Here is a 72,089-nt window from a genome sequence, read left to right as displayed (position 1 = left end):
GACGACCGACAGAGAGCAGTGGAAGAGAATGACATACTACGCCGACCCCAAATCTAAATATATATAACTCAAAGGTGACTGACATAGTAATCTATCAACGCACAGACCAAACTACTGGACGGATCGGGCTGAAATTTGGCATGCAGGTAGATGTTATGACGTAGACATCCGCTACGAAAGGATTTTGATTAATTCTACCCCCAAGGGGATAAAATAGGGGATGAAAGTTTGTATGAAACTTTGTCAATTTTAAACCGATCGGGCTGAGACTTTACACGCATAAATCTACTATGACGTAGGCATCCCCTAAGAAAGTATTTTGATAAATTCCACCCGTAAGGGGATAAATTAACGCGAGCGAAGCCGCGGGCAAAAGCTAGTAATGGGATAAAGGCAAGGCAATGAATGATAAATATATATCGTGCTATTTGGCAGAAATTCCTAAGAGTTATTTTCTGACTCTGTGTATTCTATTTTATGATTTACTCTGATAGTCTACTAGACATAGATGTTTCTCAAGATATGATTACAGATGTTTTATTATGTAATTAGAATTGCAAACAAGACCTGATGGTAGGGGGTAAGCGTTGTCTATATAAATGAACAGCATTACACACGTCATATACTCATGTGACGCTCGGAACAACTATTCACAAAGTTATGTTTTAGAAAAAAATATGAAAAAAAATACCTATATTGAATCGATAACACAGTACAACAATAAACAAAATGGAACACATTGAACACTAATATTATTATATTAATATCTATACCTACATATAAATAAAATTGAACTGTCTGTTTGTAATATTGAAATAACCGTTTTTTACTACATGCAGATGAATATAAATACGTCTTTTTTGTTTGTCTGTCTGATTGTTCCGGCCAATCTCTGATATGGCTGTACGATTTTGACGGGACTTTTTTTGGCAGGTAGCTGATGTAATAAGGAGTAACTTAGGCTACTTTTATTTTAGAAAAATAAAGTTAAATTCCACGCGGACGAAGTCGCGGGAACAGCTAGTTTTAAATAAAATAACTACTTAGTTGGTCACAATTTATCTTTCAACTGGTTGTCAATGTGGTTCTTAATTTAACAATATTTTCATGTATATGTTATTCGTTCTCATACCAAACCCAACGGATTCCAACGAATGTTTGTTTATTTTATTTAATATCATTAAGCAAGTTGAAGACCAATATGAACCACGCTTTTATTTTAAATAAATTCTTTATTTTAGAAAAATAAAGGTTTTTTTCCCGCGGACGAAGTCGCTGGTGCAGCGAGTTATAAATATAACTAGTATGGTTTTAATGGTATTAATTTTCTACTTCTATCGCCCTCTTAGCTGGTGGTCGTTACAATACAATAGATAAGTTCTCAAATTACCTGAATTATTAAAATCTTTGGCTTTGAAATGGCTGTTGTTTCCAAATATTTAATAAGCCTATTTTCATTGTAGCTTCTATCTGACGCTTCGAGACAGCCATCTACGTCTCCATGGGTAAGTACAGCCACAACTATACAGCCATACTTATCAGCATGATCCTCTTTAGTAACTGCAATTAGATTTTTTGACATAGAGATAAGTACATTTTTATTTTTTTTTTAACTTATTTACACACAAATTTTTACAAAATAAAATATAAACATCAAGCCGCAATACTGCCTAGCAGTTTATCTGCAACAAAAACGTTTAACTTAATACTTATTTATAATGTACATACACCCACATATATTCACATAAACACATTATTGTAGAACCAGGTATCAATGCCACACAATATACCCTAATATTTGTTTACAAAAAAGTTTAATTATTTATTTTTGAATAATTTTTTGGATACATTATCTAATAATTTTATATGTTTTGGTAACATACACTCGTACATATTATAATATTTTAGAACTAAATATTTTCTAGTTCTCGATCCGTAATACACCTTATAGGTACAATATATTTTTACTTTCAACTTTACATATAGTAATTTTATGATAACATGATTTTTAAGTTTATTCTTTTAAAATGTTCCTTTAATATTAATAATTTAAATTTATCTTTTACATCCAATAATCTGTATATTCTAAATAGGTCCATGTACCTATTTTGCTTACATAATTATGCCTCCTTTATGAACTAGTAACCTCATAAACCTTAATATGATTAAGATATGTGCCATAACTACCCAAATCATAAGATAATACGGAATCTATTAGCGCATGATATATTCTATATATATACCGTTTTTCTGTTAACTGCAAAACTTAGTTGATGGAATTTCGCTAATATTGATCTTAATTTAGTACAAACATTATTTACATGTAATCGCCCTGACATATTGTGGTCTATTATATATTGGTCCATTGACTAATCCAGTAGGGACACCATACAATATATCAGACTCATCACTTGTGATACCACATATGTGCAGTTTTAGTTTTCTTTGGTTCAGACAACATTTTAGCCACTGATTTATGGGACCTCTTATTCCTCATTCTGCCATAGCCTGTACCAACTGTTCATGATAATGTCTCAAAGGCTTTTTTTTAATTAATAAAAACGGCTCTACACTTTGTGTTTGATCAAGACAATTGGTTACATTGGTCCGTGAATTCATTAAAGGCTCGCAGTGTTGTGTCCTCGCCTGAAACCAAGTTGTGCATCTGATAATACAGTATGGCTCTCTAAAAAATTTGCATCACAATTACTTTTTCTTTTATTTTATTAATTATAGAAAGGATATCAATTGGCCTATAGTTTGTGTACTCGTAGTGACTACCATGTTTATACAGGGGCCTTATTACTGATGTCTTTAATCTATCGGGATAAAGACCTTACACCACAATTTGTTTTTAAATATATTTTATATCTTTTACTCTAATTTTATCTACACCCGAGGCTTTGTTAGGGCTTATTTTATGTATTATTTTTTCTATATCGTATGCAGTTACTTTCATATACCTCATAGACATATTACACTCCTCTATATATATATATTTATATCTATAAATTTATCATTACAGTTATGGTTTATATCATTAGTACGTTACGTTTACGTTTTGGGAATAATTAACTTGTTTTGAATTATTTCTTTCTTACCTAAATATTTCTTAATAATATTGTCTATATTTCTTTTTTTTCTACTCATTTGCCCAAACCTTTCTTCTTCTTTTCTTACATTTTAAATTTTTTTAATTCATTCTGTCTGTACATATTAAAACATTTATTTATACATTTGTTTACTTTATTTCTATATTTTGTATATTCTATTAATATTTTTCGGATAATTCTTTGACTTTCTAAATAATTGATATCTCCTATCTATCATATTTAATATTTTACTTTTTATCCATGGTTGCCTGTATCTAGATTTCTGAGTATATATGATAATGTACTTAATGTATGATACAAGGTTTTAATAGTCTTTTTTTTATCCACCACTCATTCCGAACACGAATCATTATTCGTGTTCGGAATGAGTGGTTACCATGAGTGGTTACCATTGTAAAGAAATTTGCGTGTCGCTCTTTCAAATAAATGTTGTTCAGCATTACATTATTAAGATTTAACTTGAATACAAGCTGCCAAAAAGCAAAATAGACAAAATAAGCGCACTTGTGTAACAAAGTAATTCAGTTATTTCATGTTTACGGCTAGAAGGGTCAGCAAAAGTAAATTTGAGTAATTAATATACAAAAGGCAAAGTCTTATCACATAAACAAACATGAAGACAGAAGATAATTTATTATATATTATAAATTAAACATTGTTATTACAGTAACATAATTTCATATACTTATAATATACTCTTTTGAATATAACGATTTCCAAATATAATATATATGAACTGTTTAAGATAAATAATCTTACCAAATATGTACTTAGTACAACTCCAGCGGTTTATGCAGCGAACACTAGTGTATGATGTTCTCAGATTGAAGGCTTTCACGACTCACTTAACTCTTTTATATTTATCCCGATATCACAATGTCCTTTTAAATTATACCCTATGTGTTTTACTGATGTATAAACTATACTGCTATAAACTTTCATGAAATGCGTTCAGTCGTTTTTGCTTGGAAGAAAAACAAACATCCAAACTTTCAAGTTTAATATATTAGGCCAAACTAATTATAAAAATTAAACATAAAATTATAGATATAATATGTGAATACTTACAGCGACTCATTATGTCCTCTATTTCTTCTACTGTTTTATCATCATGTTTTTGGACACTGAAACCAAATTTCTTAAATGTATTGGACAAAGCTTCAACGTCTTTTTCCGTGCCTACTCTTTTTTCACTTTTACGAAAGTTTATATGGTTGAAAATAATAAGTATTTTGTATTCGTAGTGCTCCAATTCATATGTTCTTGCACTTTTAGATAGTAATCTAATTTCTTTTTTCTTCTCCTTAGTCTCCTTTTTAATAGATGGCATATAGTCTAGATGAATCCCTTTTTCATGTACTATTAATTGCTTTCCAACATCGTCTATCATTATTTTACGGTAAACAAAATCTAAATCAACGTCATCATCCTCCCCAATTATTTTCTTCGCCTCTTCAGCATCAATTTGTGATCCTTCCAAGATTTCATACTTTGACATCACCAAAGTTTTACACGTCTAACTCCAATGGACGATCAAATAAACTACTGACATTTTTATATAATATATTGATAAGAGCAACAAATGTAGGTACGATAATAAGTTATTATAGGAATCGTAATATAAGTGTAACAGAGAATTCATTCAAGAAGTTATCGGCTTGATTAATCATAATGTGTGTGTATTTTAGTTAATCGAGCCGATAACTTAACTTTCGTTTATTTAAAAAGTCACACTACTTAAAAAAACACAAGGTACAGTGATATAAAGTAAAAGATATAAAGGAAATACACACTGTAATAGTTGATTATGGGATATAACATAGTGATTTCAAAATTTATATTTATTTCTTTACATAGAATAAAATTGTTTCTTTTTAAGTTTTCACATAAAAGCAGCTGATGGAATTAGGATAGAATATTACAGAATATATTGTTAGAAAAATCAGATTTTTGTAATTTGGGCTGTCATCATCGTGTTTTTACCAGTCAGAAATAAATTTTCAACCGAATTTAAACTGAGTTGATTATCACTAAGCTAATAAATGCGTCGTGCTTTTAATTGCTTTATCTACTTTCTATGCAATTGATAAAGCTGAATTCGGAATACTGATAAGAGATAAAGTACAAATGGTTCACTCCAATGATATGAAAATATCAGATAATGTTCGATATTTACCGAAACTAGACGTATTTTGGACGAATCTAAAAAAAGTTTTTGACAACATGGAAAACAGCACAAATGATAGTGTAATATATCGTGATGCTTTAGTGTATCAGGGTCCTAATTACGAAACAGAAGAAGAAGAACAGGGGCAAGTTAGTGCAGGAAATGAAGGCGATACCACTATAAACAATAAACAAAATATAAATGCATTATCAAAATATGCTGCAACGTACGAATTGGAGAAGTTCAAATGGAAAGCGATGCTTATATTCCATCATAGTAACTTCAATATAACAAGTCAATCAAGGGTTACTTCGCTTGGAGACGTAAAACTGATGTCGAAAACATTTAAAAAACTTGGGTTCACAGTGGAGGTACATCCGGATAAATCTCTGGACGAAATAAAGAAAATAATGGAAAAATGTTAGTATGATTATTTTTTACCGCGAAAGACGTACAAATACGAAGTAGCCTGTGTTGGTACTGCAATCAGCTCGCAAGCAAGCCGTCAAGCAGCTCGATTTTTAAGACGTGTTTTGGTTGAAGGGTGAGTGTGATAAGGCAGCAAATTACAGGATATTACATTTGACGTCCTCAATGTTTTAGCGGATTACTTCCGATGGTCGCAGGTTCGATTCCTTGCATTCATTCATGAGCATGATTGTTTGTTGATCATTGGGCTAGGTGTTTCTTAGGTATATTATGTATATATATACAAATTCACTAATTATAAATGTAACACAAGCTCTACTTAGCTTGGAACTAAATGGCGATGTGAATTTTCCTGGGTTTTCTATATACCAATACGTGAAGCAAAAACTTTGGATCCCAAAGAACAAAACTGTAATAATTATAAATAGTGGTAGTAATTTAACATTCCGTAAGAGTGTAAACAAATAATATTAAATACACAATATTAATCTATTCGCAATGAGATGACAGACTTTAAGAATAAACAAAAGAGTACTTTTATATATATTCTTTTATTTATTTCGTGTGCGTGTGTGCAAAATACATACTATTGTGTGCAATCTTATTGATTTATTAAAATTGAATTTATTGCTTTAAGCTATTCTTATTCATCTAAATATATATAACTCAAAGGTGACTGACTGACATAGTGATCTATCAACGCACAGCCCAAACCACTGGACGGATCGGGCTGAAATGTGGCATGCAGGTAGATGTTACGCCGTAGGCATCCGCTAAGATTTTGATTAATTCTACCCCCAAGGGGATAAAATAGGGGTTGAAAGTTTGTATGAAACTTTGTGAATTTTAAAACGATCGGGCTGAGACTTTACACGCGCAAAGCTACTATACGTAGGCATCCCCTAAGAAAGGATTTTGATAAATTCTACTCCTAACAAAAAAATTATTAACGCGAACGAAGCCGTGGGCAAAATTACTAGTTATTTATAAAATATTGGCACTTTTAACTGTTAGACCTACAATGAGAGTCACTGGCAGTTTTTATATTCTTTTATCCATATTCAAAATATGATGTTCTTTATATAATATTTATTTTATTATACTTCTGTCACTGCGCTCTGCAATAAAAGACGTCTGTTAAAACATCTATTTTCATTAATTTTTACTTTAACGACTAAGGCTTCTAAGGATATATAAATCTGTATAAATATTTTATATTTTATCTTTAGTTTGAAGTGAAACTACGCTCGCTAATAGTAAAAGACATATATTTCAAATTGACAATAAGAATGCAACAATAGAAAAATGGATTTTAAATATATATTTTAAAAATACAATAAAAGTCTAAGAACGTGCATGACGCACCTTCTTAGACTTTTATTGTATTTTTTACACACATTTTGAACTCCTTTTCTACATAAACTATAAGTAATACGAATGTTTACTCCTACATCCGCGCAATTTTCTTAAAAAATGGTATAAAGTTTTTGCTTCAGGAATTAATATATAGATAAATTGCATCTTAATAGAGATAAGTTTATGGTAAATTAAAGTATTTACCTCTCGCAACGTTTCGACTAGATTGTACTAGTCGTGGTTACGAGCTGACTGCAGTACAGCAATATCGATGACGGTACGTGCCAACTGTTTTGTCAACTACCGTTAATGTATTATCCAACAAAAAATCGCCACATGTATTAACGGTATCCCTCCACTTGTTGACTGATGCTACAGAACTTTTTTAAAACAATTTATCACGGGATTCTGCGTTGATGATAATTTGTTTAAATCAGGGAAGATTTAAGCAAATTATCTGCGCAGAATCCAGTGATAAACAGTTAAACAGTTGGCATTCATATTTTTTAATTACCCTAAAATTGTTTACGTGTTAAAACCCAATTCATTATATGTATTGAACACCAAAGTTTCAAATAACTATTTATCCTTACTAATATTATAATTGTGTAAGTAACTCTGTGTGTCTGTCCGTCTGTCTTCGCGCTTTTACGTTAAAACTACTAAACCTATTTAAATGAGATTTGGTATACAGGTGGTATAGACTCTGACAGGGTACTTTTTAGCATAAAACAAGTTTTATAAAGGGTTGTAATGAAATATTGTATGGAAGTATCGTCATTTTTAACGCTAGCAACTTGAAACTTATTTTTTAGGCTGTTGATTAAATATCTATGACATTAAAACAAATAGGGGGTGAAAGTTTGTATGGAAATTTGTTATTTTTGGAGCCCAAACGTTGAAACTTCTTTCCTCGTGATTTTTTGATAAGATTATTAAATATTTATTTATTCTTTATTTGGTCAAGGTCACCATTCCTCACAGACGAAATTACGGCCATAGCTAGTTATTTTTATTTCTGACTAACTAAAAATGTTCGAACACAGTTACAGATCAAAACTTTACAGACTGCGGTTGCATAGTTGTGGCCATACTGACCCTTGATAAAGAAGGTATGATCATGGCCAAAGATTGCTTGTACAGCGAGCCTATTATTGTTGAATATTTAAAAGTAAAAAATTTTACCCTAGTCACGAAGCCAAGAGTTGTGATCATTCAGGTAATTTTTATTTAATATTATAATATTATGTTGTGAACGTATGCTCCTGATAGGGTTTCCGGATCAGGGTCCAGATGTTTTCACTTGCTTTCACATACTTTTGCACTCAATTTGTTATTAATTCTCATTATAATTAGGAAAAGTCCGCGCGCGAGAGCCGCGGCCTGTACTGTCATAGGTAAGAAGCGAAAGTCGGGGTACAGAAACTATCGGGCTCTAAAAAAAACTGCGGGAAGCCACAATGTACATTTTACGCGGAGCAATGAAGGCGTGGAAAAAAAATACTACTATTATAATATTAATTCATATATGTATTAGTCTATAAGGTATTTATAAGAAGAAGAAATCAGAGTATATAAAATAGAAGAGGCAAATACAGTATATAAAAAAAACTTGAACTTCACAGTAATGCAAAAAGATAACTCAATATATTGTTTGTTCAGTGAAACAAACCACTGGTTTTCAGTTATTTGATCTACTTGCAAAGGCGGGAAATGAATAAAATATAAAGCTACATATTAAATAAAGGTTTGAATAATATATTTAAGAATACAACTGTTTGCACCGTGGGAGGTATCGAACCCGCGACCATCATAAGTAAAGCCGTGAAAATATTTAGACGTCATATATCAAATTTTGTATTAAAATTTTAAATTTAAATGAACGAATTAAAATACGAAATTTTAACTACTAAAATGTGGCCAGCTGTGACAAGAGTGGGTGGACGTAATATCTGAACGGCCATTTATTACATTTTAGGCTTGCCGACCTACACCAATCAGCAGGGATGCAACTCAAGATTTAGAGTCTCCTGTCGATGAAGGTGATATGAAAACACATGTTTCCTACAGTTTACCCACCGAGTCCGATATTTTGGTTCTACATAGCCGTTATGTTGGAATTACCAGGTAACAAGCCAATCAATCTATATAAACAAAAAAATTGTAGCATTTTCAATTATTAGTTGTAATTGTATTTATTTTTAAAAGTTACTCCAGAATATTTTTAACGTGAACTGATTTTACTTCTAAATCTGGTCAGATTGTTTATCTTTCCAGTTACTTTAAAAAAATATTGTTACTTTTAGTCAAATCATGCATATTTCCTGGTTTATAAAAATTCTCTGCGAAGCCATAGACAAACTCGGACCAACCAAGGATCTGGAATCAATTATAACAGTCCTCAATGGATTGGTACTCGAAAACAATAGTCAAGCCAATAATGGTAAGCCTGATATGAAGCTATTGACCACCAAAGGCATTATGCCAGTTTCCTACTCTACTTTGACAAGGTAAGAACATTCTTATATCTTATATAATAAAGCCTTTATTCAGATAAATATTTGTCATTTACATTTACATTTAAAAAAAACGAAGAATTCAGTCTTGTTATTGTTTCTTGCAGTATCATAACTATTTAACCATTCTGTCACGCAATGTAATTAAATTCGCTACATTTACATGTACGTGTTCATGCATGGGATTTTATTTATAAACTCTTTTATGGCCAAAACATCATACTCAAGAATTATACTAACAAGATATATTGATGTACAAAAGGCGGTCTTATTTTATCGCCTTTTGCAAGCTATCTCTTTGAGTAAAGAGAAAACGTTAAAAAAATGGTATGGCGCGTGAATAGCATAGTAGGAATATTCATTGAATGTTAGACATATATGTTAATAAATTGATATTGATAAAAAAGAAATTCAGTTGAGTTCCTTGCCAGTTCTTCTCAATTGCACATGTGGACTGAACTGAACCAAAAAAACGTTCACAAGAACTAAAAGATCCTACATGACTAGAGGTCAGGTCAGCCATCGTGACAGTTTCACTAGAAATTTATCATCATGCTTTCCAGGGAAAACCGCGTATTCTTATAGGTTATCAGATAATAACCTGATAACCCCCATTGCTAGCAATGAAGTGATCTAATGTGAACTGAATTACATCACTTCCCTGACAATCCCATTCCACTCGGTGACAACCAATTGTAAATTACTTTTTTTAATTAGTTTTTATTCAATTTTAACTCTCCTTTAACTTATTTAAAAAAAAATTGCTATTAGGTAACAATTAAACATTTTTAATCTTGTATTTATTAATATTATTATTATATTCCTTCTAAAGTCATTGGATTTTGTCTTACTTAATTATGATCACAATGTCACGATATTTATTTTTTTAGGAAATTATTCTTGAAAGCTTATGAAGCTAACTCATATGGCAGGGGAGATGACAGTTATGCCACTTTAAAACGTACAAATAATGAGTAGAACTTCCTACCAATAAAGATCACTACTCTCTCCTATCTGGTTCTATTGGACCCAATGAAACTCGGTAAGAATTTATATTTTTATGTGACTGGAATGGCAAACTTATCTGGTGGCCCTTCTAATTGTAAGTGGTAACTGATGAATGGCATATGAATATAATATCTTTGTATGTAAATTTGTCTCTGACTAACTCTCCAGAAAAACTAATCAATCCGAAATACGCCGATAAGCACATTCACTGCTGCGTTGTATTATAATGTTTTGAACAATTGATCTCGTAAAAAACATTAAACTATTATACTTATCTATATACACTACTAAACTATATAATGACAAATACTAATGGCAAGTAGTTCGCTTCGCAAGTGTACGCGGGAGGAGGCTCCTCTGAAACCGCACTATCCCAGACCACTTTAGTTCCAGCATGTGAGGAATTAAATAAATAGTCGTTTTAAAGTAAAGTTTGAGAGAATACATGAGTGAAAATTGCACCCAAGTCAGTTGAGACGTTTTTTAGATTTGTGCATAAAAATTGTCAGACAAAGATAATTCTATAAATCATGGTTTTGGGTTGTTTTACATTGATAAAGTTTTTATTTATTTTTTATTTTTTATTTAAACTCTTTATTGCACCAGACAAAGAAAACACACAAAATAATATAATACATAAACTGATACAAAAGGCGGTCTTATCGCTAAGCAATCTCTTCCAGACTACCAGTAGAGAAAGTAACATTAAGATAAGAAAATAGTAGGTGGTGCACGTAATGAACATAAATATACATTTGTACATAAATATATCTATTAATATATATAATAAAATATAAACATACATATACTTAATTAGTTTAATAGTTTTTCTCATATATTTTTCATGTACAGACAGCGATCAGATTTTTGTTATATGTGTACAAATATAGATTAACTCTAAGTAACTCCAAATTTCCATTACAGAAGACTGTCCCGAACATCTGGTCGTCGCAAGAGATGCAATAATGATACCCAGCCTCTTCATGAAGCAAAATATAGCATAAATGAGAATTTGAACCAAGCTAGAATCCGAATTAAAATATTATTAATTACTAAAGTACAAATATATGTTACAGAAAATCATTTAAAACATAATTATAGTGATATGGAGATAAGAGTCCTGAAAAACTAATTAGAAACTTGTTAGTAATAACACCTACAATTTTATCATATACAGATTTTATTGTAATATTTTGTTTTGTTAACCTTGTATAATCATTTTATCTAATTAAATTACTATTTAGGCTATCTAAAAACCTGTTCTTTGTTTGATAAACTCTTTTCTAATATTTCCCACTGCTTAAAATACAAATAAATAGAAATAGAAATAATCTTTATTCAAATAAACTTAATACTAGTATAAGCACTTTTGAATAGTCAAGTTTTTTTATTCAACCGCTCATTCGGAATGCAGATTCATCACAAGAAGAATAAGCAAGAAACTTGTGTATTGCTCTTTTAAAGAAATATTGATTTAATTATATTTAGATTAATAATAATAATAATAATAATAAAACTCTTTATTGTGTACACATAAAATAATGAGAAAATACAGTAAATAGTAAAATAATAACAAAAGGCGGTCTTATCGCTAAATGCAATCTCTTACTGACAACCTAGAAGAGAGGACTTATTTACATAGAATAGGGTAGGTGGCACACATAAGACACTATTTATTATACTACTAGATATACATACTTACATTAGGGATAAATATATAAACCTAAAAACTACATATATACATACATATATACTACATATTGGAAGAAATGAGAATAAAAAAAAAAATAAGTAAATAAAAAAAAAGATTAACAGGGGTTAGGCATGTGACAATCAACATAGAAACCGCTACGCTCTTAATTTCTGTTCAATCAGATAACATTGTCAGCGCTATGAATTTTAAGTAAATAATTTGTATAAAAACATTATTATCAGTTATAAATTATTCAATTTTATAATAAGCTTTTTTACAAAGAAAATCTTTTATAACACATTTGATTTTTTTCTGGCAAATTGAGTACAGACTTTGGTAGTTTGTTGTAAAACCTTACGCAATTTCCATAAAACGAATTACAAACTTTCGTCAAACGGGACTTAGGTCAAACTAGTTTGTTGACATTACGTAAGCTTTTATTAGTGAAAAAGCATCAAAAATGACGAATTTTCATACAACTTTCGTCCCATATTTTATATATGGGTATTATTTATGAGTATAATGTTTACAAACATTGAATGTTAAGTTTATATATATTTAATCATCAGCCTAAAAAGTAAGTTTCAAGCTTTTACCTTTAAAAATGATGATACTTCGAATAAATTTTTCACATTAGAAAGTAGCCTATGTCCTTTCTCAGGGTCGAGACTATCTGTGTACCAAATCTTATTTCAAACTGAATTTAATGCTGTACTGCAGTAGTTTATGCGTGAGAGTGAGACAGACAGAGTTACTTTCACTTTTATAATATTAGTAAGGAAGTAAGGCTGTACTGTATTTATATGTCTGACACAACACTGGGCTGAGTATATATATGTTAAGCCAGAGTTCTCGATAAGTTCACAAACTATACGCTGCATAACCATACCTACTGGTTGTCTATCACGAACCGTGCAATCATACCTCTTCTCTTTAACTATTGCCATTAAAACAGATAGACACATAGATAAGACATTTATTTCTTATAAATCACAATTACAGTTATAAATATGTGGATAACACGTATCAACATAGCATATAAAATAAAAAAAGGTCGTAAGTACAGTGTGAAAAATTTTCCGAGAATATAACCCTGATTTTAAGAGCAATAGAAATTACTTATACGGTCTGTTACGTGAGTGTTTAATATAATAATATGATAGAAACTTTGAATTCAAGTAAAAATAATAGTAAAGCAATTTAAACATATGTAGATAAAATAGTTATATCATTTCATAATCATTTCGTCAGATAGCGAACAAATAACTCTATCAATCGAGTGAACGAAGTGAACGAATCTACCAAACATGTGGGAATTCCCGAAATACAAAAGTATTTATTCGGCGTAACTTTATCAAAATCGTTTCTGTACAAATGCTATCTATAAAATATATCTAAGTAGAGGGAGTGGCTTTTAGTAACAGAGTTGATATCTCTCTTATTAAAAAGTTTTTGTTGATTTACTGGACACAAAATATTCTACCATAAGTGGTTATATCTGTTTAAATTACAGTCAAAGTGTTATTCTGAGGTATGTAAACTATATTACTGCCAAGTTCAAAATCTGTACAATAATATTTTACTGACCATTTAACAGTTGCAATTATCAAAAGATAGAAATAATGAAAAATCCCAATCAATTTTATTAAGTAACAACGAACAATAATAATCTAGACAAGCGGGAGCGTGTCAAAGCGGAATCAGGACAACGAGTAATAATCTCAGGACAATTCGCGCCATTTAGTCTCAAGTTAAGCTAGCTAAATATTGTTTTGCTACAAACACTAATAGATATGCTTTATTTTCGTAAATACATACATACTATACATAGAAAACACCCAGACCGATACAAACAATCATACTCATGAGTACAATTATTTGTACCGTGCGAGGAATTCAACCCGCGACCATCGGAAGAGAGCCGGTGAGCTAAACCGCTAGACCATCGAGGCCGTCAATAAGTAAACATACATTCATATATATTTACTTCATTGATAAAGTTTTTATTCATTGAATATATTGAATTTTAACATAAACATTTTCTTATAGCATACTTAAATTATTATTATATACAATATATATATTATTAACCACATTTTAGTAAATTCTATTTATATTTTTACAAATCTTATGAACTAGCATTGCCCGCAAATTACCGCCATTTTTACAAAGTTAGATGGGCTTAAAAAGAAACAGAGGAAAATACTATCTTATTTTATGGTATAAGTGCAATATAGACTATATAACAGCGTTATAAAATTAACCATTAGAGTCTAAGACATGCCTAATTCAATATCCATTTTACACAGTCACAAATCTATACATAGGTATATCTCCATAATGATAAATACTGTAATTATGTATTATTGTTAAGAATACAAATATAATGTCAATTTTGAACAGTCAATCTCTCAAACTTCATTTCGTATAGCCACAGCAAGCCCTGTAAAACAAAAAAGTGTCTGTTAGTCCATTCTTAAGCTACATCACATTTTCAGAGTGTGGAATATTTAAAAAGGTGACGCTCAGAGATCAGCTCTGATCACTACAACTAAATGATACGGGTTCAGCAATCTAATAAGTTAGCACGCCGGCCCCGGCGCCGCGCCGCCTTATTACCATGGTCACCAACCATTCGATCCTTCGCACGATGCAAACGTTTAGAAATAGAAAAAATCTTTATAGACAAAAAGTTAATACTATAAGCACTTTTGAATAGTCATAATATTTTTTTTAATATTTGGACAATACAACATTATATTGTTAGTTGCACTAGTGTTAGCCACTCACTAATGCTTCACAATGCTTCACTGTTGGATTGACTGGTAAAGATCTCTTAGAGATAAGTCTGTAGGCTACCAACCTCCTTGCATTAACTAGCCATATAACACAAACACATTTAATAAAAAGTATATTGTCAAAATGTCAAAATTCATTCGTTTGCAAATTACTGATATATTTAAATCAGTTGTTAAATTAATTATTATTTCTTATTTTTAAATCTGATATTATATACACCGTCATATATTCAATCTTTTATTACTATTCACTCCGTCTGTATATCAACACGCCAACCTAACCACAAGTGGACCTTTGCTCACTTTGTATATATAAATACTATATTATTCTACCACTCATTGGGAACGCAGACTCATCACGAAGAAAAAAAGAGAATTAAAACAGCAAGTTTCTTGGCAGAAATTTGCGTATTGCTCTTTTAATAAAAATATTATTCAGAATTATATTTTTTCGAATTTTGTGTGAATACAAACTGTAATTTTGTATTCATGTGTATGATTGTGTGTACTGGTCTATTTGTCTTCTGTGTATATTTTTGTTTACAAAAAAAGTATTAAGTATTTTTATCAGTTGTCTAGTACTTACTACACAAGTTCTGCTTAGATGGTGCTTTGTGAATTGTCGTGGCTTATTACAATTATTATTCAGTTACACAACCAACTATGTAAAATATTATATATTTACTGTAATTAAGTTTCCATCAGGTAGTATGAAATCGCACATATTTTGAATTAAAAATGCATATTTACAACATTTCCTGAAAAGAGCAATAGGCAAGTTTCTTACTCTCTCATTTTGGCTTAAACTTCATTCCAAATTAATGGTAGATTAAAAAATGTGGCTAATGAAAAATTCTTGAATTTTATTTTATTTCTTTGAAGATTTATATTCAAACCAATAATTAGCTGTGATAATATCATCCCCTACTCCCACTAGTACATATATTTTGTAAGATAATAAATTAAACATTATAATCATTCAGATCGAGTCGTTAAATACTTAGTAATAATTGCGTTTTAATACTAAAACATAGATTTTGAAATTTGACATCCCAAAACTTATGTCTCCTCCCAAATCTAATACATGGGCGATAACAAATTAATTATAGTTATCAATTTAATATTCCAATCTAATTATCGATTAATTCTCATGAATCAATAAGAATTTCAATATTGAATCGTAATTAATAATATTTCGGTATTGACGCTAATTAGGTATTATTCATGAAATTCGTTTCATGTTATTAATAAACTAGCTGTACCGACTTTATCCGGGTGGAATTTTATTTTATTTTTCTAAAATAAAAGTTATCTATTTTACTTCTTATTGGTAGAATGAAAGTACGACTATTCAAAAGCGCTTGTAATGAATTTATTTGAATAACGATTATTTCTATTTTTATTACATCAGCTACCTGCCAATAAAAGTCCCGTCAATATCGGTCCAGCCATTTCAGATATTAGCCGGAACAAACAAACAGAAAGATACACAAAAATTGTAAAAAATGTTATTTTGGTGTCTGTACCGTATTTATATTCATATGGATGGAGTAAAAAACTGTTATTTCAATAACACTCAATTTCCATATAACCTTCAATGACACTCCAATTTTATTTATATGTATTTAATGTATATACGTAATTTAAAGCTAAACATAACATGACGTACGCAGACGACTTCTTTGTATAAAAGGGTAGATAATGTGTAGCAGAGGGCGAAACAACAGCGGTCTCCTCAATTAAATTTGTTAGTATCGGTGATTCCAACACCGCAGAGTAAGTCAGATAACAAATTGCTATAGTTGAATAGCTGTAGTTATAGTTGCTATAATAAAAATAAAAATAATAAAAATAGCTATAGTTGCTATAATAAAAAAAAATGCTATAGTTTTGACGCATTACGTAATTATACGCTACATTATATTTATAGCCCTTATTGTCCTCTCATTAACAACTATTTTACAGCGTTACGTTGGCTGGAAGAGATCTCATTTATAGATAAACCCAATTTTGCTCTCATTCTTATTTTATTTTTATTTATAATTAGATATTACCAGTGCAATAAAGATGTTTTGACGTCAACTAATCTAAGTCAGATTAGTATCATCATTACATAGTATAAAACAAAGTCGCTGTCGCGGTCTGTCCGTCCCTATTGTATGTCTCTGTCTTCAAAACTACGCCACCGATTTTGAAGCGGTTTTTTTAAATAGAATGATTCAAGCGGAAGGTTTATATAGTATATATAATACACCCAGGCGAAGCCGGAGCGAGTAGCTATTAGCACTAGCTAATAACAGATAAATTAAATTGAAATAGATTACCTTAAATAATTCATAGTCCCGGAGAAACAGTTGGAAACAGAAGCGCTAACCATGTCCGTACACGAGGCATTGTGTTCAGGTGTGACGTCATTATCCGGGTGACTCACCTTTGGACTATATTTATTCAAATACAAGGCCCTAAAAAATAATCATGCACGACTGACTGACAAAATCCATAATTTGAAAAATAAAATTTAGAAATAAGTTATATAATAGCTTTAAAGTCAATTACCCAGAATTATTGTTCAATGAATCAATAAAATTAATACATAAATCAACAATCCATTAATTAATATACAGAACATCTGTTAAATCATATTTACTGAGCAAAGCCTATTACTCACTAAACGATTACTTGAATGACGAGCGTGAATGGCAATAGTTGTTCATGCACGGTATTTTCATTTAATGTTAGACATAGACTGTATAAAAACCTTATTATAATTATAATAAACATTGTAAATAATCTGGCTGTAAAAAAAAACAAAAATAAGGAAATCAATTGATTTTCTTGCCAGTTCTTCTCAAATGAATCTGTATTCTGAATGGACGCTAGGGTAAAAATTATTAGTACCTAATATAAAAAAAATTACATTCATAATCTGCTAAAATGTCATGTAGAACATTTTAGCAGATTATGAATGTAAACTTTTAATAATTATATATTTTTTTTAATTTCATAAATATTTTTTTAATCTATATATATAATTCAAAGGTGACTGACATAGTGATCTATCAACGCACAGCCCAAACCACTGGACGGAACGGGCTGAAATTTGGCATGCAGGTAGATCTGATGACGTAGGCATCCGCTAAGAAAGGATTTTGATTAATTCTACCCCCAAGGGGATAAAATAGGGGATGAAAATTGTATGAAACTTTGTCAATTTTAAACCGATCGGGGTGAGACTTTGCATGCATAAAGCTACTAAGACGTAGGCATTCCCTAAGAAAGGGTTTTAATAAATTCCACTCCTAAGGGGATAAATTAACGCGAGCGAAGCCGCGGGTAAAAGCTAGTTTGAAAATAAAAGAGAATAAATACTTTACTTTGTGAACGTAGTCATTGAGATAGGCATCTGCTTGTTGTAGAGGTACTGCTCCTTCGCCGCTATATATTTGTCAGCAGTTTCATCTATGGCCACTTTGCGTTTCACTGAAGTTATTATTGATACCCAATCTGTAGTGGATGCTCTTCCATTGCTTAGTTCATTACACAAATTTTTAATAAGCCACGTACCATCTAATGTTCTAAAAACCCATATTTATTATCTAACATATATGTATATAAGATCATATCTATATAAATATAATGAATATCCCGGATTCGTTCGGGTGGATATTCTTGTTATATAACCTCATGCTCATTTTATTATCCTCTACTGGTCCAAAACATTATAGGTGATAATGAAATGTTACACTCGTTTGCACTAACAGTTTACGCTAACGGGGCACCAATGGAGGATGATAAAATGAACATGAGGTCAGGTCAGGTTCCCATTATGACAAACTCACAACAATTTTTTCACTATGGTTTCCAGGGATAATCTCGTGAAGGTAAAGCTGACACAGTACATAGTTAGCAATGGGATTATTCTACTATCATATTACTAACAATTTCCTCCCCCCTTGCTACCTGAGATTGAAAGTCCCGTCAAAATCTGTCCAGCCGTTTCAGAGATTAGCAAGAACAAACAGTCAGAGACAAATTATTTCTTACGTAGTTGCTGTATATACTTTTATATGCTTTTATTAAAACTGTTAATTTAAAATTACAAACACTTTTTGTTTTTTTGTATAGTAAACAAAAAAAATATATAGAGATTGATATTATATATTATTTCATATTAGTGTGAACTACCTGTGAGAAGGGTTCCCGAGGTAAGAACTGTGCAAAAGAAACATATCTGGTTCCAATTCCAGTGTATAATAACAGTCTTGTTCCGAGGTTTTTTTACAAGGCACAATATTTGTGCAATGCACACCAATACCGCTTATGTCGTTATTTCCCCTGCAAGCCTAAAATATTTTAATACCACTTATGTTTTAATACCGCTAGTAACTTGTATTAGAAAGTGATGAAGTGGCGGTAGGTTACGGCGACGACGTGTTACTCACGTGTTCCCTTAAACTTGAGGAAAATATTTTAGAAGACCAATATTATACGAGACAAGACCATGATCCGACCTGTAAAGGCGAAGGATGAAAGAAAACTGCATGCAACTGAAGTGCGAATCTTGAGATGCATGTTGACAAGAACGAATAAAGATAAAGTAATAAAAATATAGGTAAAGAATGAATACATTATGAAACTGATGCCGTCGCAGAGGCTGAAGAGTCGTGGTATGGGCATGTAACACGTAATTGAAGATACGTAATTGTAGATACGTAATTGAAGATAATATTTTAATTGAATTAATTTAGATGGTTATTTCCTAATAATCATCTAAATTAATTCAATTAAAGGAAGAATTTCAGAGAACAGTCCAATTATCTCTTTCTCAGAGGAAGGCTTAAAAAGAGATAATTGGACTGTTTGCTAAGAAAGGGAGACAATAACAAGTTTTCTTCCATTCATCCCTGTTTGCAGGGATGAATGGAAGAAAAACATATCACTCCGAACCCAAATACATGGGTTCGGAGTAGCAGATATAGAGAATAGAGAAGATATAGAGAAACAGATGAGTACTTGTATAAGACTAGTAGTAAAAGCTATAAGATTTATCATTTCATATCATAGGGGGCAAATCAGCTTTCAGCACACCTGATGGTGAGTGACCACCGTCACGCATGAGCTCCCGCAACAACAGGAGTGATGTGAGTTGCTATCCTTTTAAGAAGGGTTGGGTAGGGGAAGGAATTAGAATAATAATAGGACGGATTAGCATCCGTGACATGTGTTCTGAAGATGTTTGGTATTTGCCGGAGCGCGCCCATTCGTCCTGCATAACCACGCGTGGCAAAAACATATTTTCAGAACAGTCGCTCCGTGAAGCCTATGAAAACACCAAGAGAATTGTGCGCTTTTGCTAGAAGCTTGGCTGGCTCTCTCGTAGTCTCGGCTATACACGTACAACGGCCCAGATGGGAGACTGATTGCGGAAAATGGAGTCCAAGTTACATTACATTACAACCACGCGTGGCCGTACAGGCTGCTCTATCACTTAAATATCTAAGTAATATATGTAATAATAAATATGTTTATTTTGGCATCAATGCCCCATTTGTTTTCTAATCTAACTTTAGTAAAGTTCTTATCTATTTAGTAATACACTTAAAGTGGTTACAAATTGTTAGACTTCTGCCTAACAAGTGTGTACATACTAAACCGAGCTTATGAAATTCTTTTCTTGTTGGATAGATCATTTATCGAGGAAGACTATAGCTGTATAATATCAAATTCTGACCAATAGGAGTGGAATTGCATTGATAAATATAGCAAAAAGGGGGGAAATGTGAAGCAGACGTAATTGCGCTTGTCAACTAATTACAACTGTACTGACACTTGATATCTGAGTGATACCACTGGCGTTTAATGATGACGTACTATCTGTGGTGTTGCTCATGCTACAGACGACGCTTGCTACTTACCATCAGATGAACCGTCAACTTAATTACCATTACCTTTATGAAATTAAATTAAATGAAATGTATTTATTTTCATGAAATGTGGTATAAATATTAAAAGAATGTTAGTATTAATAAAATTGTCCACATATTTCGCCACTGTTTAGGCATGCAAAAATTTTAGTAATATACAAATTATACAATAGTGTAATTTACATTTAAAAATTGTATTATATATCAAATATAGATAGATAAGTAACACTTATTTTAGTTAGGTGTCAATCAATATTATTTAAATATATCAAACAATACTATTAATTTTATTATCTAATAATTCTAAATATAAAAATAAAAAATAAATATAAAACAGTATACTCGTATACCTGAATTATTATAAATCTGGGTTTATTAATGAATGTCGTATTTCTACTTGTTAAGAAATGATCTATTATTATTTGTTCATGGTAGGTGTCATCTTTTGCATTCAAAATTCCATTGTAATAGCCATGGGTAAGGACAACCACACCTATACAGCCATAGTCAGAGAAGTTCATAGTGTTAGGATCTGTAACTGTAAACATATGTTATTTAAAACTCAATAGGTAAGGCAATTAGACAGATCTTACTAATATTACAAACGCTAAAGTTTGTAAGTATGGATGGATATTTGTCACTCTTTCACGCAAAAACTACTAAACGAATTTTGATGAAACTTCACAGTAATATAGCTTATATATCAGAATAAAACCTAGGTTATAATTTAAAAGGATATTATGTAAATTGGGCGAAATATAATAACAAATGTCAAGTAGTGTGTTGCAGACGAAGTTGCGTGGGACAGCTAGTAGATAATATTTCTATTCACGCAGCCTAGCTTAGCATTTACTTATTTACCAAAGACATGTGTAATGAAGGTTTAAATAGCATACTTAACACCTCGTGTCGGCAAACAGAAATTTAAATGAGCGATGCATTTTCGTAAATAACATTGATCAGTAATAAAAATTATATTATAGAATAAAAACATCAAAACCAATTAGCTAAGAAGTGTTTAAATAATTAATGTTACATCATCTTTTCCGTACGATAAATAAAGTAATCCTAAATACGAATAGAAAAATCCAGACCAATGTTTCTCTGAGAATCAAAACTGCGACCATCGAAAACAAGGAGTGTGAAATAGATCAGCTAGAGCTAGTTATACTCGTTCATAGCAAGGAAATATACAAAGTACTTACTCTCGTGTAGTATATTTTCAATTTCTGATACATCTTTATCTTTGTATTCTAGTACTTCGAAACCATAACTTTCAAAAGTGCTTTTTAAATTCTCGAAATCCTTTTCCGTCCCATGTCTAGGTTCTTGGCCATAACAATTCACTTGATTGAAAACATGAAGAACTCTTTTTTCATAGTTCTCCAATTGGTAAGTTGAGCTAATTTTCTTTCCATTCGTTTGTGTGTTTTTTGTTGGGCTACCTGGCAATAATAAGTCATCATCTTTTGATGAATTGGATGTATGTGTTGCATATACAACAGCATCAAAAGATGTTCTCTGTTTATCATCGCTTTTTACATTGCCACGAGATTTGCTTAATGTTTTCTTTTTATTGTCACCATCTACCATTTTCCCTGGCAGTAATGTGTTAGTATCCATCCCTTTTAATTTATGTTGTTTTTCCTTTTAAAAAGTCGGCGATGAAGGTACATAAAATATAAAAAGGGTTTTTTTAATGGATGATAAGGGAATGTTGCACCTGCTTACGCTAGCGGTTCACGCTGGTGGGGCACCAATGAAGGATGATAAGATAAGCATGAAGTGAATATACTACGATGGACTAACTGCAGGTCATTGTAACAAATTCACCATTAATTTATTAGGATGGTTTTCGAGGGGAACTGTCTTAATTGTCAACATAATACGGTACATTACTAGTAATTCAGATTAAATCCAGATTATAGTAACAATCTCCTTCCCCAAAAGGAGGTATTATAAAAACCCATGTTAAAAGATACGTTAAATTGTTACCAACTATAACAGATGTTTAAAGTCGAAAAAAATGTTCATAAGTCATGTATATATCTTATTGAATTGTAGATCTAGTATCGTTTTTAATATTGTATTATATACTCTAATGGTATTTAAATTGCAGTTATGTTGACGTAACGTGTGGCCTACAATTATCATTGTGTCCCTAACGTTGTTAAATTCAGTTGGGTGGAACCTGTTCTGAATAATTTCCAGCATTTCTTTACACATGTTTTACACACATAACACATGTTTCGTAAATGCTTGTTTGCCATTATAATTACCTACATGAAAAACCCCTTTAAGGTTCCACGGGGTTCAACATAACATGGTTCGTTGCGACCTATATCTTTCCCCTTCCAACTGGAAGTTCTACTCTCGTACTGAAACTAAATTTTTGAACTATTACGTATTATACACCAGGAATTAGGCGATGAAGATTTTCACAATTAAACAACTGAACTAACTTACGAGATTCAATTGATCTTAATGAAAGAAATGAAGACATAAAGATACACAGAGTATATAGAACCACCATTATTGTAAAAAAAAGGGTTATAGGTATCTGAAAGAGGGGGAAATAGAAACTCAAGTTTATGGAAACGAAATTGCGGCTAAAAGTAATATTATAAATGCTAAATTTTGTAAAAATGTATATTTATTTGTTATCTTTTCACGACTAAACGATGAATGCATCGCAAAACTCAATCGCATATAAAAACTAGTATCCTGTTAAATGTAGGCTACCAGAGGAAATAATATATCTCTAACCGAACTGATTTAATGCATCGAAATAAGCTTTTCTTTATTATATTCATCATCATCATCATTTCAGCCCGGAAGACGTCCACTGCTAAACAAAGGCCTCCCCCAAAGATCTCCACGACGATCGGTCCTGCATTGCTCGCATCCAATGCCTTCCAGCGATCTTGACCGGATCATCGGTCCTTCTTTATTATATTACAACACATAAATAAACTTACACAATATTGACACTATTTTCTTACAAGAAATTTCATAAAATAAGGAAGTAAGGCTTCCTTAATAAATCTGTTGAACTGTTCTCACTGTCATCCACAAGTAAATGCGAAGTAATCAAATAAAAACGTAATGGCGGCGTCCGTTTCAGTGGGTTGATAATAATATTCTGTGATATGTGACTAATATTGCGATACTAATATATGTTTATCTAATCAAGATACGATTAGAAGGAAATTGAACTTGCTGCCACTGTTAATTTTTATTTGTTCAATTATTTCAGGCAACTAGGCCTATATTATAATATAGCTACTCGCCCCGGCTTCGCACGGGTATACATGTATTATATATATGAACCTTCCTCTAGAATCATTATTAATTTAAAAAAAACAACCACTTCAAAATCCGTGGCATAGTTTTAAACATTTAAGCAGGACATAGGGGCAGACAGCGACAGCGACTTTGTTTTATACCTACTACGTAATGATGATACCTTATAGACTAACATGCATATAATTTAATATTTAAAAACTAATATTAATGCGCCTGCAGTAACTGTGTGGAATCGCAAAAAAACTTTACCCACCCGATGGAAAGTGGTATCCGTTGCCACATATGTATATGTGACAACATCACGTAAAACAAGTTATATCCGTTAATAAGATTGTTAAACGTGTTTTAACGCGCATCATTTTATAGTAAACTAGCTGACCTTGCAAACGTTGTTTTGCCACATTCAATTAAAATCGCTATTAAAAATTGGGGTTGGTGATAGAAGGGTGAAAATTTAGGGTTATATGTATTTTTAGTGCCAATTTGGCAAAAAAAACATATGTCGTCCAAAAAATATTTAAAAACATTTTTGGGGGTAAACTTTATCACTTAGATTAGAAGTATGAAAAATAGATAGTAGCCGATTCTCAGATTTACTTATAAAATAAATAAAATGACATAAAATATGGTCAAGCCATTTCGGAGGAGTTAGTTACCAACTAACATTGAGACACGAGAATTTTATATCTATACTGTAATGCTGAAGAGTTTATTTGTTTGAACGCGCTAGGAACAGCGCTCAGGAACTACTGGTTCGAATTAAAAGAATCTTTTGATTTTGGACAGTCCATTTGTCGAGGAAGGCTCTAATAATAATAATAAATTTTGACACCAACGGCCCATTTGTTAGTTTTTTTTTCTTAATCTAATGTTTGTACAGTTCTTAACTATCTAATATTACAGTACCAGTCGTTACAAATTGTAAGACCACAGAAGTCTACAACAAGTACACACAATGTTGTATTATAGACAAACCAATTATTTTCATCGTTGTTTTCAGAATGTTGTAGGAGCTACAACGCGTTCTGCTGAATAGAGATGCAGTTTTTAAGCTATATAACATTATGCCACGAGCAATAGTAGCGGAGCTGCAATGAAAGCTAGTTAGTATAAGATAAAGATGTTTACCACTCTCGACATTTCCACTAGATAGCACTCGCCGCGTCCGTGTAAAAAGTCATGCATGCATGTAATCGTAATATAGTCTCGTCTCGATGCCTTTTATGGTCTAGCGATTTAGCACTCGGTTTTGCTTCCATTGGTCACCAGTTAGATTCCTCGCACGATGGCAACTTTTGTATTCATGATTTGTCTTATTGATCTAGTTGTTTTCTGTATGTTGTTTATGAATTTAGAGAAAAAATTATCTAAGTGTTTATATAAGTTGTCTAGTACCCATAAATCAAGCTCTACTTAGTTTTTCACTAGATGCCGTGTGAATTGTCTTGGGTTATTCTTATTCTTCTGAATTGATTCAGTAATTGATGTAACATGAGTGAATGGCCTCTTGTGTAGAAATATCATACTTCATTTATAAAATAGAAATATATATTAATACTCTATATTATTTCTTTGCAAAACATGTATACTTTATACAAAGATTCGCTCTGGAAAATTTATAAATGGTTGACAGATCAGTAAAAGGTGTTCCTAAACTTACTTAAAGTATGAATATAGAAAATCATCAATAAAACACAATTTATTATTATAACATATATTAGATTTATATTGGATTTTAATAGCGGAACGCTTGTATAATAAAACAACAAGAAGAAACACAGAGAGAGGTTCGTATGGAAGAAAATATTGTTACGTTATTATTGTACTATTTTAAACGTTTGATCAGAAAATTATAGGATCACGGATGTCAATTCTTGCGGGCTCTATTCAGGAGCGCAATGTTGGGTTCTGAATCGAAATGTCTCTGTCTTCTCCTCAGATAGCAGCAAGTCCTGAGAAAACAAAACACACAGTTAAATAAATAATTAATAATAAAATAAACAATGCAAGTAATATTGACGGCCTCGATGGTCAAGCGGTTTAGCACACCACCTTACTTGCGATGGTCGCGGGTTTGATTCCTCGCACGGCACAAAACATTTGTATTTATGATTATGAATGTTTGTGCCAATCTGGGTGTTTCGTATTTCGAACTTCCTTAGTCTAAGCCGGTTGTATCACCGGCTTGCATACTGGAGCAAAGAGCGCTTGGTAACACTGGACACAAATAAATACATGTAACCACTTAAATTTCCACTTTAATTTAGAATAAAAAAATAATTGATAATATAAACTGGTATAAAAAGGACGCTCCGTATTTTTAACTATTAAAAAAAGAAAATTAATATAATATCATTGTTTTTATTAAAATATACACTCTAGAGTGCGTGGTCGTTAAACTGTACTACACAACCGGACGTTCCTAAGCAACGGTGAGTAAGTTTGATGTTACATTGTTTACTTTGGAGTGTTTGGAGTGTGGAAGACGTTCTTCCAGGTCGAAATCCTATTTCTCCCTCCCTCAGTCTAAATTATGTTCCTTATAATATATGTCTGATCTAATAAAGCATTAACAGCACAGCGACAGCGACAGTGGTCTCCAAACCTTATTATTTTTGGCTACAGAGAGCTCTTTCTTTGAGATCTAATGATCTTGATGGTACTCCAAACCCGCGGAAGGAGTTATAGTGCGGTTTATGGGCAACTTCCGCGCCTGACGAATACGACTTTAATCTGAGGGCGCCGCTAGCGATTCGAACCTCAGCTCAGTCCGTCGTAATTTCGATCCCCGTTTGAATTGGACGGGTGATAGATCGGAGGGGGTAAAGAAAATCCGATAACGCATGCTTTTATAGTGGGTCAATAGGGCGCAACTCGTGACGTATCAAACAATTGAACATACAACCTGTTCACATAATTCGGGATAACTTCTTAAATAATGGTGTGATTTAAATGAACTTTTGTATCAATTTAAACTTAAACCTTTGAAATGATATAATTTTTATTACTCTTAACAAATTAAGTAATCAAGATCGCGCGGCATCAATTCCAAGTAAATGATTCTATACTTTTGCTCGCGAGTGTAGTGCTAAATGTTAGAATTGAGTAGACACAAAATTACCATAACTAATAGAAATATCTTCGTATTATGGGGAGTCGTAACGTCAACAGTAGACTATGAATATGATGGTAGTGAGAGATGGTACCGGTGATAACGACAATATATTACCTGATGAATTCCACCACGTTGTAAAAACACAGCAAAATAGAGTCACATGCCTTGTCAATAGGCGACACTTCGTTTACAGACTGCTCTCCTTGATACTTTCGCAGGAAGAGTGTCCTTAAATCACAATATATAATAATAATAGTATAATTCATACTGCGTCTCTAGTCCCCAAGTTACGTAGAGCTTGTATTAATTGGTGTTAGACAACTGATAGAAATACTTTATTAGATTAGAATAAAAATAAATTTCTTAAGGGTCGGTGTTTGATGTTTCAGGCATCCATAGGCTACAGTAACGGTTTATCACCACATAAGCCGTATGTTTATTGGGCTCCTACTTTGTATAAAATAAAACTTAAATTGATTTGTTTTTCGAAATACATATATAATAAAGACCAATACAACTAATCCTCAGGATTAAACGAACCCGCGGCCATCAGATTCAAAGCGGCGCTAAAGCACTATATACTACACCACCATATACTAACGCAGTGTCTAGGCTGGCCAATCCTCTCACCACAATGACAACTATAAACACCGCTCTACATGTGATCTCAGTTAACATTGAGGGCTTCTCACAATTTAAATCTATCCTATTGGCAGATCTCTGCCAAAAATCGCAGTGTGATGTCCTTTGCCTACAAGAAACCCATAGAGACAAATACGCTAGCATACCAGTAATCTCCGGAATGTCACTAGTCCCACATGACAAGTAAGGAAGTGCAGTTTTCACAAAACCCGCAATGTCACTTGCCTCATCTACTTGCACTACTGATAACGACATAGAAATCATAACGATTGACGTAGGGCATTGTACTGTCACCTCCGTCTACAAACCTCCCAATATTCCTTTTACATTCAAAGCCGCTCCAATTATCTACGGCAGACCTATAAAACTAGTAATAGGTGATTTCAGCAGCCATAGTACCTCATGGGGTTATGCTACCACCGACAATAACGGCAATGCTGTCGAACAGTGGACAGAGGTCGAGAATCTTACCCTTGTCCACAATGCTAAACTCACTGCAACATTTAACAGCAGACGGTGGCAGCGTGGCTATAACCCCGACCTTATATTCGTTAGTGACAATATTGTGTTTTTGAGTAGGAAAAGAGCTTATTGAATGTCGGGTTGTCGCCGCAGTGCGCCCCATTATAGTACCTTTTTAGATTTATCTTTACAAAGGCTGATTGGGAATAATTCTCTTCGAGCATAGACTACAAAAACTATAAAATTTGACCCCAACATCAAATAATTATGACGAGTTTGTATAAACAGTTCAGTTCTGCTCACGCCAGAACATACCAAGAGGTTGTCGGACATCATACGTCCCTGGTGTTAGTGGCGAATCGGCTATGCTTCTCTCACATTATTTATTTGTTTATTATTCGCTATAGAATAATGATCCCTTCTCAGAAGAAACTTTGCTGACTGGTTAGGATCTCATGCGGAAAATTGGAGAGGATCACAGAAAAAAATGGATGGAACTTGTTTCCGAAATGAAAATGACACATGATAGCAAAAAAGCATGTATTACAGCTAAAAACTGACTGATGAACCTCCAGAACCCAAAAATCCAGGACTAATTACAGCTAACGAGGTATCTCAAGAGTTGATCTCTTGTTAAATGGCAAACCTCTCCACTGCCTGCCTAGAAGCACTAAATTAACTGAATCACCCACAGCTACTAACGTTATCAGTCACCCATTTAGTTTATCAGAGATTACCGACTGCATTGGCATCATGCAGAACGGAAAAGCTACTAGGGCTGACGATATGATAGTTGAGCAAATAAAACACTTTGGGCCTATGGCACTCGCATGGTTACTGACCTATGTAATGAATGCTTGCTAACAAGTAATAATAATATTCCAAAATCATGGCGTAGAGCTAAAGTTGTAGCACTTCTTATGCCCGGAAAATGCCTAAATGAACCTAAAAGCTACCGACCTATATCCTTATTATGCCACACATTCAAACTCTTTGAGAGAATGCTCCTCAACCTTCTTCCTCCTATCCTAGACCCAAAACTCATACCAGAAAGGCAGGATTCAGACCAGGTAAATCGTGTTCTAACCAAACCCTAAAACTCACACAGCACATTGAAACTAGCTTTGAAACAGGACAAATAACCGGTGTCGTATTTGACAATTTATCAGCAGCATACGATATACTTAACGACTGGGGTTTCAACTCTTGCGTCAAATTTGCTCTCATCCATTATACACTTTAATAAATTCTAATGTCTAATATAATAATAATTAGTGGCAGCAAAATTAGTGGCTTAAAAAGCAGGAACAGTTTTTTAAGAAGGACAAGAGCTTTGACCACCCAGCCACATAAAGCCAAAGTAAATTATGTAAAGTACTTATAAAAGTTAAATCATCCCGCTCCTTTGGACTTTATTCAACCAGCCGAACACCTGCCTCCAGGTAGCGACCTGCAATGGCTCACTTAGAATTCGCTTAACAGACTGCGAACCCAGATGGGCCGCTGCAGGTACAACTTGGTAAAGTGGGGTGTCGCTTCACGGGAGGCTTGTGACTGCGGAGCGCCATCCCAGACTATGGCACATCTATTGACTTGTCCTTCGTGCCCAAAATCCTGCACTAAGGAAGACCTATAAAATGCGACAGAATGCGCAACAGTCGTCGCAACATATTGGGGAAAATATATTTAAATATGTATATGTAGTTAGTTGCCATTGAAACAAAAGAAGAAGACCATATACTTTGTACATGTATGTAATCGTCGGTTACCACTTACCATCAGGTGGGCTAACAGATAGATTTCCATTCCAGTTACTTAAAAAATGAGATAAATAATTCATAAAAATTACTTTGTTAATGTAGATGACGACATAGGCATCTGTTTATTATATATTGTCACTCTCTCCAGCCAGACATTGCCAGTCTTGCCTGCCCGCTTCCTGTCTATCGTATCTTCATGAGTCTTGTCTATGGCAACCTTGCATTTTACAGTAGTTATAATAGATTTCAAGTCAGTGGTAGACGCGCTTTTGTCTATCTCTTTACAAAGGGTTTGAATAAACCAGGAACCCGTACCCGGCCTGTAGACAATAAAATTTTGATACAATGCTTAGCTGAACCGCCAAACAATGTTTTATCATAAAAATTTATATCAAAATAAAAAATAGGGGTTGGAGGGTGAAAATTCAGGGTTTAATGCAAAATATATTAATATTTTCCCAAAAAATTAAAAACTTTCCGTTGGGCCACCCTTATTACTTAGGGCAATAAAAAAAATGAGAGAATAAGGTATCTAACCCTATTCTCAGATCTACCGAGTATACATTACAAAATTTCATCAAAATCGGTCCAATGGTTTTGAAGAACTATGGCGACTAACACCATACGAGATTTTTATATATTATACTAGCATTGCATTGTACCATTTATCCGTAAATAAATAAAGGATTTATACTGGCGCTGTATAAATCAGTTTTGCTGTCTTGGCAGAATTAGAGATAGAATTATGTATAAGTAAATTTAATATTGACATTGTATGCCTCACAGAATATTGGTTAAAACCGTCCAATATGTTATTTGAGTTAGCAAATTATGAAATATTGAGTACATTTACACGGCAAATATCAATTAGAAGGGGTTCAATTATTTTATTAAAAAATAACATTAAAGGGAAATAACGTAATCATTATAAATTTTCTATGTATCTATCATTACAAGTACATAAAAAAATACTGTATATACTTATTAATATAGAAGTGTACAAATTTACCTGAAAGAAGATTTTCCGATATAAGAACTATGTAAAACCAACATATCCGGTTCCAAATTCAATGTATAATGACACTGACAATCATGATCAAGATTTGACTGCTCTAGTGTACCTGTAGATTGATGCACCCCAACACCACAGCTGTCATTTTCACCTCTGCAAGCCTAAAACAACAAACTCTCTAAATACTACACTAAAATGAGGGACAATATCGGTCAACGGGATGTAAGGGTATTGATATTAATTAGGACTATTAATTCTGTTTAATATGGCTGTCAGGAAGTAGAATATATTAAAATGGTTAAAATAAACTCAACAAACTTTTCTGTATAGCGTATGTTTGTCACTAGCTTCCGAGTAAAGTAGAGTTGCCAACCATCCTGTTTTCCCAGGACATGTCCTAGTTTCAGAAGTATCCTGGGAAGTCCTGAATAGTAATTTGGCAGCGTCCTTTTTAAAATATGCGCGCCTCTTAATTAAAGAATTTCACCAGTATCATTTTATTAAATACTTTTATTAAAAACCTGATGACATCAAGCAACACTATTACTGTGTTCTGTTTTTAAACTGGATAGTCTTAGTTTTGTAAACTTTTAATCCTGTTTATTTAAATTTGGGCTTGCAACTGTATCTGTAGGGTAAAACTAAAAACGTAAAAGTAAATAAATTGTATACAAAAAACAGATCAGCAGATCTCCTTTAATAATGTTTACTTATTTTAACACTATTAAAATAAGTAAACATTACTAAAAAGAAATTTGTCATCTACACTATTAATAGATATGTCTCTATTAATAAATACTCTTTTATCACAAAAATACTTAAAAATATGTTGAATTAATAAGAAAATATCAAATATATGCGCGTTTAACATACGCACACTTCACTGCCACTTTTCACCTTTCAATTGAAATACAAGTCACAGAGCAAGTTGCTTACAGCTGAAATAGTTGAATCAGAGCTGTCCATGTGGATGATTTATACAAAATTTACCTAATAAATTATTACCTGAATAATTACAATTCTAGGCTTATCGATGAAGGTCCTGTTGGTGCTCGTTTTCAGGTAGTCAATGATCATTTGTTCATTATAATTCGTATCCTTGGCTCTCAATTCTCCGTTATACCATCCATGAGTAAGCACGGCTACCGCTATACAGCCGTAATCTGTGAAATTTGCAGTCCTTTGGTCTGAAACTTTAAGCAAATTTTATTTGTAATATTACATTCAATACCCCCATGCTGTTAATAGTTGGTTTTTGACTACTCTAATGAGATTAAGTTTGTGAAGATATCTCGATACGTGAAGATGTTATGTAGATCATAGGAATCGGTATAAAGCTGACGACCCTAATATTAAGCAGTAACATTCGCCTATAATACATGAACAGCACTACGGACATCCCGTGAAAACAACCATACATTGCTTGCTTGTAATTTCACTGCTTTAACTCGCTCTTCAACGGAAACATATCTTCCAAACAAACTGATTATTGGTCCATCCTAGTATAATGTTTGAATATTATATTCTGTATTGAGCCATAAAAAAATACTATGCGATGTAATTAGATTAGTGATCAATACTTACATTTGTCGAGTATATCTTTAATTTCTATCAGAGTTTTGTCGTTATGAACAAATACACGAAAACCTTTTGCTTCGAAAGTTTTCTGCAAAGACTTAGCATCATATACCGTTCCAAATCTTTCACCATATCCATCACATTTGATTTGGTTAAAAATATGAAGAACTTTCTGGTCATTCGAGTGTCTCTCCAATTCATAAGTGACGTCATAATCTGTCTGATTTTGTTCCCATTCTTCGTCATCATCTAGAGAGAAAGCTATCGCATTCGAACTCATGACAATAATGATTTCCTCTTTTTTCGTTTTATCTTTGTCTTTTTTTCTTTATCTTCTATAAAGATAGGAATCCTTGTTATCTTTAAATATAATAAAATAATATACGAAAACTGTCTGTCCGTTTATATTTCATTAATTAATTTATTTTATTCATAACAATTTACATTGTGTTGAATTTTTAAATGTATTACATAATTTATATTAACTAGTTAATATCCAAATTAAATACATATAATTTAAAGGAAAATGTTAATTTTATAATAATTACAATATATCCAATATTGTAATTATTTATAAATAATTTACGTTTATAATAACATTTCTTTAATAAAAAATCCTTAAATTTGTGTTTAAATTCGTCCTCATATAGTATACTTTTTAAGTCCATAAGCAACTAATTATACCTACATTTTAAAATTTTGTTTTACCGCCTCCAGTGTAGATGATAATTTTGTATGTTAAGATTTTACGTAAAGAAAATGGCAGGTGGATCTTCAAATCTTATTAATACGAGTATTATAAACGCGAAAGTTTGTGAGTATGGATGGATGTTTGTTAAACATTCACGCAAAAACTATTTAACGGATTTTGATGAAACTTTACAGAAACATAGTTTATACTTCAGAATAACATATAGGCTACAATTTAGAAAGATGTTATGTAAATTGGGCAAAATATAATCATAAATATCAAGTCTGATGCAGACGTCAGCTAGTATGACTATATAAGCGGACTGTACAATGGCTGACTATATCATTTTCTCATCTCTGTAGTCATGTTAGCCAGAAAAACATTTACGTTGAAGGATTTTTAAAAATTGTCATAATTGATGAAATTCCAATGTAGCTTATTTTTTTTAATTAATGATAATAGGTAGGATGGGTAGGGATGCTTGGGTCCAAGATTGCTCGTTTAGCTGCATATTAAGAACCGATTTTAAGATAATTTTTATTCATCGTCTACTTGTGTCAAAAGATCTGGGTATTTCCAGAAGGAGCAGCAACGGAGCACGAACGTAAATTTTGAGAGGAAAAGACAGAATTTTAAGATGCAAAGTGCATAATGACAGTACGCGCGTTCAGATGTGCACGTATTATTTTAATTAAATATATACGGATCAATCGGCGCGGCGCAAGCCGTGCTAGTTTGCTAAGGCCATGTGTGATAAACTTGTGGTTAACGAGCTCCTCGCGTTCCTGCAGCAAAAACTGGACGTAATGGATGAAATTAGTGCAGTACAGATATGTACGTCCAACTTCAGCCAGGACGACATCGCGAAGGCGAAGGTCCTGCTCTATGAGTCTCTCAACAAGAGCGAACAGATGGTGTCTCGCAGACGCGACGGCACTCATAAAAGTCTAGAAGATATCATAGCGCTGCTGAAGGTGACCGATCCTGATGACGTGCCGACTTTTGTGGCGAAGGATATTAACAAGCTTCCTCCCGTCACTTTCGACCACGTCGACGTTACTTGCCTGCTCAAGGACATCGTCTCCTTGAAAAAGAGCCTGGCCGATGTGACGCTACGATTAAACGTGTCCGAGGGAACCATTATTGAGTTGCGCAAGGAAGTAGATAGTTTGCGTGATTCACGAAAATTATCTAGGTCATCTGATGACGCTAGAAATGTAAACACGCGTCGTGGAGCATGCCTCGATGAGTCCGCCGTGACTATCGAGTCAGCGTTTTCACCTACGACCGATGCGGTGACGCCGAGAGCCGACGTCGTTCCTCGTCCCGCGCCCCCTGCCCGCACACCGCGAGCGCCCGCACCGCTGCAAGTGGAAGCAGCACCAGCAAAGTCCGCGGTGCTATTAAAGCGCCAGGATTTTTCCACCGTCGCCGCTAAAAAACCAACTGCTCAGCGGAATGAGCCTAAAGTGACTCTGAAAATGACCCCTATGTGTACAAAGTCTGCTGACCGTGACGATGATGGTTTTGTCACGGTACAAAAGAAGAGGCGCACAAAGAGGGTCAATCGAAACCATTGTGGCACAGCACTGACAGGGCCCAACTTCTTGTTACGTGCCGCAACACCGACCACGGCAATGTACCTATCCCGCCTACACTACGCTACCAAGGAACAGGACATTGTTGACTACATCCGGACTAAAAGCAACCTGACATTGAGGGTGACGCAGTTGGAATCGAGCCACAACGCGAGCTTCAAAGCGTTCGTGGCCCTGGTCCCCACCAATATGCTGCCCACCTTCATGAAGGAGGACTACTGGCCGAAGGGGGTGGTCTATCGGCGCTACCGTGGCAGATTGCCGTCGTCAGTGCCGTGACCATAGAGACAATTTTATTTTACATATTTGATTAGTATTTCTTATGTATGTTAGTCTATAAGGTATTTATAATATGGGCCATGTATCCTGAATTAAATAAATAAATAAATAATGAGGACTGATTTCAAGTAGACGGTCAGCAGAATTTTGAAACTTATCAGTTGAATTATTAATATAATTTGATTCATCAAAAATTGGAGAACCTAAAAGGTAAAGGGAATTACTGTAACTATTTTAATATTTGGAGTCAAAATATTAAATTTATGTTTTACGTCGTTTAAATTTAAGTTGCAGTTATTTATAAAAAGTTCGCATTTGCTAAAATTGAGCTCCAAATCAGTGGCTTCAAATTTATTTTTGATTAAAAAAAGGTGCGAAAACACAGTATCCACATCACCTCCCAGAGATCCGTCGTTCAAATATCAAACGTTGAATTTAGAATTTAGATTTTTGATTATCAGATTTATAGCCAAACTAAAAATTGCAGGGGATCACCCTGTTGACAACCTACTTTCGAGGACAGAGAGACAGACAGAGGACATAACAATTTTGTTGGGTCAGCGTAACTGAGAAGAAGATAATTATATATTTCCGATGTTTGTTGTTTTATTTCCGTTGACAGGGTATTCCTGTTTACCGAATTGAATGCATTTTTGACATCAATTTTGAGCAACACGTTAGACAAGTTAGAAACGTCCGTAAGTTAGAAAAGAGCATAGGGCATGGACGGCTGCTTCAAACCCTCCTTTTACACAGAAGCCTAACAGTACGGGTTCGAATTCCGAATTTAATTTTGGTAATATATGTCGAACAGCAATTTTGAAGGCCAGACGTCGTAGTGTTAGACCAACAGCAATGGGTCCTACGCCTCCGTCCTTTTTAGTGAGGGTAATGAAGCTTGTGCCGAAAAGAATCTGAACAATTTCTGGATTGACATTACCGGAACACATAAAGTTGATTAATTTAGTGATCGAATTTACAAGTTGCTCACCTGCATCAGTTAAAAATACGGAGCGTCTTTTTTATTCCAATTATTATTTTCAATTATTTTTTTATTCTAAATTCTTAATTTAATTTAAGGGTGCTTGGTAATACTGGCCACAAATACATACATGTTTATTTGTGGCCAGTATTACCAAGCGCCCTTTGCTTCAGTAAGCAAGCCGGTGATACAAACTGCTTAGACTAAGGAGGTTCGGAATACGGATTAAACATATATTATACACATATCACGTCTACTTTCACTGTTTATAAATATTATACTAATATAGAACAAAGCATATTTTTGCATGTACCTAATATTTTAATATTGTGTTATCTGTGATATTATTGATAAGATTAAATAAATTGTGACAGGAGGTTTTATTAATAGTATTCGTCATACATAATCCTAATAAGTAAGTACCCGCGACTTCGTCCGCGTAAAATAGTGACCTTGACCAAATAATGAAAAAAAATGTTTAATAACCTAACCCAATAAAAGCCAAATGAAAAAGTTTCATACTTTTTGCTTCAAAAATAACGATACTTCCATACATAACTAATATACATAACTCTTTCAACCCCTTATAACTTTTTTCTAAATATATATTTAATAAATAGGCTAAAAATTAAACTTCAAGCTTCTAGCTTTAAAAATGACACAATATTTACATATAAACATTTAATTCTCTTTTAAATACCGAACAATCCATTTTTCTTTATTCATATTTAATCACCAACCTAAAATAAAAATGACGATTCTTACGTACGTTTTTTTTTAACGTCAGGAAAATCTTCATAGAGGCCCACCGGCTTAGGGGCTAAATGGGGGCCAAAAACCTGACGACTATTCCTGAGACTGACAGACAGACAGATATACAGACACATTTATAATATTAGTGGGGTATTTTATAAACTAACCCAAAAAAGCCATTTGAAAAAGTTTCATAGATCTGGCTACAAAAATGACGAATTTACCTAAAATCTTTCATCCCCTATTTTATTTACCCTCTTAAGGATAACATTTTTATAAACTTCGATGACCTATTTATTTATATTTAATCAACAGCATCAAAAATAAGTTTCAAGCTTCTAGCTTCAAAAATGACGAATTTATTATATATAGTTGGAATTTATATATATATATGTATATATCTCTCTATTTATTTAATTTTTCACATTTATATCAAAATTTTTATTTCCATATAAATTTTTGCACCGCCAACAATTATTCTCTACACTGCTGATTATTGACTGGTAGAAAATACCGCATGGTGGCCAAATGTGCTGTGTGAATTAAAGTTATATAAATAAACTAGCTGTTCCCGCGACTTCATCCGCGTGAAATATAACATTATTTTTCTAAAATAAAAGTAGCCTAAGTTACTCCTTATTACATCAGCTACCTGCTAAAAAAAGTCCCGTCAAAATCGGTCCAGCCATTTCAGAGATTAGCCGGAACAAACTCACCGACAGACAGACAGACAAATATTGTAAAAAATGTTCTTTTGGTGTATGTACCATATTTATATTCCTATGCATGTAGTAAAAAACGGTTATTGCAATATTAAAAAAAGACACTCCAATTATATTTATATGTATAGATATGACAGCCTCGGTGGTCGAGCGGTTTAAGACACCTCCTTACTTGCGATGGTCACGGGTTCGATTCCTCGCACGGTACGAACATATGTATTCATGAGTATGATTGCTTGTATCGGTTTGGATGTTTTCTATGTATAATATGTATGTATTTACGAAAAAAGTATATATCCATGTATTTGTATTGGTTATGACTACATATTATATGTTGAGCTAGCTTAAAGCTTGTGTTACGGGTTCTAATCCGTAACACAAGCTTTAAGCTAGCTTAACATGGGTCTAGATGGCGTTGTGTGAATTGTCCTGAAATTATTATTATTATTATAATACTCACACCCACACGCGCTCTAATGCTCATAAACTATAAGTATCATGGTTTATTTTATATATATTATCTTTCTCTAAATGTTCTTAAGTAGTAATATTCATTTGTTATTATTTAAATTGTATACAATGCTCTGGAGATAGGCGCAAATAACTGCAACACAATTTTTATAAACCAATGTAGTTGTTTACGTTTAACATCTTATTGTTATAACTTTGTTTTTGGTTTAAATAAATTCTTTAACTCTAAAAAAAGTTAATAGCTAGTAATAATTTATACGTAGTTGAAAATTTTGTTTATTGTGACTTCATATTTCGTTCCATAGCAATAATGTACGTCCCTAACTTCGCATCGATTATGTAATATGGTTTGGTTATATAACACTAAGAATATGCTATCAGGAATAAAGTATATAAAGTGATAGTACGTATTTATCTACAAAACAAAGAAATTAGGTAGGAAAAATTAATAATAATAATAATAATTATTATTAAAAATTGTTTGCCTCAAGTTCACAGCTTTTACTGGTTTTTTACGCCATGTGACGTATACCAAAGTTACAGGTCAAAACTAAGTGGAGATGAAAGCTTGTATGAAAATATCATCATGTTTTTAGTAGAATGGTGAAACTTTTTTGGGTTGTAATCTAATATTTTCTTCATTTGGCCAAGGTCACTCATTCCACGTCACATCTAGTTCGAATAAAAAAAATTGCTATCACTAATTGCTATCAGGTAGGTACGTATTTATCTACAAAACAAGGAAATTAGGAAGGTAAAATTAATAATTATTATTATTATAGAGTATATGTATATCAATAATCATATTATTATTATTTTTGATATAGGTTAAATATCATAATAGCACAGGAAATTATTTATTTATTTTTCATATGTATTTGCTTTTACCAAGCATATTAACTTATCCCGCCTACACTACGCCACCAAGGAACATGGGGATATCCGAACCAAAAGTAACCTGATATTGAGGGTGACGCAGTTGGAATCGAGTCACAACGCGAGCTTCAAGCTTTCGTAGTCCAGGTCCCCACCAACATGCTGCCCACCTTCATGAAAGAGAAGTACTGGCCGAAGGGGGTGGTGTATCTACCGTGGCAGATTGCCGTCGTCAGTGCCGTGACCATAGAGACAATTTGAATTTAGGTATATTTTATTATTATTTCTTATTTATGTTAGTCTATATGGTATTTATAATATGGGCCGTGTTGCCTGAATTAAATAAAATAAATAAATAAATTTTTGCAATCAGTCCTAACACTATGAGCGAATTCGTTGTGTTGGCTTCCCATTAGAGACTTCTACTAATCTGCAGCCTAGAGCTACTGCCGGTCTTCTAGCTCCAGGATATGATGGAGTTTTTAGTTTTCTTACAGATCCATAGTGAGTTGTCAAACAAGTTAGGATGATTGTAGCACAGTAGTGTAACCTCATCGCTATAGCGTTACTTACTCAGACGAGTGTCTATTCCCTTCATAACTTGCAAGTGTGATAAGGACAAACTTTGGTGAGTGGAATTATTTCGGATCATTTATTTCAAGGTTATATTTTTGTTAAATAAATATAATTATATGCTACAAAATTTTGCGTTATGCAAAACAACAAATATACCTATATGCTAAACAACGTAAATGTGCCAGATATAGCATAAAATATGGCAATTTGGCAACACTCTTCAAAACGGGAGGATATAATTTGCTGGCAACCCTACCGGGTTCTTCTTGTTCTATCATTCATTCCATCATTCATCTGCTCATTGCAATTTTAACTGTCAAACATTTCTATTTAATTCATTCGTTCAATCCACTATTTTCATTCATAGATTCATGTTTTTACCGTATTGTACTCTCATAAATCTTAAAATAAATTTTATAATTTAATTATATAAATAAAATGTTATCAAACATAATTCTAAGTTTACATCATAATAAATAGTGCTGTAGTGCATATTCTTTCATCTGTTAAATATATAATTGTGTAACCATGTTCAATTACAAATATCTTACACGGGAACAACTCGAAGGTTTCAATAATTACAAGGTAAAAATAATCATATAAATACTTAATGTAGTTATTGGCGTGTACATAATTATTATGATTATTTCTTGAGTCAAGTAATCATAAATTAGTTTCATAGAAAACGCATAAACAGTGTAACCTCACTTTGTATTGATGTATTTTTTAAATTTGAAATTATTTTCTTAGCTTTATTTTAGCATAGATAACAAATATATGGTTGCAAAGTGAAAGAGAGTAAAAACAACCTGAATTAATTGCTTGTAAAAAGTTATGAAATCACAAAACGGCGCATTTTTAAAAGCAACTTCAAATTAATTTAAGATCTTATTAAAGTATGCAAACCAAATGTTATTTAATTGGGTCCAGCTGTTTAGAATGAGTTAAATTATAAACACATATAGACGAATTATACATACATAAAAGTAAAGCTTATATCAAATAACTTGTATGTAGTGTTGTGGCCTAATTGCTTGAATTATACACAAGAGATTGAGTTGAAATCAGTCCAGTACCAAAAAAAATTGAGTCAATTTATATTTCTGACTGTCTCTGTCGTCAGTGAAGGAAATGCTCACTAGCCAAATGTTGCCCACATTGCTGTCAGGTGTTGCTGTCACCATAATACAGACAGTTGGCACTGCCTGTGTCTATCCCATTTAAGAGAGTCATAATAATACATTGTCTTACATTATAAACTTTTTTTTTTCAGTACATGGCCATAGATACAAGCCCACTGAGTGTATATGTTATGCACCCTTTCTGGAATAAAGTTGTAGAGGTAAGTTCTAACCGAAGTCCATGTTTAAGTTATGAAGTATTATGTGTTACACTTTTTGTTGTAATTGGAATGATGAATAGGCTGATGGTCCACCAGATGATAAGCAGTGCACACAAGTGTAATACTTGTGTGTTACCATTCCGAGTAACTATTATGTCATATCTACTTACCCTGTAATTTCACTACCTTATCTAACCCTTTAACAAACACATTTAAAATAGCTATATATATAACTGTAATAAATAACAAGGGACTGAAAAAATACAGCTGATTTTTTTACGAAATCTGGATTATATTGGACAGTATTATTAAAAGTGACTATTATAAACCATTTAGGAGTAATTTTTCTTACATCATCAATTTGTGATCATTCATCATCTCATGATGAAGTCTGAAGATATGAATAAAAATGCACTATGTAACATATTTTAATTTATATTAATTTAAACACCAAACTATAGAACCTATAGGAGGAGGATCGAAGAAATTATAAATCACAAGGTTCTAAAGATTTTAAATCATGACAAAAATACTAATATATACTCTTTAATTAACCGAATTGAGAACATTATGTCTTTTTTCTTTGGTAAAAATGTAGCAAAGCTCTGAATGCCAAGTGAATGAAAGGTAACTTCGTTCACGGTTTCTGAAAGTGGGAAGGAGCCCACGGTCATGGAGTATGCAGTGTATAACTTCACTCTTTGTATAAAAGCAAAGTTGTCAGAATATCTTAACACTATCCATCCTGGACATATATTGGGCAGCATTGATACTTTTCGTTTCGGCTTAGAAGAAGCAGTGGGAACACTAATTAATCAATATACATAGTAATAAATAATTCTTTAACTTTATATGGCTATAGAAAGTCACAGATTTATAAAAATAATCTAATCAGAAGAAATACAGATAATATACTGATACGAGTTTATAGAGAGAGCTGTCTTGTAATATAAAAAGATTATTAGTTAAGATATAACAAGCCTTTTTATAGTTATAGATTATATGTTATTTATAACAAGAAAAGCGTAAAACCATTTACATATGACGCAACATAAGACCTTCCTCAAATATAAATAGCTACCAATACCCACAACTTTGATTGATGGTTGTAAAAGTGGATTATGTACTTATATCCTCGACAATTACAAATACGACCAAAGCGCCATTATTTTTGTTTTTTTTTCATAAACGAAAATTAAAACTAAGGTGACTTACAAGGTAGGCTGTTAATTTTTCCAATTACAATGATATTAATAATAACTCTGGATTTCATACAGCACCCTCTAGTGCCAAATTAAGCATAACTTGTTTTTAATTTTTCATACATACGTAGAAAAAACTTAGAACAATACAAACAATCATACTCATGAATACAAACGTTTGCATGGTGCGAAGATCGAAACATCGGCCATTGGAAGTAAAGCGGTGTGCTGAATCACTAGTTCACCGAGGCCGACAAAAATAAATTCCTAATTTATAATATTAGGCTTATAAATTTTACGTCCATAATCAAGATGATGCGTAATCCACAGTTAAATCCACGATCACTTAACCGTGGATTACGCATCAACTTGATTATCGACTCAGAATTTATAATCCTAATATTATAAGGTGGCATCACATAGGCCAACATCTTGTTTATATTCTAATCACATAAAAAATAGATTAGGATATTGTTTAAGTGCACATTCGCCCCAAACATAGTCAACAAAAATTATCTATACATATAATAAACCAGTAGATAGCCCGTAAAGGAGACGGATAAAAGACGACTGCATGCAACGGAAATACCAATGTTGAGATGGATGTATGGTGTAAGAAGAATGGATTAGATAAAGAATGAATACATTATAGGAAGTTTGAAAGTCGTCAGAGAAGTTGAAGAGTAATCGTACGTGTGTAAATCCTGATGAAATGTAAATGAAGATCATATCTTAAGAAAGGTATGAATGTGGATGGTTTTGAGAAGGTAGACCGAAAAAGAGATGGATAGACTGTGTGAAAGATGATATTGTAAGGAAGGGAATAAATAACGAAATGATTACGAATAGGGATGAATGGAAGAGAAAAACATATTACGCCGACCCCAAATAATACGCTGATAAGGAAGAAGCAGATGACGATTAAACCATATGATGCTGTTAAGATCCTTCTTCCTTCCATTAGTGCTGTCTGTAATGACTTGCCTTATATCTGTATGAATTTGCCTTGACATGTTGTTAGATGACATTTTGTTTGCACTCACATTATTAACTTTACTCTCAGGCTTACTATCATTTCGTCACGAAAGCGAAAGACGAAAAGAGAAAACAAGACAAAAGAAGATAAGAGCTTATGTCACTATGAATCCTACTTGTATCTCTCAAATTTATATTAAATAAATTTTTATTTTGTTAAGTTTTCAGTAATGCGCAAATTGTTCATTTTAAATTTTGTATTTATTAAAAGTCATGAACTGTTGTTATTCCGAATGTCACGTGTACAAAGACACGGGCTCAGATAGTACTTTCTAATACGTATTATAAATGTGAATTATTGTATGTCTAGATTTACGGATGTTTGTTAGTCTTTCACGCAAATACTATAGATGGATTTAAAAGAAGTTTACAATAATTTATAAAGATATTGTGTGAATTCAGAAAAAATGTGCCATCTGCGAGCTTTTCTGGCGTTCGCTGCAAAAGCCGTTAGAATTACACTTCCTACAAAAAGTAGGATCTTAGATAAGAAAATAAGCTACTCGATTAGCACTTTGACTAGTTTATTTCCTTCCAAGGTCCTATTGTGTTTTAGTTTTATTAATTTAAGTTCCTGCGCAGATTAAGTTACGAGTGCCAGCTAGTTTATCATATGTGGTTATATCATAAGTTGACGACCTCGTTGGTCTAGCGGTGTAGCATACCGCTTTACGACCGATGGTCGCGGGTTCGATTCCTCGCACGGCACAAACATTTGTATTCATGAGTATGATTGTTTGTATCGGTCTGGGTATTTTCTATGTATAATATGTATTTGTATCAGTTGTCTAGGACCCATAACACAAGCTTTAGCTAGCTTAACTTGGGTCTAGATGGCGCTGTGTGAATTGTCCTGAGATTATTATTATTATTATTATAAGTACTATCTTTTCTTTAACCTTTTTTTTATTTTCAGCTGGTACCTCGCTGGGTGGCGCCCAATGTATTAACGTTCGCTGGATTCCTGCTCACCGTGCTTGATTTCCTATTGCTGTCGTATTACGACTACGATTACTACGCGGCCAGCGCGCCGTACCACAATGAGACCGTGTCGGAGCTGCCCCTCAATGGCCATGTGGAAAATATACCGCAGTCATTGTGGTTTGTACTGGCCGTGTTCCTGTTCCTCGCATATACATTAGGTAGGTGTAGTGTTCACTTATTTTTTATTTAAGTCATCTTATATCTACTGGTGTATAAGTTGCTATCGGCTCGTTAGCCGCAGCTACACGTGTTAACTGCGCGGGGAATATCTCCCCTCGTGCACACCGCGGCCCGTGTACGCTCGGCGCGAGACGACAGATAATAAACTGCTAGTGTTACCACATGCACTACACGTGGTATAAATGTAAGCGTTTTGGGCCATTGTGGCCTAAAGAGTGTTCCTCGCATATACATTGCTTTACACGTACGCTCTTTCACACAGGAATGAATGTGCATGAAAATGTAGACAAAGAGAAAGACCGCGCGCGGCGGCAATTTTAGCGCCTTTTTTTAAATAATTAATTATCGTTGCAAAATGACGGACATCAGACTATGGAGCAAAAACATAATTATAGAATTACTTAAATTAATTATAGAAGAATATTTATAAATCTTAAACAAGTCTCTGGAAAAGAAAATTGTAAAATTGAAATGACATGAATCATACGCACAAACACGTGTGAAAGAGTGAACAAAACAGATATACAACTATTTGTTTTGTTCACTCTTTCATTCACGTTTGCCAGCGCGGACTTTTTCGCGCTATATTGAAAGAATATATCATGTAATGGCAGTTAATAGGTAGGCACTGAAGAATGCAAATTCAAATAATGCAAAAGTTGTTTTACACGTACGAACTTGTGGCTGAAGTCGTAGTCGATTTTTAGTTAGTAGTACCCCAAACTGTAAGACAGTCTAAAACAGCTTGCTTTGTAAGCTGTGTAAGCGTAAGCCGGTTGAATGGCCTGATTAGGCAGTACCATTACAGGTTAATAGGCATGACATCTTAATCCTCTGGAATGGCAAAGCATGAGTGGTATAACGGTAGTGCTGTTTATGTATATTAGTGACGGTTACCACTTACCATCTGGGTAACTGTCAGCTTGTTTGCCATTCCAATTACATAAAAAAGTTACTAGATTACATAGATTATACTCGAATGCACAACCTTAAATTGTGATTTCATAGAAGAAACAAAAATTTGTGTGTAAATTGAATATGACTCATATATAGTAGAGTTAAACGACTACGTATTGTACTCACTATTATTGAACGTTAACGTCATGGCTTAGTCATTTAATACCTAGACTTTAACATCAAGGTCGCGAGTTCTAATTTGGCCTACTCCTATGTGTTAATTATCTTTCTGACGCACCGGTGATGGCAATACCGATAAAGATCGAATCTGAGAGATTGCAGTAGGGTCAGACAAATATACTCAATGAAGCGTGTACATTACAAATGTTGTGTTACAGACCTCATTTTATTAGTACTAAACAACTAATACAAATACTTATACATTTTTTTTAATAATATACTAATGTTATAAAGCTGAAGAGTTTGGTTTGTTTGTTTAAACGCGCTAAATTCAGAAACTCTTGGTTGGAATGAAAAATTATATTTGTGTTGAATAGTTCATTTGTTGAGGAAGGCTTTAAGCTATATAACATTACGCTACGACCAATAGGAGCGGAGCTACAATGAAAAATATTGCAAAAGGTGGTGAAATGAAACGCAGGCGAAGTTGCACGGGTCAGCTACTATAATATACACAGAAAAGACCAATAACAACCATACTCATGAATACAAATGTTTGTACTGTTAAAACACGGAATAATTACATTAAAAAGTTTTTGTAATATTCAGACGGTATCGACGGTAAGCAAGCAAGAAGGACCCAAACATCGGGACCTCTGGGCGAACTGTTCGACCATGGACTTGACTCGTACTCAGTCTTCTTCATACCAGCATGCCTTTACTCTATATTTGGGAGGCTGGATTACTCTATAGCTCCTTTAAGGTTAGTGTTTTTTTTTACTTTTATGTGCAAACTTGTACTGGGTTTGATATAATGGGGATGATATGAAACTAAAATCCCCAAATCAATTTAGATAATAAAAAATGAGTGGACTGGGATTGTTACTAGTATTAGTAACAGTACTTGCTTTACTTCCCCCAATTGAACCGCAAACCTCATGTATATGAGATTATGATGAGTCACAGGATTAGTAAGTATTTACTAATCCTGTGACTCATCATAATGGCGAGTGATGGCTGGTTCACCCGTTATACCCGAGAATAGTGCTGGTAAGGTGGTACTGGTCTGCTCTGGATAACTACGACTGATTGGTTTTGTTTCTTAATAGCTATTAAATTTGTTTTCTTTTGTCAATCGTACTATTTAACAGTTTAATATTTATTACTATTCAAAGTCCTAAGTATGTAATGCTGAAAAACATTGATTTAAAAGTTTTTTGCTCGTTCTTCTAGTGATGATGCAAATCGTGACAAATACACCAGGAATTGTAACTATAACTTATCATACTCCACTGGTGCCTCACCAGTGTATACCGGTTGTACTATCAAATTATACTTTACATAGGAAATACCCAGCTAAATTAGGCTAAAAATAATATATTCATTATGGATCATTTCTTTCAGAATGTACTATGTTATGTGGAATTTGCTATTCAATTTCTACATAAGCCACTGGGAGAAATATAACACTGGTGTATTATTTCTGCCATGGGGATACGACTTTAGTATGTGGGTAAGTTATATTGTAGCCATCTGCTTTATTTATTTATCTAATTGCCATACCTCTATACAGTGGACCCCCGGTAGTCCGACAATCATTTTGCAGGGCAGTGTCGGACTACCGAATTTGTCGGATTATAGAGTACTGTCTAAGACCCCTTATAGTCCGATTTTTTTTTACAAAAGAGTACCTTGTAGTCCGACAAATTATATATCCAATGATGATTCTTTATATTATATACATATACAGTGGACCCCCGGTTATCCGACAAACGTTTTGCAGGGCAGTGTCGGACCATCGTATTTGTCGGATTATAGAGTGCTGCTTAAGGGTCCTCTGCTTATAGTCCGGGAATTTTTTACAAAAGAGTATCTTGTAATCCGACAAATTACAAATCCAGTGATAAGATTCTATGTTATATATGTATGTATGTATATGCACTCTGAAGTATATTGTCAAAGTAATATTCAATAACAAATAATAGACAATATCGGATTACAAGGGGGGCCGGATTACCGCGGGTCCACTGTATTTATTAAGCATCCAATAGAAAGTGTAAGTAAATAAATAAGAATATTTAATAATTCATACTACAATAAATTCTAAAGTATATCTGTCTGTTTGTTATCTTTTCGCGGCTAAACGGCTGAATGTACTTAATGAAATTTAATATTTAGATACATTATGTTATAACGATTTACAAAAGCTATCCTTTATCCCAAAGTAACCAGAAGAAATCGCGGGGAACATTTATCTGTCTGTTCTTTGTTACGACTAAATGGCTGTATTTTTAATTAACTGTCTGATGATGAGAATACTGGTAACAAACCAAATGAATCCGAAAGAGGGTGGTATATAAATTTCAGCCAGACGACCTCGAGGTATCTAGAATCCGACATGGCGGTGTGCCCGCTAATCAGGATTCTACTAGCTGTACCTGCGGTTTTATCCGCATGAAACCTATATGTTATTCTGATGTGATGTACGCTATATTACTGTAAAATAATCATCGAAATACGTTCAGAAGTTTTTCCGTGAAAGAATAGCAAACATCCATCCATAATCACAAAGTTTCGCGTTTATTATATTAATAAGATATACAGCTCGGAATGTGAGCATTTCTACTTTTTTTTTTGTGAATGATAGTGGAATGGTGCACCCGCCTGCGCTAACGGTTTACGCTGGCAGGAAACCAGTGGAGAATGATAATATGAACATGAGGGTCAGGTCAGTTAGCCCATCGTGACAAATTCACCAGGAATTTATCACGCTGGTTTCCAGGGGGAACCGCGTGGATGTCAACCTGACATGGTACATTGCTAGTAATGGGGTTATAAGTCCACATTACTAACAATTCCCTTCCCCCTGCCATCGAGGATGTCTACTTGACTACCCCATATAGGATTAAAGTCGTGACGGTGTATTATTGCAGGCTTCAACGATGTTCTTCCTATGGACGGGCTTGAAGGGTACAGTTTTCTATAAAATGGTACATTGCTAGTAATGGGGTTATAAGTCCACATTACTAACAATTCCCTTCCCCCTGCCATCGAGGATGTCTACTTGATTACCCCATATAGGATTAAAGTCGTGACGGTGTATTATTGCAGGCTTCAACGATGTTCTTCCTATGGACGGGCTTGAAGGGTACAGTTTTCTATAAACGTCACGTATTTGGAAGCTACACACTGGCCAACATGTTCGAAATTATTATTTATGCGACTGGAGTATTCACTAATTTGCCTGTAGCCGTGTATAACATATACAAGTAAGTCATCTACACCCTGTTTTTAAAAAAATTGTTTAAATTACTATGTTTGTTGAAATGAAAACTAACGACTGGCTTTTAAAAAAAAACGCATTGAGTATATGTATATGTATTTTCATTGATAAAATAATTGATAATTGATTAATTATCATTAATACTATAATTTAAAAACATTATAATATTTAGTATTTACATTAAACTTAAAAATATGTTATTTTTTTTCAAAATGCGCCTCCTAGTCACAGTAATGTGCTGTGGGTACTAGACAACTGATATAAATACTTAGATATTTTTTGTCAATACATACATAATATACATAGAAAAACACCCAGACCGATACATATAATCATACTAATGTTATACATGAATATAAATGTTTTACCGTACAAAGTATCGAACCCGCGAAATCGGAAATCAGTGTGCTAAACTGCTAGATCACCGTGGGCATTGCGTCGCGTCGTCATATGATATTTGAAAACTATATACTTAATATATTTTTTAATTTTAGTAAAATTTTATTGTAATTTAATTAATATTATTCTTCCAGATCATATAAAATTCGCACAGGCAAAATGCGCCCCGTATGGGAGGCGTTGCGACCGTTGTGGTCGTTTTTGACTGTGTTCGCAGTCTGTTCTATATGGATGCACAAGTCTCACCAGCTCCCTGAACTCGATCTACGTGTGGTGTTCCTGCTTATAGGCACTCTATTCAGTAATATAGCGGTAAGTTGTCTCATGTACAGTATACATAATTCGTAATATGGCGGAAATTACGTCATACTCCATGGAGCTTACTCCACCTCTCACGCCTTACCGGAAGGTTGACTAAGTATAATTAAGTTTGAAGGTTTAAAGATATCGTGAAATCTAGGGATCCTTTTAGGATTTTTTTAATTAATTATGGAATGGCACCCGCCCGCGCTATAATTTTATGCTAGCGCCCCAGTGGAACATGAGGTCAGCTCAGTTAGCCCATTGTGAGAAATTCACTAGGAATTTATCACGTTGGTTTCAAGGAGTCGCGTGAAGGTCAGACAACCTTTTGCCGGCGATAGAATAATTAGTTCATATTAATAACAATCACTTTCGACCCGGGTCCTAGATTTTATGACGTCACATTTCAATTTCAGTGCTGAAACCCGAAATTTTAACCAAAAAAATATGGAGGAAAGGTAAAACTACTCGAAGTTGTATGATGTAATTTATGGATGGGTATACCATAAAGTATGGTATATCTTATATTATGTAGTAAGTACTCTGCTATAACAGCTTGAAATAAATAAATAATAAAAATGTAAACATTATTTCAGTGCCGGTTGATTGTAAGCCAAATGAGTTCGACTAGATGCCCGGCGACTAACTGGCTGGCGGTGCCCCTAGCAGCAACAGCGGTGCTCTCACTGTACCAGCCGCGACTGGAGCGGGCCTCGCTCTATGGTCTAACAGGGTTAGCGGTGGTCGCGCATGTACACTACGGCGCATGCGTGGTGAGCACACTTACTTTTTTTTATTGAAATACTAGCTGTATCCGCGACTTTTCCGCATGGAAATGTGACTTTGGATAGCATTTTTAATTCTATTGGAAAATTATTTTACAGACACATATATGTAAATACTTGAGGTGTGTGTGTTAAATATTATTTATACGTATATTATTTTAAAATCATTGACGTTATTACGGCTGGCAACGGCAGTGAAGTAGAGTAAAATAAATAAAATTACTTACCAAACTTATAGTGATGTATTTAGTGGTAGAATATATAACACAATGTAGCAAAACAATGTAATAAAAAATATATGTCAAAAATTGTAAATAAAAAATATATGGTTGAAAAATAGAAATATCTATAAGAGGAGGTCTGTCGCCAACAGACGTAATAACATCTAACTAAATTCTAAAGTAATCTATATCTGAGGAATGAAATAAACAAAACAATGACACAAATAAAGAAAAAATATATGGTAATAAAAAAAATCATTTAAATCGGCTCAGTAGTTCTGGCTCTAAAGCACGACAGACAGAGAGACAGTGCTATTTTCGCATTTATAATATTAATAATAAAAATTTGTTGAAAACTATTTTTGCAACTTATTAAAGCACTTATTCTCAAGCGACTAGACAACGTTTTAACATAGCGTTTTTAAATCTTTGTTTTAAAACTAGATGGCGCTAAATAAAGACATAACATAGTCTTTATTTTTTTTATTTATTTCAGGTACGACAAATGTGTGATCACTTCAGAATAAGCTGTTTCCACATTAAACAGCGCTCAGATTGACTCTTAGACGACAATGCGTGCTAGCAAAGTGACATACAAACACACAGCACTATACACCAACGCAGTAAACGTATCCATCCTCACCATACATCACCACACAATCAATGTAGATAATCATAGAGCTGTAATTTATTTTTTTAAGTAAATAACAACCGCCTATTCATAAAAACGCCAAACGTCCAGTAATAGCATTTTATTTAATAAATACATGAAAACTTTATTTTCGGTTATCAAAACATATTTACATTATACAGTCCTATTCGTTACTCCTATTCGTCTGTATGAAATGACTGATGATTTGTAAATTGAATAAAAAGTGGCAAACTATATATCGTTCATTAAATTAACGAAAAGTACAAGAACCAGTTTTTATTAGCTAAAAAATGACAAATAATTTGAATCCATTTAAATTAAAGCGTATTCCACTGACAAAAAAAATGAGACTACAATGTAACATCGAAACTATTTTTCTTTTTTATAACTAATGATTCTTTTTTTTTTTAAAGAAAATGACAACATGGTTCATCAACTAAAGTACATTTATATGTTATCGTTTTTATGAAAGGGGGTTGAACATTGTGATTGTGGTAGTTTCATATAGTTTACAAATAAAATAATATATTATATAACAGACAATTAAATAATATATTATATAATTGTCTATGCAAAATAACTATTTTCTAATTACGCTTTCAATAATAGACAGAGTATAAAAGCTTGTCTATTAAAAGTGTTATCAAAAGTATTAAACCTATATCTAAAAAATCATGACTTTAAAGAAGCTATTATTTATTAAATAGATACTTTAATATATTCATAAGTTGCTATCAATAAGATAACGCATTTATTTTCGACAATGGAAGATTATATGAACCGCGCGTGGGTATCAGTCAGTGCAGGGTTTCTCAAAGCGGGGGGTCATGTATACCACTTGGGGTACACCAGTTTATCGTGAGGTACCTAACAAAATTAAACATAATGGACGGCGACATATACTAAGTAAATACAATATATACTAAACTAAATAGATACTATAAGCCAAATCTAGAATAGTTTACTTTTTTCTACAAAAGCCAGTTCTTATTTAGCATTATGTGCCATTTTAGTATGAGGCAAAAGCGCTAAACTCGCGCCACCAGCCAATAAAAATGGCATTAAATAGTTCATGGTAATATAAAACGTCATTTATTGTAATATATTGTTTAGTTTTGATTGTTTATTTAAAAACTGTACTAATTATTGTACAATAAGTAAGTGAAGTTAGTTTGATTATTTAAAGAGTGTTAATAAACATTATTTAAATTATAATGTACTAGTATGCATCACAAGTAACTGATGCGAAGTTTTCACAGACATGCAGTACTACAGATAAAAGTTTCATTTGAAGGTTCGCTTCCTAAGAAAAATTTAATAGGGGTAAGTGGTTGCATAAGTTTGAGAAACCTTGAACTAGTGAAATATGTCAATATTTTTGGTCTATTTGTGTTCATTTTGTACCTAGTATGATTATTGTATTAAGGTTTATAATTTACTTCAGATGTGCGATTAAAAACGCCATAAAAACCTGCATAGACGAGATAGAATCTATCTATAACTCGACTTATTATTTTCTCTCTTAAATATAATAATATTGTATCAGTTGTAATAATTAAATGTTTTACAAATAACATTATCAGTGAAGTTGTAACAGAGCGAAGATGTTTTTTTTTTCTTGTTAATTCATATTAATTTTACACTAAACACTAATGTTTCTATAACTACATGTGTATGAGTATTGAATGTACTTAACGTTTTCGAATTGTTTCGACTTCATCCAAAAGTCATCTATCTCCTTAGTCTATGCAAACCGTTTGATATTCAAATTTGACAGTCGAGAATGTTGCTAGTATTGGAAATGTATTTTGTAAGTATTAATTTATTGTTAGAGTATGTTTTCTATAATTATAGATAGTTCTGTTATTGTATTTAATTTAAGTAACACTAGTCTAATATTGCAATACTGCCTATTATTGAAATTCCGATTATAAGACATTGGATTCCGCCGTGTATCAACTTTTTATTGTCTTGAATACACTTACAACTTATTAATTTAATATTTCGTGGTTAATGAAAGAAGTAATTGAAGCTTTTATCCATTATTCGGTGTAGTCTTGAGCATATTTCGGAACTAGAAAGATGGAATAGAGATGGTATCATAATGAGGTCTATAATGTTCTATAGAATATAAAATTTCCATTGTTACTGTTCTATAAAAACTGGTAAGATCTTGAACTTCGTATAATTTGTTTCAATACTAATTCAATATTCAAATGAAATTACCTTTCTATATGTTATAGGCAGTTGTAAAATAAGGTGGCACAATGCTACAAGAGACTACAATAGCGAAACATAAATTTAAAATAATAATGGTATAATTTATACTGCATTTCCAATTCGCTATTTGCAATAATTGTAGGAACATTGAAACTCTTCAAGTACGTTATAACCTCATTTACAATAAAATTATTCGTGTGACGCGATTAGCTATGTGAATAATAATTACAAATTATAAAATTTCTTATAATAATATAATGGCTAAATATTCCGGATTACTTTGTTTACTCTGTGGGATAAAATTGAATAATGAATATGTATCTATCAGGAAATTATTAACCAATCCTCCTAATAAAATGTTCACTTAATGGTACATTTTCATAATTATTTTAATTTGTGTGCGTTTCCCACACTGCCAAATGGGTCTGTACCTAGTTATGGCGCCTTTATGTGAATACTATGCGATTTATATAGTATTTTTATTATAATCTATGTTGTTTTTAGGTATATGCTTAAAGTATTATAATTTATAAAATGATTAGTTTCTTCATACATAGTCTTTAACAGTTACATTATCAGTTCTCCTTGCCTTGTATCCCACCGTTTGAATAAAATCATACCTCTTATCAAATGAAATCAAAATATCTTTATTAACGTAAGTCATAACAAGTCTTATCTACCGCCAGTTCTTGACTGTCGTTTGAGACAAGAACAGACAATAAATTCTGCTCTCTTTTAAAATGAAATTCTGTCTACATATTATAATAATAAAGTTTAAATATTATATTTAGAATGAAAACGATGACCACCAGAGTAAGGTTATGAGCTAAGTTTGTATATGATTATTTTAATTTTAACCGTTGATAAGCTCGCCTGTTTGAGACAGGTATTGTATTGCATTAAGCACGACCTCAACAATTACCAATATGTCCTTGTTTCACATAATTTTTATTCATTTTAACTCTTTCTATATAAATATTTAATTTATGTGCAATTGAAATTGAGGCTTATTTAACTATTATTACATCTTTGTTCAGAAAAACTTAGATTATTAATTGTTTTAGCTACTAAGGTCTTTGATGTAAAGAATTCACTAAGTATTAACCGCAATAGTTTGAAAGAAGATAAATATATTGCTGGTACTAGTTTACTATAACAGTCTCCTATTTTATTGGTTTGAAAAATGTAACAAAACTCGTAATAGTTAAAGTAGTTTTTTTTATTGTCTTTATAAAGTATGTTTTAGAGACAAAACACTTTAATAGTATTTTTGTTAATGTAAAATATATTATTTTCACTAATGATTTTTATAGGTACCTAATATATTTAAAAATTAATTTCATGAATCCCGGTGTGAAATAATTTTTCATTTTTATACTTCAAAACAGAAATTTAATCTATAATTTATACCATATATATATAGGGTATAGTACCATTTTAACTGCATTCATTTTAGTACAGAATAATATTCAAATGTTAAAGTAAAATTAATTAAATCGCCCCGGCATAAAAAAAACATAATTAATATTTTATATAGTCTAATATAAAGAGTATTTTGTATTAGTTTTTGTTATATGCAGTATTAGGTCGATTCGCTGATAAAATGCCTCGTGGAACCGTGGTCATTTGTCGGCTCCCACACCATGTTGTTACGCCACCGATGTCGACTCTTGTTTGTTGGTTTTGTAACATTCCATAGTCACTGCGTTACCACCTAAATTATTATATATATGCAGTTACTAATAATTCTCAATTGTGACTAATTAAAATTTACAGTTTTGCAATTTTGTATGAATCATTTGAGAGTTACAGCAAAGGTATACGTCATACAGAATCGTAAAGCTGTAGATTTTAGATACATAGATAGAATATACTTTATTTGATTTTACAATTTTATTATAAAATATATGTAGGTAAATACAGTTAGGTGGCCTTATTGATGGAAGCAATGTCAAAAGTAAAATACAATTAGTTTTGACATTGCTTCGGACTTTTATTTTGGATTCGGTTATGGATAATTGGATATTCATTATTGCATTTTCAAATGTCTTTCAACTGTGAATTATTAGCATATGCTCCACGTAATTAAGGCACTGTATTTTCGAATTGTTTTATAATGTTAAGTAAATAAAATGTTCATTAGATTTTAAGTTCCACATCTGTTTGAAACAGTATTTTTTATTGTACCTTCCACGTAATATATAAAGTGTTGATCAACACGTTTGGAATTTTTTTCTGAATGAATTTTTATGTATATTATTAATCATGATGATTGGCTTTTTTCTGTATGTAATTACTTGTTATCGAAAACCTAAGTATACTCAGATTATTATGTAATTTTTTTAGTCACTAACGAATATAATACATACCTATATTTTTAAGTTTTAATATACCTATTAGATTCTTGTTAAACTTAATCTTGAACTTTTGACAATATAACGGATTGATATACCTTTTACAATGAACATAATATGTACGCTTAATAATAAACTGCATTATCTAAAAAAATACAGATGTTGAGAAACTGACTTTAATATAATGCGTGATAATATTATCTCAAAATATCTATTCTTTTTAGTTCTTACACTTTATTATTAAGCATACGATTATACTTGAATTAAATATCTAATAATACAGGATTAGTCGTAAAAGGGTATATTAGGTTTTCAGTAATAGTGTTGTTGGAAACTGAACATTATTCGTCAACAAATAAAACGTAAATTTGAAATTATTTTTAGAACCTTCATTGAAATTTCGTGTTAAAAATTCTAAATTTATTTTCGAATTTTCACTTTATATGTTGGTGTTAGTAATTAATTTTCGTGAGCAAAGTCAAGTATGCAGGTTTTGTCTCGCTTTTGGTATGCCCAGTGCGACTAACTCTGCACCTATATATAGATGTACTTATTACAGAATTGTATATAACAGTATCTTACGAGGATTCTGCATTAGTACGTACATAACCAAGCAATTTTATACATGTATTTTAGATATAGATGAAATTAATAGTTAGTTTAAATATATGTTAAATTAAATGTCAGAGTGAGACCTAACTATGTTTATAAAGTAATGAGTAAAGAAGATAAAAATAGTGCCCACACTTTCGTCTAAGACTGCAACTTTCTGGCTTAATTCATGATCGATTAATATAGACTCTACACATCAGTAAGTCGTCCTAGAAATTATTATTGTAATAGCACTTTTATATCGGACTTTGAAGTGATAGCTGACATTGGAATATCGTCTTTAATGTTAATGAATGAAAGTCATATTTCCATTTTTTAGTTAATATATTTTATTAAGAAGCATGCATGATGTGTAGCAAAGTCTGTTAGAATGAATTTATTAACTATATATAATATATATATATCAGTGTTTTTCAACCTAGGGGTCGCAACCACCAGAGCTGACACGATGTCAGAGAAGATAAAAAGCAAAGTTACTATTCTATATATGTAACCTCTACACGCCCTAAGGCCTTAAACGCTAGGATTTCTGCTATTATTTTTTCAATATACAAAGATTGCGGTTTGAAAAAGGTTGATAACCACTGACATATAAAACGTACCTATGTATGTAAGGGGCCATCCATAAATTGACCGATTTCTTTTTACTTTTTATCCTTTCCCTGTCCTTATTACAACAGTCCACGTGGGTGAGTCCCCCCACCCCCGCCCTTCCACTCTCCACTCACTAACGTCACGTCACATATTTTACAATCCACTAGATAAAGTGGAAATATTTTTAAGTTATTTTTAATACTTTATCTCGAAATTCAGGACCAATCCTATCCCTTGTCCCTCTTTGTATACCTCCCCTTCAATTCATTCATTCATTTATAATTTAAGAGCTGTGCTCTTGTCGGTCGACCACCTGCCACCTTCCACGAACTTCTATCAATCTTTTTAACCGTTGATACGACACGACTCCAAGTTTTTTCCTTAACATGGTTGATATAGCTGTGTTTTGGTCTTCCCCTTCCTCTCTTTCCATCTATTTTTCTTTCTATAACATTATTAATAAGTTTGTCGTGTCCTATCATGTACCCCAACATTTTCCCTCGCCTATTCTCAATAATATCTATAATCTGACTGTTTTCTTTAACCCTTTCAAGCACTTAATCAGCTAATTCTTTCCATTCTTCTCCAACACCACATTTCAAAGGCTTCCAGTTTGTCTCCCTCAAAGTTAGACGTAATATATGGATGGCCCTAATATGGACAAACGAAAACCTTATAGAAACTTGTTCTTCCGGGATTTGCCTTCTATTATCTAGAACATCGTAGCTAGCTTTTACACTATGACACTTCGACATCGCTTCTCACTATGTATTTCATGGAAATATATGCAACAGCTATATTTTTCTGTTTCATTTCCTATTCTTCCTAGTGATACTCCAAGAATTTTTATATCGCGGTAGACTTTGTAAAGTCGTCTGGCTCGGTCAATCCGAATCCTAAGGATAAAAACAATACTCTTGTCGTTTTATTTTTATGTATACATAAGTATAGATTAGTAAACTCGTCTGCGTTAACGGTATAACCTTGCGGTCCACCAGTAAAGGATGATAGGAAGTCGATAACAGTCCATTATGGCGCATTCACTACTGAATTAACCGTAAAAAGATTTCTGAGGAAGACTGAATAGAGTTCAACTTTGTAGCAATGGGGTCACTAATTACCATTCGAGGATCGCCACCCTTAAATCCCATTTCACAAAAATATAATAAATGAAAAAAAGAATTTTAAATACTTTGTAATCATATTACTTTATTCAGTAAATAAAATATCACTTTAAATACCTATCATGTATATGTATATACCTATTTTTATATAATAAAAACAGTATGTCAGTTCCCCATTACTTTCTTGAAATAGTCTGCCTTTATTTTTTCCCTTTCTTCAACATCTGGCAAGTATGGTTTAATCCCTTTTGCTCTCCTGTCTTTAGATACTTGACCCTGAAATAAAAGCAATAGATTATAAGTACAAAGTATTTACATAATGTATTTTTTAGTTTTTATAATAATTTTATTCTTCAAAAGTCATCTCTTCACCGCTGGAGCAACTAAAGAGTGTATCTGATTTTTACACCAAAAAAAATCACACAATTTTCCATTGCCGGAGTTACAAGGTCACATTACATTACAAGTACCATGGTTCCAGTGGCGTCGCCCAGGCAATCTTGCTATACCCGATTGTGAAAGTGTGTACAGGTGCATAACTCCAGGGCCTCGACCATATGCCACAGACCGTTTCCAGCAAACCATAAGGGTGTTATTTTTTTATTCATTGATAGATAGTGTTGGTCTATGTTGGTCAAGGATAATGAGTTCAAGTCTGTTGGTTGCTATGATGAACCTGCCTACATTGCTGGTATATGCCGATAGGTCTGACCATTAAGTCAGGTAAATTAGGCCGTAATAGGAAATTCATAAGTAATCAACCAGCTTAAGAACTTTCATCATCAGGTTTCCAGGCAGACCAGACGATAAGCTGAAGCTACATTGTTAACTATGGGGCCACTAAGCCATAATTTTAATAATCTTAGTCAGATCTACAAATACATAATGAAATTTAGTTCAATTTGTTAGGGGAAATAAAGGGATATATAGAATTGAATCTTATTATACCTGACTGATTAGTTAATATTAATATATTGGATATATAACAAAATTTTGTTCTGAAAGCTATAGCCAATGTCTCACCCAGAATTTTTTACAAGTATTGTAATTATCAAAATATTTCTCGCATTTCTCATGATCGAAGCCGTTTTTATTCAAGCATTCGTAAGATTGTTCCTGTTCCTGTAAATAAGGAAATATGTATTAGGGACTAACGATTAATAATCGCCGTTTATTTAGAAACATATATGTATTCATGTTATATAATTTAGAGAAAAAAATTGTTTGTGTCATGAAAATTTACCTTTAAACATGGGTTAAATCTAGCGGCATTAGGGTTAGTTAATTTCGTCATTTTTCATTCATATATCTAAACTAATTTCTTTAATCTGTATTTTTGTATATATTGTCATATTTTTCATAAACTCATTTGTTTATAATTTTTTATACCTATTTTATTCGTTTTTTTTACTGTGACATTGTCAAGAATGACACGAAAATGTCATTGTCGCTGTAACGTAAAGGAAAAAAAAAAAAGTGCATTATAGTGATCATTTGCTCAGTTGATACGCATTGATTATAATGAAATTATCAATGTTATCAAATATTATTTTAAAATTTATAGATCAAGACTCCACTGCCTGCCTGCCTAACACTTATTTTTTGATGAACGAAATGTCTACCATTGAGTTATGCCACATTGTACTATGATTGTATAAGGATATCATAGAATAAACTAGCATTAGTTTGACCGTCCTCCATTCTTCAGGTATTAACGGGATGCGAAAACTTTTCATCCTTTTTTAATACATGGTCCTCACTCCATTGCATAACTTGTTCATACTAAGATCGTAAGTTTGTAATTTTTCTATCACTGAGGCAATTTTTAAACTTCTTCGTACATACTCATTTCTTGCCCTGTCATTCCGTACCTCCGGACATATATTAGGTAGATGGCGTATATAGTTTAGATAAGCTAAGTACAATCTAATCATTTTGTTGCTAGTCCGTTTTCCATTAAATTTCTATTGGTTTAGTTATTGTTCTAAGCTATGTTTCTGCGGTTCATTCATTGATCTGAGTACGACGCAACATAATCAAGTCAAAATGAGTCAATTGAATGATGACATGACATACTGATCGAATGAAATGAATGTGAATTGTAAAGTGAAAGAAGGAATTTATTTTATTTGATACAAATTGCACATCGTTTTATAATAAAATTTTAGTTTTTAGATTATAATATTTTACAATGTTATAACAAGAGTGAAGTGAATGTATATTTAAAAATTGTTTATACAGTTAGGGATTTATCATAAATGCTATCGAGATGTCGAAAAACAAGATTGCGGCGAGGATAGACAGCCAAAGTATCGAAGTTAAGACTAAAGTGAGTACAACAAAGTTTCTAATTTCCTTATTTAATATGAAAACATGCAAGCCTACTAACCTAATTTTTATTCCTAACATTATTTTCTTACTATCTGCACCACAACTAAGTAATGATATGAACAAAAATGCTTTTGTTCAGGAGTTGAAGTAAAAACTTAACGACTGTCAAAAAATAATTAAGTTTCTTCCTATTATACACAATACGTGTCCTCTTCAACCTGGATTATTGTTAATTAGACTTAAGGAGATATTAATAAAGATTTTACAATTAAATATTGGAAGATTACTTTATAATCTTGATCCAAATACATAATGTAACAATTTTCCATATCTGTACTTTAATATTCTTAATAATGGATACATATTGTTCTATTTTAACTACAAATGTTGACTTTATATGGATGATAATGGAATTGATTTAGATTGAGTTTCCACCTGTGCTAATAGTGTATATTCGAAGGGAGTCCTCATTAAAGGTATATAATAGGTTGTGAATGAAACAGGGTTAGTTGGGTTAGTTCCAATGCTCTCCAGGATGACTTGAAATAAACTGTTCACTGTTACTTTGAATATAACCGATAAGTAGTAGGGATAGTAATAGGGGTTACAGAAACCTCATTGCTAGTAATATAACTTATCAGATTGGGCTCCACAGTCCTTGGGCTTTATTCTTATCTTATTTATATCAGGAAATGCCCATAGCCTGGATTGATCTATAGTCATCTATTAAATCTATACATCTATACATATAAATAAAATTGGAGCGTCTGTTTGTAATATTGAAATAACTCTTTTTTACTACATGCATATTAATATAAATATAGTACATATACCAAAATAACATTTTTTACAATTTATGTCTGTCTGTTTGTTCCGGTTAATCTCTGAAATCGCTGAACCGATTTTGACGGGACTTTTTTTGGCAGGTAGCTGATGTAATAAGGAGTAACTTAGGTTACTTTTATTTTAGAAAATTAAATTAAATTCCTAACAGAGAATGTTGTGGGAACTGCTAGTTATAAATAAATATACTATCAAGACTGTTATCCCACATGGGTGTAGTCATGGGCATTGTTAAAAAATTAATATGTATGCATGTTGCATACATATTCATTTTTTAACTAACATGTCCACATTTTATTATATTTATTCTAGTACAATATGGTAGTCTACTGTTTCTTTCTTTTGGATTTATGAATAATTTTGTTAATCGTAGATGTTTTCTTCAATAGAATATCAATGAGAAATATATATTCACACTAGTATTTGTATATGCAAAATTAGAGGCTAAATACAGAAAATTCCTTTGGTTTCTACCAATTTCGACTTGCGATCTCTCAGTTATAAGTTACTGTAGTAAAACACTAGACCAACTATTCTAGAAATATAACTAATAAAAACCTGTATTGTAGTTTGATGCAGAATTTCGACGGTTCTCACTGAGCCGGACGGAAAAGCTAAAGTATGAAGACTTCAAAGGCCTAATAGAGAAGCTGCACAGGTTGCACGATGTCACATTCCTCATATCCTATACAGACCCCCGAGATGGAGACCTACTTCCCATCAACAATGATGACAACTTGGCAAGAGCACTGCTCACTGCTAGACCATTGCTCAGGGTTATTATACAGCGGAAAGGTAAGTTAAGTTTATTATTAATTTTTTTTTATATTAATGGAATGGTGGCCTGCCTGTACTAACGGTTTACGCTGGCGAGACACTAGTGGAGGATGATAAGATGAACATGAGATGCCTGGCATAAGCCAGGTTGTTGAAGTCTGGTATTTTACGTGTCTTAACACATGCCATATAATCAGGCAATGTCAGTTTAAGGTGTAACTTAGGCTACTTTTATTTTAGAAAAATAAAGTTAAAATTCACTTGGACGAAGTCGCAAGAACAGCTAGTATTAAATAAACGACGCCTATACTATTCATAAATCCGCAGAATGATAGCCATCCCAGTTATGTACATAAAAAATCTATACAGGCCACGTGCTACTGGCACGTTAATGAATTCTAGTATATTTCGGATTATTATAGACATAATAAACCACTACAACTTGTAAATTTGTAGCTACCAAACCATTCAGTACACAGTCTGCCTACGTAGCACTTGAACCAATCTATTGTTTTATTATCATGACATCTTAAATAGTTAATTGAACAACATCCAGACAATTACTCGACTCCGAGGTCGACACAACAATAAACTAATTTAACCTATCAGTGTATTTTATTTATATTTTATATATTGATTTATGTATTTACTACATTAGAATTTCATTTCTTTTATCAGTAGTCTCCAAACTAGGTCAGAACTAGGTCAGATCTTGGGGTCTGGATTACATGAATACATAATTCATCCTGTAACGCACGTAGTACGATTCATAAGTTGCCATTCCTAAGGACAAGGTTGATATCTAAGTACTCTATAATATCACTCCTATATCTCATCTATTTACTCTAAATACAGTCTACAAACAATCCGCTTGGCTGATACATGACATAAAAATATATAGCGACTGAAATAGCCGAGACGGACGTACCGATGGAGACTGTATTTTTTACTATTCTACTATATTTACTACTCAACTATTACCACGCTGTTATTATCTCTTAGAATAACAGTTTTACATACTTTCCTTTAATGAATCGGTACTTGGTACTAACTACTCGGTACTGTACTAACGGTTTACGCTGGCGAGACATTAGTGGAGGATGATAAGATGAACATGAGGTCAGGTCAGTTAGCACATTATGACAAATTCACCAGGAATTTGAGGTAGGCGCTTTCCAGGGGGAACCACGTGGAGGTCAACTTGACAAGGGACAATCCTTTTTCTCCTCATCTTGTTAATATTGTAAACAAAGTTGAAAATGGGATTGTAAAGGATGGATTCATCCATTGCTCCCAATGTCATATATCATCTCTTGATGTGGACTACATGCTACCCCATGTAAACTATTGTGGTCAATCAATATATATTTAACTTGTAACAATCGGCTAACTGATCAGATTTTATGCTCATCATATTATCCTCCACTTTCCTTTAATGAATCGAAAGTGAGCCATCTCTTTACAATAAATATTTTAAATAATACGTACTTAAGTAAATAAATACTTATATAAAATCATAAAATTGAAATTTTAATTGCCTTCAATCGGTTTACAAATACAATAGTTAATTTAATCTATTTTGTATCTAAATATCACGCGTAAACAGCCATAGGCGCAACTAGTCTTCAATGAGGATTAATTCTTGAATAAGTTAATAACAAACAATGTAGGTAAAGTCTATGCATCACCAAATAGAGAACGCGCCTCTAACATAACATAGCCATGTATATGTAAAAAGTATAAAATTATTAAAGTATAAATTGTGCTTTATTACAACGCTTTAAAATTCAGATTGAAATGCGATCGCACAAGTCCACTGTCGTGTGACGCATTGCCATTTGGTGTTACCTACTGACACATTATTCATTTATGATTATGGTTTGACATTAGGAATTTAATTCTTAGTACTATTCTATACATATAAATAAAAGAGTGTCTGTTTGTAATATTGAAATAACCGTTTTTTACTACATGCGTATAAATATAAATACAGTACAGACACCAAAATAACATTTTTTATCATTTTTATCTGTATGTTTGTTCCGGCTTATCTCTGAAATGGCTGGACCGGTTTTGACGGGACTTTTTTTGGCAGGTAGCTGATGTAATAAAAAGTAGGCCACTTTAATTTTAGAAAAATAAAGTCAAATTCTACGCGGATAAAGTCGCGGGTACAGCTAGTTATAAAAAAAAATATTATTATTTTTTCGAAAGTCGTATCCTCTGGTACTTCAATCTCTATTTCAGTCGCTAAGCAGCATATTTTACAAACTGTGTTTTTATTAAAGGGTGAGATATGTCAGTGAAATTACAGTGTACGGAGATATAACAACTTAGTCCTCAGAATCCTCAGAAATGTCTACATATGTTGAGACACGTCGTCTCTACATAGTGCTGTTCAAATATACTGTCTAAAAAAAACCCATCCCTGTAGCAATTATGGGAGATCCAAATTCGATTCTATGAAATTATGTAATGAGTAAAAAATATATAAATAAATTACGGTTACTACGTTGCGGCAGGTGGGTCATAAGTGTTGTGTATTCAGAGCCATAAAAATATGTGTCTATGTTATGATTAATTACTTGGTCTATGGTCTGTCGGTGTGTCGAGTCGAGTCATATAATAAAGGGTTGTCGTGTTAAATATAAGGAATGTAATCATATATAATAAAAGAGTCATATATAATACATCTGAAGTATTATTAATAATATACACCTAATTGAGCAACGAGCAAACACGAAAATAAGCTTGTTTGATATTCTAATCTTTACATAGTATAAAATGAAGCTGTTTATTCGCCACGGATTATAATGCAGTTCTTAGCAATTGATAGTGATTGAAGAGGAAGGTTTATATGTATAATACATGTACATGTGCGTAGCCGGGTCGGTTAACTAGTCATATTGACAATGTAGAAATTATTTTAAACTATTTCCTTTATTTTATTCTTTTAATTTATTTTTAATCACCCTTCCGTTTCCGGAATTGAACCCACTAAAGAATAGTGGCGTGGCATCCTTTGTTGATGTGATGTTATGTCTGCATTGTTCAATGTTCACACGCATCACAAATACATGACCGTGACACGAGAGTAGCGGTAATGAAACATAAATAACACATACAAAATAAGTTACAAACTTTCATCGTTTATACAAGCCCGTTAAAATTGTAGTTTTTATTATGTAACTGGAACTGTAATATTATGGCCCACCTGATGGTAAGTGGCAACCTTCGCACATATAAATGTAGGGCATCACCGACATCTCGTCGGCATGTGATATTTTTTTTGTAATGTGACATCACGATAATTTGGACCCTTACCGCCCCTTGTCACGCATTATCACACCTTCGACCCCTAATGCTCCCTTATCTCACCTTAACGACGTGATTTTGGGTTAGTAGTTGTCTTGATAAATATTTTACTATAAAAATATTTGTCGACCCCTATCGTTCCCTCATCTCACCTTGTCGACCCCTTGCTTTAGACCATTTGATGAAGGGCCCTTAAAGCACTATAGAAAAATGACTTTTAATTATTATCATTACAAGGAGCATGGCTTTCAAAAGTCCACACACTATAATTAAAATCGCTGGCAGAAATCGCTATTTAGCGATAAGGCCGTCCATTGTTACCCTTATATTATAATTATATTGTTTTTCTTATTTTCTTTCTGTGAGCGGCACAATAGTTTTTCATTCATTCATTCATCGCTCTCGCCTATAACTTGATGCCGTGCCCTAATTCCACGTGTGATTAACCTGCTGTCACGCACCACTCGTCGCCATTGATGCTGTTTGTTTATTGACGTCATTGTATAGATCACTGCAAGGTTCTATGACGTGTAACCATGCAATGCGTCAATTCCCTAATACAATTAATATAGACTGGCGGCTCGCTTTAGCTTGAAACCTGTTTCAACAAAAATATCAAAAATTATAAATTTTAACACACATATATACACCCTTCTATTTGCTCCGGGGGTGGCTAAAGAGGTAAAAAAAAGAAAAAGTAGTTATTGTGCGGCAACTGTCATCTTTTTCTGTCGGGGGTTACTAAAGAGATAAATAAAAAATATCTAACAACAAAAATAACACAATTCATACAACGCTATTTATATTTTATTAATAAATTAATTAGTTGAGGATGTGTTTCAAATTAATAAGACTAAAATATAAAATATTTTTCTCAGATGTATTATGTTACTTGAAGTTTTTAGTGAGTAGGTAGAGTAGTCTCACACGGGTACTTGAGTATTTTAGGCTTGAGTATTTTACCTCGCTCATCACGATTTTGTTATACGTAATACTGATTGTAATTATTTAGTTAATCCAGTTAAGAATCATACTACGATATATTGCACCTACAACTCTACAGCATATGCTTTGCATCACTGGCTACAGACAGAGCTACACTATACCGCACTTGAAGTGATCTCATGTATCCAAATCGATTTCAAATTAAAAGAGGGGAGCGACTTTCTCAATCTAAATATTATGAATCTGAAAGAAGAGATATATCTTTAAAATTATGATGGTGGCAATAAAGCATAATGCCCATTTGATGGTAAACGGTTACTGTAGCATATGGACGTCAGAAAAGATGTGTCACGTGCTTAAAAAATCTCAATATTTCTTGAAAAACATTATGCTATAGTCTGGAGCTAACCTCGCCAGGTAGTTCAGTCCACAGTCTAAGCGTACGCGGAAAGAAGTTCCTCTGAAGCCGTGCTGTCCGAGACCACTTAGGTTCCAAAGTGTGGAGATGAATTCCCTCTGGATAGCGAGCGCTTTGTAATGAAACTCCTCTTATTTTTTCGATTTTAAAATTTATTTCTTCTATAAAAAACTACATCATAAACGGATAACGTAATTGTATTTTAATTAATAAGCCAAGGATATTTTTTTAACTGGATATCCAAAACAATGGTAGCAACAAAATAGTTTTAGTTCAACTTAAGTCAAGACAATAGGAAATGCAGCTGGAACGGCTAAGTAGTTTTTATTATAAATTCAATCGGTAATGACTGTTAAGTACCTACTGTCATTGAGCAATACCTCTGTACTATTGTGTGGTTGCCACTCGACCATAAACAGCGAGTGAATTAAATACCAATCCATATAAAATGAACAGTACGCTTGTATATACATATACATAGACAATGTATTAGACTTCCTTTACTTCTAAAACTATATATTTACGGCCTCGGAGGTCCAGAGGTTTAACACACCGCCTTCGTATTCTGATGGTCGCGAGTTCGATTCCTGGCACGATGCATTTATTTATGTCAACTTCGCCATTTGGCAGTTAGTATTCACCAAATGTTATTCTGAATAATATTTATTTAATTAAGCAACACGCAAGTTTCTTGCTCTTTCTTTTTGTGATAAATCTAGTTTTCGAATGTGTGGTAGAATATAAAATTGTGACTATTTAATGTTTATATTAAATTTATTTGAATAAAGTTTATTTCTATTTCGTTGTACATTTTTCCAGGCGATAGCCTAGAAGAGTTGAATGGATATGGAACAATGCGTCCTCGGAATATCATATCCTCTATACTGAGTGGAACGCCGGCTAAAAATAAGGGGCTCGCTATTTCCAATCCACACGATTTTAGAATGGTGAGTGGTATTAAAAATTAATTACTCCTGAATATATTCTCTCTATTAATGCTGCTCTATTAATAGTTATTAAAATATTAATAAAGCTGTGCTTGCTACGTAGTTCTCCTGTATTCTTGAGAATTATTTCCATATATAATGTGGAGGGTTATAAAGGCAGGGGAAGGCCGAAAAAGAGATGGATGGACTGTTAAAAGATGATATGGCCACAAAATAAATGATGACTGCGAACAGGGATGAATGGAAGAGAAAAACAGATAGATTAATTATGTATAGAGAAAATATTGGTACAGTATATTATATAATAATAGAATAATCCTCAAGAAAGCTTGAACAGCAATATTTTCCCATAAGTATTCCATGCATAATTACAAATTATGCGATATGTATGTCAATTCTGCATAGAATTTAGTTATTTTAAGAACTATGTAACATTATTGTCGTTGTATTATTTCATATATGTATATTTACATATTTCTTTTTCAGGTATCGGCCATTATAGACGTGGATATAGTCCCGGAGACGTGCAGGAGAGTGAAGTTGTTAAAACACGGGTCTGACAGGCCGCTAGGATTTTTCATTAGGTATGATATCTCTCCATGGCTAATAATACGTACTTTTATATCTTTGTGAAGTTATTCCCAAGCATATAAAAGTAATGTTTAAAAACTAACATCTCAGATTTTGTCTAATTTCATAGGAATCCATTCTTTACCTCAGTTGTCATTTAAGTAAAATTAATTTCATGTTAAAAAAATTGAGTAGGTCTGCGGTTGTGGAATGTATGAAAGTTTACAATAAAATATTATGAACAGTTCATAAGTATTTAATAGTTAATAATACTGGAAAGCGCTAACCTAGAATGGTGACTGCAGGTTTTTTATGGATGATAATGTAACGGCGCCTGCGCATATGATTTACCATTGCGGGTCACCAGTCGAGGATAATAAGATGAGTATGAGAGGTCAGGTCAGTTCGTTCATGGTGGTAAATTTCGCCATTAATTTATCACGATGCTTTTCAGACGGAACTACGTGGAGGTCAACCAGACGTAGTGCTTTGCTAGCAATGAGTTTATTAATCCACATTACTAACAAGCAGCTTCCGCCGATGACCACGCCATGAGTTTAGGGCTCCTTACCTGTTGAACCGGTTTACCTTCAAAACCGATAAAAAGTGGGACAGACAATCGGAAATTTAATCACTATTACGTCGTAAAAATAGTATTGTATTTTTCAGAGACGGCACGTCGGTAAGAGTGACGCCTAATGGCGTAGAGCGTTCCCCCGGTATATTCATATCAAGATTGGTGCCAGGCGGGCTGGCGGAGTCAACTGGTTTGTTAGGCGTCAACGATGAAGTGCTAGAAGTCAATGGTATCGACGTTTCCAATAAAACTCTAGACCAGGTGAGAACACTTTTATTGGCAATTCACACAGCGCCATCTAGAACCAAACTGAGCAGAACTTGTATTATGAACACTAGACTACTAATATTTTTTTTCGTAAATATGTATATAATATGCATAGAGAACACTCAGACCAATATTTGCTATGATACTCATGATTACAAATGTTTGTATCGTGCGAGCAATCAAACCAGCGACCACCGGAAGTAAAGCGATGCATAAAAACGCTGGAGCACTGGAGCATCTTTACCATCAAAAAAAGTTGGGTCATAAATCTATGCTAATATTGTAAAGCTAAGATGGTTTTCTTCAGTATGTATTAATAAATAATAATTTTCTCTAAATATACAGTGAAAAGTTCCACTCTCTTCGCTGTACGGCGCGATGTGCGTATCTAACCACTCCTCGCTATTCACATATATTTACAAAGTGTATTGGGGTGATGATCGAGTGGTGTGTGCATCCATGCAGGTGACTGACATGATGGTGGCCAACTCGTCCAACCTGATCATCACCGTGCGGCCCGCCAACCAGCGCGCGGGGCCCGCGCCCCCCGCCGCCGCCGCCGCCCCCGCCCCCGCAGACACCGCGCCCGCAGACACGCACGACAGCGAGCCCGACGAGGACAGGTGATACTTGCACGCTCACTCCCCTTCTCACACTCTCTCCACACTCTTCACAGCCAACACGACGAGGTTAGGCGATACATCTCCCACTCGCACATTCCCTTCTCATACTCCTTCCTCACATCCATCACCGATGACGACAGGTGATACAACCCCACTCGCACGCGCGCTCTCCTTCTCACACTCCCTCCTCTCGACCGACACCGATGACGACAGGTGATACACCTCCCATTCACACGCTCACTCCTCTTCTCACATTCCCTTCGCACAAAACAAATCCTTCGCCGCGTAGTACCGGGATCATGGAGCCGCTGAACATTCAACTCGGTTAGCAGTTGTCCGCGTGAGCGAGCCTACCTCTACGCGAGGAAATTTAGAGGAGATTCTACCCAGTTCCCCACTTTCGCCCATCGTCGAGGTGACTGACATGACACCGTATTTCTTTTGTAGAACCAGGAATTTCGAATTGTCTATGCTTTTGTAATAACTAAATTCTCAATATAAAATCTGAATACGAAGTTCAAAATTGTATAAATGTGACTGAATTAAATATAATATTCTCTCTCTTTCAGATTCGACCAAGACGAACAAGACGAAATAGTCGACCTCACTGCGGTCACATTAGAAGACCAACCAGAATCCAATTTTCCTCACATTCCCACAAAGGACGACGGGCAAGTTCTCCACCTCTAGTACATAATAAATCGTTACAGGCGAAATTATAGCCTGACTTCAAGGTTACAAGTGTCAAAATCAAATGAACATTCCATTTATTATAAGTAACGGTGCAAAAATATATTTTCTTATTTGAAATTCGAAGACAATAAGTTCGAGACGCGCTCGCTTACATTCCATACTATGCCTTATTTTTAACATATTAAGTGTCAAAATAGGTAAGTCACAATTATTGTGTGTATATAGATTTTAGTACTTAAGTGCAATTAGGACACAATCACCATAGTGTTTGAAGATATTATATTATTGTTTTCTGTATTCAGTCCATTTTTTTAATAATTTTTTTGGAATCAGATCAGGCAACGATGAAAGTTTATACAGTCATCTAATCATCTTTCATATTGTATGAATGTTGGCTAAAGAATGAATAGTTATTCAAATATATATCTCATTCATTTAGTTTTTATTGAACATGACACAGTACGTCTTAATTCATTGTTATATAGTGGTACCATTACACTATATGTATATGTGTATCATACTATTCGAAATCCGATGATTGCAGCAACATAATCTAAAAACATATTGGCCCTAACACGAGTAATGAATAAGAATAGGAATAAACTTATGTATCGACTATATAAACTTATTACAGGCAACTTAGAAAGAGACAAATATAGTTTCCCGCTGTTGCTTGCAATATTCCATTTTTAATAGACATCGTGCCTTGAATCTCGGCTTTAGTGACGTATAAGAACTTATTCACATTGTGATTAAGTCCGCACAGTTATTTCCGCAACTTAATGAACGTACCCGTACTACGTGATAAACGAGCGAGGGAGGGAGTCAATAACCTCTAGGGGAAATTAGCGTTGTTTTTTTTTAATCGTGACTTTTATAATATTTCTTTTTATTTTAATTGGTATAAAAAGGGGTGAGGCATATATCGAAGAGGTCACGTATTATGGTTGTGTTCCCTAAGATAATATAAACACTGCGGAGATGCAATATACACTTCTTTTATATGAAAAATAGGTGCGAATAAACATAGGTAATAACTCTTAGCCGAGTTACCAACAGACTGGATTATTTTTATAGTGAGACTTATGCGAAATCGGTGTAAGATATGTCCGAATAATGCGCAGACGCACAGAATACACGCATACGCATTTATCAATACAATCAGTAGAAACAATGTAGTATTACTGACATTGAAAATATATACTTATTAAAGATATTCATAACATTTCTCCAACTAGTTGCTATCCGTCACGACGGACCGTGTAAAACATTTTCATATATTTTTAGACGATAAAACACATTTACAATTTGATTTCTGAAATTGAATTGAATTTGAAATAAGTCATTAGAATTTTTAACATTTAACAGTAGTTGTTTTTATTTTTGAACAATCTTTCACATGATAACTGACATGCGCATATAATATAATAATTTGCCTAAACTTTCAAAATTTTATTTTTCTATTATGGACTTTAAAATTGTATTGTAAAGTTGTTTTTCGAAAAATATTGTTTTATAGATTTTTACTAAGTCTCATGTTTTAAAAACATTCAAAGTGAATTAGTCATTACAATTTTTATTCATTTCAA

General features: G+C 33.0%; 6 protein-coding genes and 1 pseudogene across 6 annotated transcripts in view; 3 read left to right on the top strand and 4 right to left on the bottom strand.

Moving 5' to 3' along the window:
• LOC131849661 (caspase-3-like) overlaps positions 1 to 4,611 on the bottom strand; it is a 7,962-nt gene extending 3,351 nt beyond the window's left edge. Inside the window, exons 1-2 of the mRNA XM_059199773.1 lie at positions 4,182 to 4,611; positions 1,391 to 1,560 (exon numbers count right to left, since the gene is read on the bottom strand). Coding sequence (XP_059055756.1) covers positions 1,391 to 1,560; positions 4,182 to 4,611 — 600 coding nt within the window. The remainder of the gene's footprint in view (positions 1 to 1,390; positions 1,561 to 4,181) is intronic.
• A 725-nt stretch (positions 4,612 to 5,336) lies between these two features.
• Positions 5,337 to 11,740, top strand: LOC131849660 (caspase-1-like). Its single transcript, XM_059199772.1, has 6 exons — positions 5,337 to 5,700; positions 8,112 to 8,284; positions 9,044 to 9,192; positions 9,372 to 9,575; positions 10,472 to 10,623; positions 11,514 to 11,740. The coding sequence occupies exons 1-5, from the start codon at positions 5,337 to 5,339 to the stop codon at positions 10,557 to 10,559; spliced, it is 978 nt and encodes a 325-aa protein (XP_059055755.1). The 3' UTR covers positions 10,560 to 10,623; positions 11,514 to 11,740.
• Positions 11,741 to 18,450: 6,710 nt separating this feature from the next.
• LOC131849659 (caspase-7-like) lies at positions 18,451 to 22,597 on the bottom strand (annotated as a pseudogene).
• A 3,580-nt stretch (positions 22,598 to 26,177) lies between these two features.
• LOC131849658 (caspase-7-like) lies at positions 26,178 to 33,159 on the bottom strand. The gene is made up of 6 exons (XM_059199770.1): positions 32,886 to 33,159; positions 32,307 to 32,494; positions 31,299 to 31,462; positions 30,379 to 30,609; positions 27,540 to 27,653; positions 26,178 to 26,262 (listed from the first exon to the last, which is right to left on the bottom strand). The coding sequence occupies exons 1-6, from the start codon at positions 33,157 to 33,159 to the stop codon at positions 26,178 to 26,180; spliced, it is 1,056 nt and encodes a 351-aa protein (XP_059055753.1).
• Positions 33,160 to 40,247: 7,088 nt separating this feature from the next.
• On the top strand, positions 40,248 to 51,544 carry LOC131849755 (ethanolaminephosphotransferase 1-like). The gene is made up of 9 exons (XM_059199871.1): positions 40,248 to 40,412; positions 41,101 to 41,169; positions 44,323 to 44,548; positions 46,257 to 46,410; positions 47,052 to 47,160; positions 48,759 to 48,916; positions 49,464 to 49,641; positions 50,229 to 50,405; positions 51,135 to 51,544. Exons 1-9 carry the CDS (start codon positions 40,356 to 40,358, stop codon positions 51,195 to 51,197), a joined length of 1,191 nt encoding a protein of 396 aa, XP_059055854.1. The 5' UTR covers positions 40,248 to 40,355; the 3' UTR covers positions 51,198 to 51,544.
• A 6,789-nt stretch (positions 51,545 to 58,333) lies between these two features.
• Positions 58,334 to 59,614, bottom strand: LOC131849830 (coiled-coil-helix-coiled-coil-helix domain-containing protein 7). The gene is made up of 3 exons (XM_059199956.1): positions 59,438 to 59,614; positions 59,218 to 59,316; positions 58,334 to 58,470 (listed from the first exon to the last, which is right to left on the bottom strand). Exons 1-3 carry the CDS (start codon positions 59,486 to 59,488, stop codon positions 58,360 to 58,362), a joined length of 261 nt encoding a protein of 86 aa, XP_059055939.1. The 5' UTR covers positions 59,489 to 59,614; the 3' UTR covers positions 58,334 to 58,359.
• A 701-nt stretch (positions 59,615 to 60,315) lies between these two features.
• Positions 60,316 to 71,059, top strand: LOC131849617 (partitioning defective protein 6). The gene is made up of 7 exons (XM_059199725.1): positions 60,316 to 60,523; positions 61,938 to 62,163; positions 67,643 to 67,770; positions 68,257 to 68,354; positions 69,010 to 69,178; positions 69,650 to 69,807; positions 70,377 to 71,059. Exons 1-7 carry the CDS (start codon positions 60,464 to 60,466, stop codon positions 70,495 to 70,497), a joined length of 960 nt encoding a protein of 319 aa, XP_059055708.1. The 5' UTR covers positions 60,316 to 60,463; the 3' UTR covers positions 70,498 to 71,059.
• Positions 71,060 to 72,089: the final 1,030 nt, after the last annotated feature.

Source organism: Achroia grisella, unplaced genomic scaffold (assembly GCF_030625045.1).
Source record: "Achroia grisella isolate CSIRO2021 unplaced genomic scaffold, CSIRO_AGI_Agris_v1 utg660, whole genome shotgun sequence".
NCBI lineage: Eukaryota > Metazoa > Arthropoda > Insecta > Lepidoptera > Pyralidae > Achroia > Achroia grisella.
This window is presented reverse-complemented; position numbering and strand designations above follow the sequence as displayed.

What these genes read in the sequence shown, in the direction of transcription:
- LOC131849660 (XM_059199772.1), top strand. Translation starts at nt 5,337, where the DNA reads ATGGAAAACAGCACAAATGATAGTGTAATATATCGTGATGCTTTAGTG. An exon ending in AAAGAAAATAATGGAAAAAT is followed by an intron (nt 5,701 to 8,111) that starts GTTAGTATGATT and finishes GTTCGAACACAG; the next exon opens with TTACAGATCAAAACTTTACA. An exon ending in CGTTATGTTGGAATTACCAG is followed by an intron (nt 9,193 to 9,371) that starts GTAACAAGCCAA and finishes TGTTACTTTTAG; the next exon opens with TCAAATCATGCATATTTCCT.
- LOC131849658 (XM_059199770.1), bottom strand. Translation starts at nt 33,159, where the DNA reads ATGAGTTCGAATGCGATAGCTTTCTCTCTAGATGATGACGAAGAATGG. An exon ending in TAAAGATATACTCGACAAAT is followed by an intron (nt 32,495 to 32,885) that starts GTAAGTATTGAT and finishes ATTTGCTTAAAG; the next exon opens with TTTCAGACCAAAGGACTGCA. An exon ending in TCGTCATCTACATTAACAAA is followed by an intron (nt 27,654 to 30,378) that starts GTAATTTTTATG and finishes TTGTGATTTAAG; the next exon opens with GACACTCTTCCTGCGAAAGT.
- LOC131849755 (XM_059199871.1), top strand. Translation starts at nt 40,356, where the DNA reads ATGTTCAATTACAAATATCTTACACGGGAACAACTCGAAGGTTTCAAT. An exon ending in GTTCCTCGCATATACATTAG is followed by an intron (nt 44,549 to 46,256) that starts GTAGGTGTAGTG and finishes TGTAATATTCAG; the next exon opens with ACGGTATCGACGGTAAGCAA. An exon ending in GATACGACTTTAGTATGTGG is followed by an intron (nt 47,161 to 48,758) that starts GTAAGTTATATT and finishes GTATTATTGCAG; the next exon opens with GCTTCAACGATGTTCTTCCT.
- LOC131849830 (XM_059199956.1), bottom strand. Translation starts at nt 59,488, where the DNA reads ATGACGAAATTAACTAACCCTAATGCCGCTAGATTTAACCCATGTTTA. An exon ending in GATTTAACCCATGTTTAAAG is followed by an intron (nt 59,317 to 59,437) that starts GTAAATTTTCAT and finishes CCTTATTTACAG; the next exon opens with GAACAGGAACAATCTTACGA. An exon ending in ATACTTGTAAAAAATTCTGG is followed by an intron (nt 58,471 to 59,217) that starts GTGAGACATTGG and finishes CTTTTATTTCAG; the next exon opens with GGTCAAGTATCTAAAGACAG.
- LOC131849617 (XM_059199725.1), top strand. Translation starts at nt 60,464, where the DNA reads ATGTCGAAAAACAAGATTGCGGCGAGGATAGACAGCCAAAGTATCGAA. An exon ending in GGTTATTATACAGCGGAAAG is followed by an intron (nt 62,164 to 67,642) that starts GTAAGTTAAGTT and finishes ACATTTTTCCAG; the next exon opens with GCGATAGCCTAGAAGAGTTG. An exon ending in AGCGAGCCCGACGAGGACAG is followed by an intron (nt 69,808 to 70,376) that starts GTGATACTTGCA and finishes TCTCTCTTTCAG; the next exon opens with ATTCGACCAAGACGAACAAG.